This window comes from Anastrepha ludens, chromosome 2, assembly GCF_028408465.1.
Source record: "Anastrepha ludens isolate Willacy chromosome 2, idAnaLude1.1, whole genome shotgun sequence".
NCBI lineage: Eukaryota > Metazoa > Arthropoda > Insecta > Diptera > Tephritidae > Anastrepha > Anastrepha ludens.
In genome coordinates, this window is record NC_071498.1 from 73,366,745 (window position 1) to 73,438,833 (window position 72,089).

The 72,089-nt window shown below is 36.8% G+C and overlaps 1 protein-coding gene across 1 annotated transcript; it reads right to left on the bottom strand.

Annotated features, from left to right (window-relative positions):
- Positions 1–914: 914 nt before the first annotated feature.
- On the bottom strand, positions 915–51,235 carry LOC128871839 (protein roadkill). Its single transcript, XM_054113938.1, has 8 exons — positions 47,771–51,235; positions 9,223–9,373; positions 5,448–5,569; positions 4,290–4,451; positions 3,901–4,196; positions 3,477–3,655; positions 2,383–2,525; positions 915–2,147 (listed from the first exon to the last, which is right to left on the bottom strand). Exons 1-8 carry the CDS (start codon positions 49,780–49,782, stop codon positions 2,003–2,005), a joined length of 3,210 nt encoding a protein of 1,069 aa, XP_053969913.1. The 5' UTR covers positions 49,783–51,235; the 3' UTR covers positions 915–2,002.
- Positions 51,236–72,089: the final 20,854 nt, after the last annotated feature.

The window sequence follows — 72,089 nt, forward strand, 5'->3', positions numbered from 1 at the left end:
TAATGGTAAATATAATATAAATTAATAATTTTTTCATTTTATTTTTACTTGCACATCAAAAGCATTCTATCGGTTTTGTTTTGTTCTGTTTTATGTAAATATTACTACTTCCATATAGCTTAATTAAAAAAATTTGAAGAGGTTACATCAATTTTACATAATTTATGTTTCATACACATACTCATCAATTCGTTCCATTCGCTTGATTTCTTTTTTGTTTATTTGTTTACAATTTGTTCAAGTGTCTAAAGGATCAAGTCAAGACTAAAAAGAATAATAAATTATATTACAAAAAAACGAATCAAATTTTTGTTTACAGAGTTATAATAATTGATTGTTGACATTGTTTGTGGTGCTGCTTCAGTTTGCTTAGCACAAAATCTGAGCGCAGTAGTTGGAGTAGTTTCATAGAAAATCCAAGTATTCCGGTTTTGCATTGCAGCTGTAGTTGTTGTTAGTGATTACAAATTGCATTGCACATTTCTTAACAAAGTTTACACATTAAAACAATTCACAAATATAAATGTACGTATGTAAGTAAACAATGTATTAACATACTTACATAACTTCGGTTTGATCAACTATAATATTTTGTTTGATTTTGTCATAACTTTTTTTAATTTTTGACTATCTCAGTTTTAAGAATTCTATACAACTTCTTAAGTGAATTAACAATTGTTTTAATTGGTAAGATTGATTGAATGGAAAAATGGTAAAACTAATTGTGCTTTCTGAAAATTGAGAAAAGTGCAAACTTTCAAAAGTAGTATTTGTGATTCTGATTACATCAAAATTTTGGTTTTTACTGATTTCAGTTTTAGAAGATTTAAAATTTTTCATAAGGCTTCGCTAAAATTGTTGCAAAAATTCATTAGTTTTTACCCGCGCAATGCCATCCATAAGTAAGCAGTAAATACTAGCAAAAACAACAAAATTTAATAAGACAGAAAGTTAGTATCTCATAGAATTACAACCACAAAGTAGTGCAAGAAAAATGGAGTTGCATAACAATGTTGCTAAAAAACTTATAGGCTTAGCGTCTTTATAAATTGAAATTTTTTCTCTAATTGCGTATACAGAAATGGTTGCTGTTGATAACGCCATGGCTGCGCATTCGCAAATGTAGCCACACTGCGATGATCTTCTCAATCATAATAAACACTCGGAGCAAATTAGTAATGCCCACAAATAAAAGTAAACTGTTGTGAGTATTATTGTTATTGTATTCACTGCAACTCCTGTTGCCGAGTAGCTTATTTTTGTTCTTTTCATTATTGTAGCAGCAAATGACATTCTCCAAAGAGTAGTATAATTTGGGGAATGTGGCTGGTACGACCGTATTTGGCTTGATTGAAATCCATGTCAATTCGTCGCTATAGCTACTGTAGCACTTGTAGGTATGAATGTTTTTGTTGTTGATTCGCTTTTTGTTCTTCTTTAATACTGCACCAATCATCGTTTTTCTATTGCTGTTGTAGTTACATTGTTTGTTGCTCTTCTTCCGATGATTTGATTTGTAATGCAGTTTGTTATTGTTGTTGCTGTTTCTGTTGTTCCGTTGCTTAAGATCCTCTGGAGTAATATTGCTATTGCGCAGCCTTTTCCGTGGAAAAAACGACTTTTCTGTATTTTCGTAATAATTTTTGAAAAAGCTCTTTATTGGCCTATCGTTTTTATAGTTGTTGCCGCTAATGTTATTGTTATGGCTTTTAGCGACTATAACGTCCCGTTGGTGTCTATTACGGTCTGGACTTCTCTGGTGACATTTCTGTTGACGAAAGTTTTTCTTGAAATTGCTGCTGTAATGGTAATTGCTGTTATTATCATTTTCCAATTTATCATCATTTCCATTATTTTTAATGTGTATAGAGTTTGTGTTGCTGTTTCTGTTTCTGTAGTATTTATGGTTATAATTAAAATTATGTTTGTTATTTTTTGTAGAGTTATAGTTATTGTTATATTTGTTATTGCTGCTGTAATAGCTCTTTGCACCGTTGTGGTTTCAGCTCATTTTTACACGCTTCCTTGGTGGTCCAATTGGTGGGATTTGTTGTGTGGCAAGCGCACGAAATGCCTCCGCAATCAAATGTGAATGTGTCGCGATCATACTTTGCCAGCCGGTAGTCTCCATCACATCTGTGGCATGACTAAAGGGGTGTCAACAAAAAGAGAAAGAAAGAGAATGCGCATTAATAAATATTATACTCGTATTTCCCATTCAACATCAAACACTTCCTCATGCATTTACGCGTTTGTTTATAAATATTTCTCACAGAAAGTATGTTTATAAGCAAACAGTAATCTGTAGAGTATTCAAATTGATGTTTGCTTTGCTTGGATCAGTTGATTGGCCGATCGATTTGTTGGTTTGTTGGTACTCACGTATTTATGAAATCAATGGTTTGTGCTTTCAATTGATCCGCACTATGGAGATCGGCTAATATTAAAGTTTCCGCTGCGGTATCTACGGAGAGATTAAGGCAGAGCGCCTCTTCGCACATCACTTTCAGCTTTTCCAACGCATACTGTAAAGACAATAGAAAAATTAAAAAAAGGAGTCAAAAAGTAATGTGATTAGATGTGAAAATAAATAAAATTATAAATCATGGGTCACAACGTTCAAAGTCAAATGACAGTTGGGGAATGTAATCAATGGGGATATTAGATTGTAGTAAATAAAAAAGTTAATAAATGAAAAAATGATGAAATGTTGAATGAAATGATGAATGAAAAAAGTTCGCTTCGTCGAATCGTAATCGAATTGCTTTAATCGTGGATTACATATATTTATCTCAGTCAAAAACAACTATGTAATATACATATTTCTCTAGTGAGTGGAAACAAATCGTTATTTCTATAAAGCTTGGGTGCAAATTTTTGACCATTAGCTGGGTTCTGTTGCACAATTTCGGTTAACTCGAATTTTCCAGTATCATTGCAAGAATAGTAAGTAATGATGGTCTGATGGTTCGAGCTAATTTGGGATATTTTTACAAGAGACTAACGTATGATTGAAATTTGGTCAAATGAAGGTTTGTGTTACAATGTAGTGGCCTGTACACAAAAAATATTTCGTATTAAAGTGCGTCGATACGAAATCAAATTATTCCAAGAAAGTTTTTCTTCACAAATATGTGAATATATATTAGTATTTTGTTTAACCCATCATCTAGTTTAAGCATTGGGATATAATTAATAAGAACTGAACATTCTTAAATCTGTGCTGTCATTCAACTTTTCAATAACTGATATACATTTTATTATATCGTGATATTTTTATTTAAATTTGTACTAAAGTACTAAAAACGTCGCCAGTTGTAAATTATTTATCATTTACTGTTTAATTTACATAACTGCATCTCCATATATGTACATAAATATGGAATATACGAACAGTTTTAATTTTTCAATAAATCTTTTTTCTCTAGACATTTGAATAACTCTTAATTCTTTATGCATTTAAAAAGCAAATTCACCTTATCAGCAGCGGCTAGGAGATCATCAGCCATTTTTTCTAAATTTGGCGCTTTGCCTGTGTAGATGAAGCGCAGCATTTCTCTCAGCACTTCATGATCAACGTCATGTATATCGACACGATTCAGTTTTCGTTCTTCCATTTCATGCTCGAACATAGCATTAAAAACTTCACTTCGTGCTGCAAATGGAGTAAAGGGTAATTAGATACGAGTTAATAAGCTGGTATTATCATTTTCATTTATACTAAATTTTCGAATTTATACTTGAAAAAATTTTTAATTAATAATTAAATTTATGTCTATCATACAAAGTTTCTCAAAAGCATTTATTTTAGTACAAATAAAGTCAAAATTTTGTTGTTTAATTAATTTCTCATTATTATTCATAACATTGAAAGGCATTCAACTAATTCGTTTTCCTTACCTGCCAATATTGCTTTATGCGCTTGAAATTCCCTACCGGCCACCGCCAACGTTACATCACTGAATTTCTCATTATCAAATAATGCTCCCAAATCCTCGGACAATCGACATTCGGGTACTTTAAATTGTACAATATTTGACTGACCGGAGATATTTACGCTATCGGCTACAACACTAACTTCACAGAATATGGTTAATTTGTCCTCGGGTAGCAGACCGTTGGCTTCGTCCAACAGAAAATCTCGTCGAATGAATTTTTTGAAGCCCCAATCTTTGCCCTGTACAAAACGGTAAGCTCTGAAAAGCCCAGCGTAGAGAATGAGAGAGAGAAAGAAAGAGAAAATATGTATTAATAAAATTGAAGGGAAATGATAAAAACGTTGCATTTACCTCTGCGATTCCATGGCTTTGGTTTCTTCTCTTTTCGCGTTCAATATTGAAAATTTAAATTTGGCTCTAACTTCTGATTTGTTACACGATACTAATAATAAATATAGCGATAAGTAATCTTTGCTTTCCTCATCGAGACCTTTTGGATTGACGCGTAAACACCTGATGAAGTGAGAATGATTAAATTATAATAAAGAAATTTAAATTTTTACTTGTTATATTTTTTGCATCTATACTAATATATATTTTGAAAGACATTTGTGAAACAACATCAAGACACACCCCACAAATTGGAAGAGGAGCCCAGCAAAACACCCAACAAAGGATGTACGCGGCAATAACATAGATACAAATATACATGTACATATGTATATAGTATATATGTTGTGAAAGCAACTTTTTTTCTGATCGCAAAGCTCGAGAACGGCTGGGCAATGTGAATTCCGAATAGGGTCCGCATATATTCGTATACATACCTATATTAGTATAAACTTTGAAATTATATTACTTGGGCGATCTTTTTCATATTTGGACACACTAGTTATTGTTGAATTATAATTATGAGCAATATAAATGAATTATCTTTTTTTCCAATGAACTTATTCCGTATCCTTCAGGCTAAAGGAAAAAAAGTTTCCTTATAAAAGTAGCTTCAAGGGAGAAGTTTAGTTTCAAAAAATATAAAAGAGAGGTTAAGGAGTGTCACGCACCTACCTACTTCAAACTTAACCGTCAAATTTCATTGTTGCATTTAAGGTGAGGTGAAAAACACATTTAAGTAGTATCATAAAATGTTACCCTTTACTCGCAGTAACCGTTTGATTAAGATATTTTAACATGCTTTTATTAACTAGATTAAAAAAATAATAACAATAAATAGCGGAATGCAGAATTGTATTCTTTTATTGTTCCTTTATTACTTCCATCCAGAATTTTGTGTAGATAATCACAGTTAGGTCCATACATTTTCATACTACTTCATTAATTTTTCAGTTCCAATTATATTTAATTTGAATCGTTTTTATTTTATTTTTTGTAACCTGATTTAGTTCTTATTAGATGTTGTTTCTAAATTTCCCTCTATTGATTTTAATTATTTCATTCTCCTTTTTCTAATATCTGTACTTTAGTTTATTAACATTTGTATTTTGAACTCACCATTTCAGTTTGTCACTAGCACCGGCAGAGAATGTGGACGATTTCAGGACCTCACCCATTTCCTCGCGGCAAAAACTAAAATTATTTATGGTCCACATATAACTGAACTTTACCACTTTCACCTGGGAAATAAAAATGGAAAATATTACAAATTATAATATATAATAATACTTTAGAAAATAATATAAAAAAAACTTCAAAACTATTGATGCGGAACATACAATTGTATGGAAATTTCGTGTGAAAAGTGTTGTTCTGAAAGTGGCATATAAAACACCAACCGTACTTGATCCATGCAAGTTTGTGTAAAACTGAACAATATACAAGGACCTCGTTCGGTTATACGGGCGATAATATGACTACTAAAATCGAAATTGTTTCAATATGTAATGAAATATGTTAACGCTATTATCGAACCTATCGTGCAAAAGATCGATTGTGGCATTGGTTGTGTGGCATGGTGCGCCATCCTGCTAAAACCGAATATCGTACCACTGCAATGCTCACCGTTGACCGAAAGCAAAATGGGCCAATGATGCTGCCGCTCCAAACTGTCATTCTCTGATGTTGCTTTGACTTCTTGACGATCACTAGCGGTTTCTCCGATCCCCACATGCAGCAATTTTGTTTGTTAATATAGCCGCCGCACTTCGTCAAAAAAGATGATTATTCCCACAAAATCTGTGTTCATATCTTTCTGCTATAAAATTTAAGCGAATAATACTTGGTGTTTGTGTAAAACTCGCATCAGGCTGGTGCGTGAAATGTGAAGTTGTTAAGATCGATTTTCGAGTCGATGTTCCCGGACTGAGTCCAACACTCTCGTTTACGGCACCCACATTCTCGTCAGTGCGCACCGTATGACGACGGAGACTGTGAGTGCTGTCCACTAGCATGCCAGTCTTATAAACAAACTTTAGCACCACTTGGGTACAGAACACGCAGTGGGTGCTTCATTTCGGTTAAAACCTTTTCAATCAATGCGCCACTGACTTTGTTTAAGCCTAACGTTGTTTAAGCAAAACACGGATTCATTTCGTTCCGCAGAGATATGAAATTGACTTTCTGTTAATATGTCTAGCAGTAGTTCTTTCCTAACTGTAACTCAAATGACCCAAATGTTTTTGTTCAAGGAAATAACTTTTGAACCACCCTTTAAATCTAATGTGTTAGAAATTTTAAGTAAGCTTGAATTTTGAAATATTGCTATACATTTTTTACATTTAAGAGGTAGTTTTTGATTTTTTTGTTGTAACAAATAAAAACCCTTAATATTAACGCCTCCTTTTACTTATGACCCCTCTTCAAAAACAGAAGCATTCAAACAAACAAAAAAAGTTTAATAACGGGTGATTTTTTAGCTATTATCTTTTTAAACAGTTGGTTTAAACAGCTGCCGCAAGTTTCGTGTTTTGTTTCACTGTCAAACATCTTCAGTTTGGTCTATAATTTAACCATGAATCGTCTTGCAAACGAACAACGCTTGCAAATCATTGAATTTTATTATAAAAATGGCTGTTCTGTTAAGAAAGATTATCGCACGCTTCTCCCATTTTATGGTCAGTTTAATCGATCCACTGAAGCGGCTATTCGAGCTATTGTGACTAAATTTAGAATCAAATTTACATTATTGGACATCAAACCACCAACACGCTTACGTAGAGTGCGAACTGAAGAAAATATCGCAGCTGTATCGGTCAGTGTTAATGATGACCATCAATTATCGATTCGTCGCCGTTCGCAGCAATTCGGCCTCTATTACTCAACAACGTGGAAAATTTTGCGAAAGGATTTAGGTGTGAAGCCATACAGCTGGTGCAAGAATTGAAGCCGAACGACCTACCGCAACGCAGAATTTTTGGTGAATGGGCTCTTGGAAAGTTGGCCGAAGATCCACTTTTTTATCGAAAAATTGTGTACGGCGACGAAGCTGATTTTTGGATCAATGGGTACGTAAATAAGCAGAATTGTCCATTTTGGAGTGAAGATCAGCCAGAAGAATTGCAAGAGCTATCAATGTATACAGAAAAGGTCACAGTTTGGTGCGGTTTATGGGCTGGAGTATCATTGGACCGTACTTCTTCAAAGATACTGCGAATCGTAACGTAACTGTGAATGGTGAGCGCTACCGTGAAATGATATTCAACTTTTTTTGCCCAAAATGCAAGAGCTTGACTTGCATGACATGTGGCTTCAGCAAGACGGTGCCACATGCCACACACCACGCGTAACAATGGACTTGTTCAGAGGCGAGTTCGATGAACATTTTATTTCCACCCAGATCGTGCGATATAACGCCTTTAGATTATTTTTTGTGGGGCTATGTTAAAGCTCATGTCTATTCAGACAAGCCTGCTTCAATTAACGCATTGGAAGACAACATTAAAGCATTTATATGTGAGATACCGGCCGAAACATTGGAAAGAGTATGCTAAAATTGGACTAAGCGGAGGGACCATTTGAAGCGCAGTTGCGGTCAACATTTGCATGAAATAATCTTCAAACATTAAATTTTATGGACCTTACTATCGATTTAAATAAAAATTTCATGCATTTTTCTGAATTTTACGTGTGTTTTTGTGAAAAACTTTCCTATAGCTCTTAAAAAATCACCCTTTACATATGCATAAAAATTAAAATATGAGCAAAATCTTTAATTTTAAGAAAACTAAATAAAATTTCGTTAATTTAATTTAGTTTAATAAATTAATAATTAATAGCCTTATCGGCAATGAAAATTGAGCCAATAAATACAAGCGAAAAAGAGGAAGCATAAAAGCAAATAAAGAAGTAATATTCAAAATTTCAACAAGACTTTTGAATGAAGAAATTTTAAATTATCGCTGCCAAAAACAGCAGCAATGGTAACGTCGTTCTGAGATTCACCTTCTTTTATGATTTGCATGAATGATGGATGGCTGCATTGAATAGTAGAGCTTAATAGAATAAAGCTAGAAACGTGTTCGGTATTGAAGAGTAGCACTCATAGCAGAGCAAATGGCACATATGTATTTTACTACATATATACATAAATTTCTATGTAGTCACAAGGTCTATACTGAGATGAGCTGAGCTGAAGCGGTAGAGGTTTATTTGCATTTTTTTTTTGTTTTTGTTACCGCATTTGTAGTTAAGGTTGGTAGGAAGTAAATTTTCGTAGTCACTTGAAATTCAATCACTCAAACACCAGGAAGTGTAATATGCTATGAAGCCAAGGTGTAACCGAAGAAGGTCAGGGTTTCTCAGGTGCACATAGCATAGCGCAGCGGCAAATACGCGCAAAGAGCAGTAAAATGAAGTGAATTAAGATTAAAACAAGAGGAAGAAGAAAAAATGTATTGAGAGCAAGCAAGCGAATGCATTTTATTTTGCAAGCACATATTGTTACAAATTCTTACAGTTTCTCAATTTAACATTTTCCACATTTTTACATTTCTTTGTTTGACATTGTTTCTATCTACATAGTTGCACAGTTCCAGTTTTGCTTTACGCTGCCATAAATGCACACAAGTACTACGAGTATATATAGTAGGTGCGATACCATGTACTCAAGAACCTGAGAGGGTTGTAGCTTTTGTCGTAGGTTGCTTCTCTATTTGATTTAAGGGTTATTTTATGTAGTTGTAGTTTGCTTTTTTTAGATTTACTACTATTTCATCATGTTTGTGTTTTACATGTCTCTTCTTAATTTTTTATTATTGACCCTGGTTTCCTATTTTTGTGTTTTTCTAATTTCCATACTTTCTTGTATATGTGATTTACATGACATATTCACCTGTGTGTAACACCAGTTCTCGGCGACTGGTGTATTTACTTCCTGCAAAGGTGGCGATGGTACTCGACTAACCGCCATTGTACTACTCGATGCGTTCAGGTTAGATGTCACTCTAGCAGTTTGAATTGCTTGACATTCGTTCACCGCCAATCTGTAATGATACAAAGGAGAAAAATATGGTTACAAATGGAAAGGTTAAGGGGTTACATGGGTTTCGTCGGGTAAAAAAAGGCCTATTTTCAATATTTTTTTTCTATGTAAAAAATTATTTATTTAATTCAAACTTTTTTCTGTCTTATAGATACATATTTAAAGAATAATTTCTGAAATTTTCAAGAAAAGAAAGAGAAAGCTGCTCAATAATTTTCAAATATGTTTTTGTACAGCTCAACACATTGAGTGCCGCCATGTACATGAATATTACATTTCCCCGGTGTCATTATATTTGAAGTATTATTAAGTTTACGGCCGAAGCCGAAGGGTTGCCGCGTGACTACCATTTGCAAATGGGGAAGTTTGAAACCGTGTACTTTTTGCAACGAGTTCAATATTTCGGCTGGGCCCCGGCCGTGAGCTGTTTGCCACCGAAGGAAATAAATAATAAATTTTCACTTGTGACATCACGTAAACGTGGGATATTGTAACGTGAACAAAATCTACGACGCACAGTTGCGCACGTTGAAGCAGTTGTCCAGAAATACGCTCCGATTGCTCACCCGTTCACTTGGATATCGTGACTAAATAACCCGCATAAATAACGAAGCCAACGCCATTCCCTCTCCACTCATACGCTGAGCGGTTAGGTAGAATCTTTAAATTTAAAATCTAACTGTGCCACAGGACACCTTGTACATAGGTACATACAAATTTCTATACAGGTAAGAATAGTAAAACTGCTATAAAAGAATACATAGTATGTATGCTTTATTATTCCTTACGTCGAGAATGTAAAATGAATAAAAACAAGAATAAAATTGTTGCTTTCAAAAATCCTCTACTCAGCAGGTAGATACAAATTTTTGAGTATCTTTTTGGCACTAATCCCTACTACATAAAAAAATTGTTATTCGGAGAGAGATCCATTGACAGGGTTTTATGTATTATACTTTAGTCATTATTATGAGCTGTTATTGAATGAAATTTCTTGTAATTTTTGCAAATATCACCACTATGGAAAAAATGTAATCCGAATTTATTCACTAAAGAAATTCCGAGACCGCTTTCTGCGCACCAAAATACCAAAAATGCTTTTGGGCGAGAAAGATGATTGAATATATTGAATATCACATACCAATTCATACTTCATTAATTAAATTTTTTATCCCTTTTTATTTTAAATACAGGTAGGCATTCTTCTGTTTTCATATTTTTGATGGAAAATTCCTCACTTTTGTTTTTAAAGGCCCGTTGTTTTTTTTGTTGTCGTCGTAGCAGTTAACTTTACCCTGTCAGTGTAGTGTAAATCACCTGTCGTCTTTGCCTAGCTCATCTTACGGTATACCCTGCGGTAACACTCTAACAGGAACTGCTTGCTAAGCAGTATATTATGCTCCTTTACAGGGAGTATATGGGCCTCGTCGTGTAAATTTTGAATTGGGGACATCAAGAGACATCCTGTCGCAGTCCTAATGGCAGTGTTTTGACAAGTCTGTAGCTTCGTCCACTGGGAATCATTGGTGACTGGACTTCGTGGGGGAAAGTTGTAGGTTCCTCGCAGGATGAAGCGAGAAAGGCAGGCGAGGTAGTCGTTTACTTTGGCACACAGGCCATCAATGTCATTGCCCGACGCCATTATCGTGCAGACGTCGGCGTAGGAGACCAGAGAGACTCTCTCTGGTGGCTGAGAGAGTTTCGAGATATAGAAGTTGCTTTATTTTCCTCTGCTTAGAAATTTGGTCTAGAAATAAAACCGACGAATCACTCAGGTATTTCGCGGTGTCGACTGTAAAATATCATCTAGTAGCGTGGCGTAGTTGATAGTGTCGAAAGCCTTTTTAGGTTTAACGCTACTAGGAAAGTACTCTCGCAGGGACGTTGGTTACCCCCACGGTTAATCTGAGTGTTTATGACGGTGAGTGCTGTGGTGGTACTATGCACTTTTCGGAAGCCATACTGGTGTGAGGCTAGGGTCATATGCTGCGTATAGAGTGGGAGTAGAAGGGCTTCAAGAATCTTCACTACTGGGGAAAGGAGAGTTATCGGCCGATAAGAATCCTCTTGGTTGGCGGGTTTCCCATATTTAAGTAGTGGGGTAACTCTGCAGTATGAATTGCCGGCTAAAATAGCTCGCGCATCTCTTTGGGTCCGACGAAGTGCAACCGTTAAAGGTGATATCCACCTTGTGGTTGTGCTTCGTCGGGTTCGACAGGGAGCCTAAGGTAGACCAGAGCTTACTCACACCAGAGGTAAATTTTGCAGGTCTTCACATGTTCTCCTAGTTAGTTCGCTTGTGTTAGATTACCAGTTGCCGGATCTCCAAATTGAGATCCTTTATGCGAGGATCCCCGGGATCGGCCTGGTGTAGGTGGTCACAATCGTTTGCAAGAACAGCCTTCACCTATGCGGCGAAGGTATCCTCGGTAAATTCCGCAAATCTGACCCAATTAGCTTTGTTAAATTTAATGTATGGCTGGTGACCGGAAACGAAGTCTCTAGGTCGAGATGATAATGGGCAAGTGGTCTGATGCAAGCGATAGCATAGGCCGCCAGGTTATGCTATTTATCAGAGCTACGCTAGCAATTGTTATGTCAGGCGAGCTGCTACAATTGCTCACTACCCTGGTGGGGACATCGTCTATATGCTCTGCCAATTGATGTCCCCTTCGATCGTTTGGTAGACTTGAATGCCAAAGATCGTGATACGCATTGGAATCACCTACTACCAATCGGTTTTCACCTCTGATGAGCGCACCTATATCAGGGTGATATCCTGCCGGGCAGCAGGAGACAGGGGCTATATATATATTAAAAAATTCGGTCCTGATGTGCGTTCCGCAGTAGTAGTTGCGGCCTGATGTTGACGGGCAGCCGCGCTACAGGGGGCGTTTGCTGGTGCAGAGCTCTGCACCAGAGGGCAACGAAGTCAGGTGTCCACTCACGGGTGGTGCGTAGGCTAGAACACCTTCGGAAGTGACACCAGCCATTGCAAGAATTGCACTTGACTGATGTCAGGTCCCGGTCTGACAAACGAAACAGACTGTACGGGGGATCGAGAGCTCTGGTTTGCTTCCGCACTGGGATTGGGAGGGTTGTGAGTCAGATAGGGAGTCGTGCTGCACCGGTAGCCTCCGAACCGCTGAGGTTTAATTAGTGGTGGCAGTTTGAAGTGCCGGCACATTCGACGAGGAAGCCGTTGAGGAAGGGGTGGTGGGAGCAACATCTGGTCACAAACCGTGTGGACCTCTCCCCATGTGTCTTAAGGCCTGAGTAGATCTTAAGATGGCACCACCCGTTGCACTTATTGCACCTAACCGAGGTGGAGTTCGGGTGGAGCCGTTTGTGGCATATGCAGCAATAGAATACTTCTGGCCCAGGGTTGGGTTCGATACCAGCCTTGAAGAGAAGTATTTGGAGCAGACATGCTGCGTAGGACCTCTCCGCGCCATTCAGTACCGTTCGAGGTTTCAGACAACGCGATCCACTTCAACTTCGTGATGGAAGGGGTGCTCCGAAAAGCAGGTGTTCATCGTAATGGCACTATTTTCTTCAAATGTGTCCAGCTCCTTGCGTACGCCGATGACATTGACATTATCGGCCGCTATAAGGAAGATGTCACCACTGCGTTTTCTGCTATCGAAAAGGAATCATCACGAGTGGGTCTGGCGGTGAACGAGGGTAAAACGAAGTATATGCTGTCTACAACGCGGAACACACGGCGTGTAGGAACGCACGTCATTGCGGACAACTATACCTTCGAAGTTGTGCCAGAATTTATTTATCTTGGCACCGCCGTTAACAGCAACAACGATATCAGCCTGGAGATCAAACGGGGAATCACTCTTGCTAATAGGTGTTACTATGGGCTAAGTAAGCAATTGAGTTGCGCGTTGGCGAAGACTACCGTTCAAGAATGAACCACGACCTGTATGAGCTCTACGCCGACATTGACGTAGTTCAACGCATCGCCATCCAACGCCTGCATTAGCTAGGGCATGCCGTGCGTATGGATGAAGAAGCTTCAGCAAAGAAGGTGTTCGAGGGCGAAGTCCAAGGGAGCCGACGCAGAGGAAGACCATTGCTCCGGTGGAAAGACCAGGTAGAGGAAACCCTATGCTCGCTTGGTGTACAGAATTGGAGAAGGCGCGCGTGTAGCAGAGGCGCCTGGAGAGAGCTAGTGAGGTCGGCCGTAACTCGGTAACGGGTTGTTATGGCCACCTAAGTAAGTAAGTAAGTAAGAAAAAGAAACAAAATACATTTAAAAGGTTATCTTCTTGTAGAACATCTCGAACAGTAGTTTGTCACATACTCACCCACACATCCTATGTCTCTCATATTTGACCATCACAACACATCATAAACCACTCTTCAAACAAGAAGCAAAAAAAGATAGCGTAGCCTTATAGAAACAACAATAACAAAAACACTAGCCATACACAACTCACTCACCTCGCCGGTTCATAAATTAAATCCATTTTATTACGATCGAATTCAAGTGGTATTAATTTTAAATGAAACGACGAAACGAGGAACGATGAAGGTGTTAATGTGGCGCCGGCGGGGGCGAGCATTGGTGACGATGAAGGTGACGAAGCAGCAGCAAGCGAGACTAACGTTGCTGCAGCTGTTGAAGATGAAGGTGATGACAAGACGGAAGCCTCGGTTGAAGAAGATGGTACAGCTGCTGCGGCCAATACCAGCTTTAAGGCGGATGGAAATGATGAAGTGGAATTTTTTGAAGCAACGCAATTTGCGGGTAATGACAGTGAGACGGAGGAGAACACGATGTATAAATCGGATGACGAAGAAGAAGTCGTCATTGATGAGAATGAAGTCGAAGACGAAGATGACGACGGCGACGGCATAGGCGCGGCTATTAATGATGACGACAGAAATAGCCCCGACATCGCAGTTTTGGCTATAACCGCATTGAATGAAATGAATTTTAATAATTTCACAATTGTCGAATGCTCTAGTTTAAGTTAATTTATTGAATTGAGTGGCAGTAATTTAAAAATTACTAAAAGAGATTGAAAATAATGAGGGAGAAAACAAACCGAGACTTTGAGGAAGATTGAACAGGAATGTGAACTAGGCACGCCGAAGTTGGAGCGAAAATTCTGCAATTTGTTGGTTCTTCGATTATATTACATTAAGGTTATGTATAAAATCTGCATTTTATTTTTTCAATCCATTTAAATTAACAATAATCCACTTATACATACCTAAACATTTCTTTTTACTAAAAATAGTTGATGTCTGTCTACACCAACTCACAAGCAAATACTATATGCAGCAGGATCAATGCAGAGACTCCTAAAGCTCCGGGACACGCTCATGCATGTGCTGTCCAGCAGCTTATATGTGTGCGTGACAGTGTCCCGGAGCTATAAGGACACGCTTATGATATAAACAAAGAAGATATTGAACGATAGAAGAGAAATGCCTAAGAGAAGGTAACGAGATGCAAAGTTAAGGAGCATAGCAATAAAAAAAATAAACAATAAAAAAACATTTATAAACTAAAAATAATGTATATAATATATAACATTGTAAAATTATAAAACTAATAAATAACGTTTTTTAATAAAAGTGTTTAAAATAAAAAGGTCTGCATAAAAATATTTCAATATTTTATTAACGGAATGAAGATAATAATATTTTTATTTTAAGATAAATTTAAGGCAAAGTTGAATAACTCAGCCAAATTTGGTGCCATTTAGGCATCCCTGGAAAAGTATTTTCTCAAACTTTTCAGTTCTTTCCCTTCACATCCCAATTTTTTGCCCATATCACAACAAAGGCAGGATCGTACTAGCATTTTATCATAGGCTAGCATTTTATCAAATTGTTACAAATAGAACTGCGAGGAGAACGGGGAGTGTTCCTACAGATATATCTGTAAATCTACACAGCAGTAACAATGAAAAATAACAAAAATTATCACCTCAAAACACCAAATATAGAGTGGTAAAGTAGAAAAAATATAGAGATAAAATAAAATGCATAATAAAGAAAAATCAACAACAAAAACAAAACATGCATACATATGTATTTTGTCTAAAAGATGGAAGTAAAAGACGCACAGGAATCTGCTTGCGAGGTTGAATTAAAGTGAAAAAGCTGTGGTTTCGCCCTTCAAGGCAGCACCTCTTTAGTCATAGCGCGCGGTAGTTACCGTTGCTGATATGTAGGTATACATCAATGCTGTACGGTTGGCCTTAATCATCCAGTCACTGCTGGCGTTGGTAAGCTGCGGAGCAGAGGAGCCTGCTCGGAGGCATCAAGTACGAATGCGCACACATCCTCATACTTGCATAGATCAGAAATGCTCAAGTCGCAATGTTAAAACGAATGCGTGTATATATTATGAATGTAGCCTGTAGGAAAAATCTGAAGTGGGCCGCTAAAATAGTGGGTCTTATTTAATTCAAGCTTTACTGGAAGCTAGTTCATTTACACATCCATAGTTTTTGCTGAAATAATGAATTTAAAAAATTGTCCGCGAACACTGTGTTATTTTTTTTTAATAACTTTCATAAAAACTCACAAATGAGTTATTATTTGATCACACTTGGTGTAGGCACATATGTATGATCATCGTTAGCATTATGTTTCATCAAACAAAATCACAAAAACAAAAGCCTATAAAAATTCGAAATTGTTCTCAGGTGACATTGAATTAAAATATATGTATACACAAAGACAATGGTCGGTCGTACATGTTCCTGCACATTACATATAATGCAATCTACTTGTTTTCTAAATGGAAAATTGCTGCTGAAAACTTTTACTTTCACTATCATAAAAAAAACTCAACTTCACCGGAAAAGAGAAGCGAAGCGAAATAATCATTGTTTCAAACTAGTGACATTCAATTGAACTCACTATAGGGAAGGTACATACATATGCATGTGAACAGCTGAAAAGGTACACTTTCATAAAACCACCAACCAAATCGCAGAGCAAAAGCAATACACGTTACTTCTATCTATAGCGAAATATCCTGAGCGATAAAAAGGAAAGCAGCAGCTCAGAAGTCCTTCAAGAACATTGAGTGTGTGCAGGCTCATACATACTAAAATGTACATTTATGTATACATGCAGGGAAAACCTGAACTTGTGAGGCATATAGTATGTATGTATGTATGTATGTACTCTTAGCGTATCAAGTTCATCAAGGACCTATATGTAAGTTTTGCATTCGGGTAGTCCATATGTAAGTAACTTTTCAAAAACTAAGTATGAATTTCTTACTTTAATTAACACAAATCACGTTCCGTCCTATATTTTGTAATTTTTTAAAGCCCATAAGTTTGCACTAGTGCTTCGACCTTAAAATCTTTTGTGCCCTTTACAGTTTTTGGTCTGGCAGTTCTTTTTCTATCCTCAACAGAACCAGTTTCTTGAAATTTTTTCACCAAGCTTTGAATTGTCGACTATTTGGATGATTATTTCTACCAAAAAAATTACAAATGTGTTTGAGAGAAAGATTCTGCGCACGATTTTTGGACCTTTGCACGTTGGCAACGGCGAATATCGCAGGCGATGGAACGCTACGCAGCGAATAAAGATCCAGCGGCTACGTTGGCTGGGTCATGTCGTCCGAATGGATACAAACGCTCCGGCTTTGAAAGTATTCGATGCGGTACCAGCGGGTGGTAGCAGAGGAAGAGGAAGGCCTCCTCTGCGTTGGAAAGATCAGGTGGAGAAGGACTTGGCTTCACTTGGTGTGTCCAATTGACGCCGGTTAGCACAAGAAAGAAACGACTTGCGCGCTTTGTTAAATTCGGCCAGAATCGCGTAAGTGGTTATCGTACCAATTAAGAAGAAGAAGAAATGATTACTAACATTTTTGGTGGAAAGTTGTTTACTAATTAGGGAACAAGTACCGCTATAATAGATTTTTGATCAATTCCTTCCTTCTATTTTGAACGTTATCTAATTTATTTTCGCAAAGAATCTAATCTATTTTCTTACCTCAAGAGAAATAGTCTTTTTAGACAAACCTTCGTACTTAACCAAGATTAAAATAAAAATAACTGCTATTCTTAAGGCGTTCAAGTTGGACCACCCCAACATTTATGGGGACGAAAATCTTTTTTTGATATTAGGCCGAGCTCCTCTTCCAATTTGTAGAGTGGGTCTTGATGTTGTTCCACAAATGGAGGAACCCACATATTTATGATGCTTTGTCGGTAGAAATACACTCGGAGGTTTGTCATAGTGACGCACCCGTTCAGCTCCGTCAGCCACCTTGGTAATAGACTTGGGGGAAAAATAACTGTTGTTTGTTCACTTGGACTCGGCATAACACATTTTTTTTGTTTTTGTCGATTAACATTCTTTTATATTATATTCTGACGACGTTTCGCTTCGAGCCCGAGGAGAATACCCCATTTACCTCCCTCTCTATTGTCTAGCTTCTATTCGGCTGTGCATTAAGTGCTATTTTTTTTCAACAGAAGAGGGATGTAAAGTAAGTATCAAGTCAGTCCATAAGTTCGTGCGAATGTTACCCATAATTTCTCTTTTGTACGATTTTTGCGTACAAAAAATTATTCGCGGAATATAACGGAACTATTTGTATTTTCTTTGATATATTGTGTATTCAACAAGTGATTTTAATCGCGGATAGAAGCACGTGTTGTTAAAAAATAAAATGGAATCTTCGAACGCGTATAAGAGGCATATTTTGTACTTTTTTTATAAAAGTTGTAAAAATGCAATAACTGCTGCTGCAGAAATAAACACTGTTCACGGAGAGCATATCAGTGTAAGGACTGCGTGGTTTTCAAAATTCCGAAGTGGTAACTGCGACGTGGAGGATGCCCCGCGCGCTGGTCGTCCTGAAGTCTTAATTTCGACGCTTTGGTCGAACTCGTGGAAGCTGAGCTAAATTTGACAGTCGATATGATAGCTCAGAGTTTGAAATCATCGCATGGAACAGTTCACAGGCACCTGGTTCAGTTGGGAAAGGTTTCAAAGCTGGGGAAATGGGTTCAGCATATACCTTCTGTCGCCAACCTTCAGCAGAGAGTGAATGTGTGTTCTCAGCTGCTGCGAGGGCTTGAAAATGAAAGTTTTTTGAACCGTATCGTTACTGGTGATGAAAAATGGGTCCTTTACAATAATCCTGATCGAAAGCGCCAGTGGTTAGATGAAGATGAAATACCAGAACCGACCGATAGAGATGGCCTTCACCCCAAGAAGATTCTCCTGTCTATTTGGTGGGATATGACCGGTATTGTTTGTTATGAACTTCTGGAACCAAACCAGACGATAACTGCTGATAATTATTCCCATCAGCTAAAAAACCTGAATGAGGCACCTAAAAAAATCGTTAGTGAATATACGCAAAGTTTTGTTTCACCACGACATACTCTCCGGATATTGCTCCTTGTGATTATCACCTTTTCCGTGGATTTCAATCCCATATGAGTAACAAGAACTACTCCTCAAAAGGAGCTATAAAAAGGGATATCGAAGCGTATTTTGACTCCAAGGACAAAACAATTTTTTGAGCAGGGAATTAGACAGGGGAAAACATTGTAAATAATGAAGTAAAATATATTATTGATTAATAAATACTTTAAACATCTTTTTTATTAATTTTAAACCCACCTTTAAAAAACGCACGAACTTGTGGATTGACCTGATACTCAACTGAATATATGCGAGGGGAAAACGAGAATGTTGTTCAACAGAATTCTACATAAAATTATGGTGCATGTTTCATGCTGTTGCAACAAAAGTAATAAAGTAATGTTGCGGAAATTCATAGGATGTACTGCATCTCAGAGTTCTATAAACACTTTCAAAGTTGGGAACTTTAAAAAAGTTTCGTTTTGAAGCAGTGTGTGTGCCAAATGTTATCATATATAGTTTCAAGACATTTGCCACCTTCCTAAGCATTTCATACTTTTAACACGACAACGGCTTGTCTTAAAATCTGAAGAAAAATTCTTACAAAAAAAAAAAAAAAATTTTTAATAAAATACGAGGATCATTTGAAAAGCCCGTGTAAAGTCGGGGCATGTTTAGTTAGTAGCATTTCTTGGAATAAGAGCCAGATCAGACTATTTCTTTGTGTTTGGCATTCGTTTGAATCGCTGAAGTCGAGTAATTATCCTTTTCCAAACGACAACGCACCAACTCACGCCTCAGCAGTTGTTGTCGCAAAATTAAGGGGAATAGGGTTCCAAATCGTTTCACATCCCTTCTATCCTGCAGACTTGACTTCCTCGGACCACCCTATTTGTTCCCCAATTTAAATAAATGGTTGATGGGGAAAATATATTATTGCTTCCGTATCTTTTGACGATTTGCTTAGGTTTAAATGTTTAGTGTTACTCCAGAAGATCATAAACTCTCAGGAACCCAGATACCTCAAAGATCGACTTGTGTCTTTAAAGCCTTGCCGTTCGTTAAATTTAGTCCCGATAAAATACAGTTGTTTGGTGACTGAACATCAATACTTTGTGTTCTCTGTCTGTCTTTGAATTATCTCAAAATAGTAAATGTATAAAAGAAAGTTCAGCTTCAAACATAAATTGCTTCGCAACCTTCCCGAAAATTGCTGAATGTACTTAAATTAATCCATATTCTTACTACTACTATTTTTATCTTACTTTCCTTTTTTAATACCTTCTCCAACTTTAACTTCTTTACCACTAGCTATAATTTTAATTTTAATTTTCATTTTATTGTTAATCCTTTTATCTACAACTTAATTATGTAAACTAAGGCCAATCATTATAAAAATAACCCATGATTATATGTTTGGCTTTAATAATAAATAAATAAATAAAATACATAAACGAGGAGGCGATTGCACAACAAGAATTGGACAAATCCAATTATTCGGAAGGGATAAAAGGCTAGAACAGCGTTGGAGGAAGTATATAAGCCTAAAAGGAGACTATGTTGAAAACTCAAAAAGGTTTTTATTTTTTCGATTGATACCTATAGATACAAGCTGCCTACAGAAGCAGGGTTGGTTGCCCCTGTTTGGTTGGTGGATCGCCAAGCCAAGTCGCGCAACATTTACTGCTCGGAACATTCGCCATGGTTGACACCAACAAACAAGCAAAGCAAGCCGCGTAGTCAATAAAAACAACGGATTAAATAAAAATGATGAATTAAGAGGAGAGGAGAGAAATAAACGAAGGAGATCACGTACATAAGTGGAAGAAGCGCAACAGAACGGATCAGTGATAGATGGATAGACCGACGCATCGGCTGGCAGACGTAGGTTGCACTGTACAAAGGAAGGCATACATATACAGATACAATATACTGATGGATATACATGGACGGTGAGTTTGAAGGAAACATATAGCTCCTGGTGTCGGGTGCATGACGCTAATATCTAAAATTTTTGATTTTCATCATGCAAGTATGTGTGACATGAAGCAAGTACGTGCGTCACCCAACACGCACACATATAAGCTACTTGAGCGTCACCATGAGCTAATAGATAGGTTGCCATTACGAAGGCAGCGTAACGAATAGATAAACGAACGTGCGTTAAATATTAAAATAATGGTAACGAAAATAAAAAGAAAAATTTGTGTTTAGGTAGATGGATTGGAGGCGACGACCAAACATACCCATCTTCAGCCAAACAAATGCTTACTTAAAACCAGCGCCTCGGTCAAACCGCATTACCGCTGTAGACTTGTTGGAAGTGCACATCGAAGTGTTTACGCGTAGCAATGATTTAAACTGTAGCGATGGAAGTTTCAAATAATAAAAAAAAAAAATTATAGAAAAGAAACACTAATCTCAAATACATGCCATAAATGTAATTGTAGCTGATATTTGATTAGAAGACACACATTGTAATCCTGTGCCGATGAGATTAACGTGCGCGTTGGGTGGGTTAAAGACAAACAAAAAGAACAAAAACGTTGTGAAACATAGTAAGAGCGCGGTAAACAGGCCAATTCGAAGAAAACAGATGGAATTGCAGCTAGGCTGTAAAAGTGAGCACATATGTAGAGGGCGAATAAGGTAGACAATCAGAAAGCGCAGCGCATAGAATGAGGCAGACAGACAGTTTGACAGCAGAAATGCTGCTAAAGGGCCACCTAGTAGCGCCACATGCATACAATTCTCTATATTTTTCTAATTTTGCGATTAAAAAGGGTAATTTTTTGTAAATAATTTCTTATAGCTTCCAAGCATGCATAATTGCATCTGCCTCCAACCAACTTGTGGGCTTGGCTTGGATTGACGCGATCAATTAAATACGCGCTCGTCATGATCTATGTTTCACATTTATTTTTTCTTTTTTTATGTACATTGAAACTCAAAGAATGAGCATAACCAATTGCTAATAGGAATATGATTAATCATTTTGAGGCTAGAAAAAAGTAATAGACCGCTTGTTAGTAATTGGCGTAACATGTAGGGAATTGATTTCTTTTACTTTTTTCTGAACTTCAAGTTGAATTAATGCTTTAAGTGTTTTCAATCTATTTGTGTCTTTTAGTTGGAGTGAGATTACTAAACTCAATCATGGGAAGGAGATATAGATTAAATAAATTTGAAAACAAAAATTTAAGTAAATACAATGAAACTAATACAAAAGAAGAGATTATCAAAAGTTCACCTTTTAAAATTTTTTAAAATTTGGTAATTTGAAATTTAATTTTTGGCTCCATTTAAGTGTATGTAAGAATATTAAATCTTCTACTCTCAACTCTTCTTAAGATTGAAAACCTTTTTACACATTTTAAAAAGCATTTGAACTTACTGAATGCGAATTAAAACCATAGAGTAATCGTTTCTTCCGGTCATCAATTCTTAGTGGGACATAGGGCATTAAGAGGTGTATTCATAGTAAAAATAAGCAAAAAGATACCAGAAAATACTAAAGAAACTATAATGACATTTTTATAAAAAGAGTACCTTATCTAGCTACATAACTTCAAATATAGCAAAAAAGTCGCTCCCTTAACAAAAGAGTTTCTCTTAACAAAAAAAAAACTCATAAATTAAATTGTACATAACCATAACACAGCAAGCATTACATCAGTACATAACAGGTATTAATTTATATATATTTTTATATCCTTTTTAAGTAATTTTTCCCGAGCACACTGGTGAAAAGAGACATTGATAACAATAATGGTTGATGATAAGAGAAAGATGGGTGGAATCGATTCCAATATGTTGTTGTTGTTGTAATAGCATAAACATTTCCCGTGCATATACGAGGAATGCTGCTGAAGTGACAACCCTGGACCGGATATAAATCCGGGTCGTTCCGGTAACGTAGAATCGACTGTCAATATGTCGCTGTATACACGATAATTCGAGTGCAATCTGAATTGCCTGAACGAAATTTGACCCATAAGTTGTCTTTGGCCCGAGGTAAGTTGTTATTGATAATGAGGGAAAATCGAAAATTTTTAAAATAAGGGTGAAATCGCCTTCTCGTAGAAACCCCATAACTCCCGCGTCAGAATTTTTTTCGTAGTGGGTCAAAATTTTAATCGTTTGGTTAAACATAATTTACAGGAAATATTATGTCTAAATTTATTTCAAATATAATTCCTGTCGTCAGACTTATAGCAAAATATTTTCTATGGGGAATATTTAGGTCCTTAACTTCACATTTTCTAAAAAAAGTTTTATAAAATTTGCTAAAAAGGCAGAGGGCTAAAGTGATCTACGTAAATTTTAAACAGACAACTTTACTTTGGAGTCCCCGAAGATGAGAGTAGTAGCGTTAATTTAACTTCATTGAAATTCATATCTAATTTCATTTTATTTAATACAATTGAGTTTTTTCTATTATGTTACATTTTTTACTTTATTTAATTTCTTAATTTTATTTTATGTTATTTCATTTCATTCTCTTTGATTTGATTTAATTTTTTTATTTAAATTTAATTTACAATAATTTAATTTTATTTAATTTTATTTATTTTTAATTTAATTATTTTTATTTTACTTCACTTTGTATACAACTCTTTATACTTTTTGAATGCGCTAGAAAATGAAAATTGCATTTCAAATTAAGTGAAAAATTTACAAATAAATAACCCGTATACGGTTAGGTGACTGAATGAGCGAATGAATTTTCACTTGTGTATTTTCACTGCACAAATATAGTAAGAATGAGACTTGCTATAGAAAATAATTACAAACAATAGCGAAAATACAAATATAGATGCATTTGTGTACATACATACTCGTAATCTTAAGTCCAAGAGATCGCGCGGCAGCTTTCCTTTGGCGCCGCAGCTTATATCATCAGCAGCGGCCGCGTGGTTACTCCTTTCACTAATTTTCGTCAAAACAATAACAACAAGAAACAATGCATGAACTATTTAACATACGACAACACGATAACCATGTAAATAATAGCAAAATGAGACGCCTATGATGCACTTTGCATTAATTGAAAAAAATATATACATATCTTGCTTACAATGTTGCAAAGAAAAATGCTATAGAGCGAAAAAAATGAATGCCACTGCTGGCAAGTCAGCTAACTAATCGCCAACATCAGTGAAAACAAAAAAGTCATTTTAATTTAAATAAACGTTAACTTTCATGTTAATAGGCACCATATAACAGATGACGTGCTAAAGCAGAAAAAAAGAATGAGATATACAAAAAAATTTACAAGTTGAGTGAAAAATGTCTCAACACCCACAATAAATAGTCAACCAACGAAACGGAGAAACAGCCGACAAGATGAAATATGAAAAAGAAAAAAGGAGAAATTTTCATAAAGCGAAGCGAAGTGATCTGCACTTCCGGTTAAATTTCTACTGCCACCACTACTGTTAATAGACGACTGCGATTAATATTAAGCACGAACAAACACACACAGGAACACATAATCACACTGATCAACAGACGATCCGCAACTTCAACAAACAACAACGTATGAGGCAAAGAAAGCAATTAAATGAACGGAAGCGGCACCGAAAGGGAGCAAATTAGCAGGCAGTAGATTTCACAAACATGATCACAAAGAGGGCAAACGTGGTGACATCACAGACGAGAAAAGAGAACGAGGGAGCGGAAAGTGAATTGGGAGTTGGTGATCCGATCATGACTCTGTAAAGGAAGGAAGTAGAGCATGCAAGAGAGAGACAGCGGCAAAGATTTGCGAAAATAGGTAAGAGAAGAAACACTGCAGTTTTCATCATATCGAGATCGTACAGCACATGATAAACTCAAGGCGATTTTTGAAAGCGGCAACAAATTAGTGACAAGCGCTGACTCGTATAAGTTTAGCAAGAACACATAAAATAAATCTTGCTTGAGAATATTAATAAAAAGCAAAGAACTATAATTTCCTATAAGTAATTTATTATACTCCTACACCTCTCAAGCTAATCATTAACTCATAATGAAAGGACAATTTTATGGCTTATAATTAACAACACATTAAATAAAAAATTACTATTTTACTAAGAATATTAAATCATATTATACATATTTTTTATACACAACAACAATAGAATACAGCTTCCTTTACCGAGCTGTCACGCGGGCCACTGTCAAAGTGAGAAGTTCACGATCAATGCGATCATTGCTTCGATATGTTTTAAGTGGCAAACAAACAAACAAGCCACAAATGAAATTTCGAACAATAGAGTTCACAAAACTTAAATATTAGAGAAAATTTTGTAGTGATTGCAATATTTATTTTAAGTATTGCAATTATCTCTAAAGACAATAAAGTGCGCGTTTAATGGGTGTTTTGGAAGGTCGCATATTAGCCTACAAAGAAGCTTAATTGACTTAGCAATTGAAGGCACACCACCATCCGTTTCGTTACAGCTCGGGCCTTCCTTCTTCTTAATTGGCACAGTAACCGCTTACGCGATGGCAGAATTTAAAATGAAGCCAAGTCCTTCTCCACCTGATCTTTCCAACGCAGAGGAGGCCTTCCTCTTCAGAGGCTAATTTCAGAGCCGGAGCGTTTGTATCCATTCGGACGACATGACCCAATCAGCGTTGCCGCTGGATCTTTATTCGCTGCGTTATGTCTATGTCGTCATAAAGTTCATACTGCTCATCGTTCCATCGCCTGCGATATTCGCCGTTGCCAACGTGCAAAGGTCCAAATATCATGGGCAGAATCTTTCTCTCAAACGGATATAGGCATCGCCCACGCTTCTCGACATGCCACACGTTAGGACGGGCATGATGAGAGCCTTGTAGAGTGCCAGTTTTGTTCGTCGAGAGAGGGTTTTACTACTCATTTGCCTACTTAGCCCAAGGTAGCACTTGCTGGGAAGAGAGATTCTACGTTGAATTTCCAGCCTGACATTGTTATGGGTGTTAATGCTGGTTCCTAAATAAACGAAGTCTTTTACCACCTCGAAATCATAACTGTTAACAGTGACGTGGGTGCCGACACGCGAGTGCGCCGACTGTTTATTTGATGACAAGAGGTACTTCGTTTTGTCTTCATTTACCACTAGACCCATTCGTTTTGCCTCTTTATCCATTTTGGAGAAGGCAGAACTAACAGCTCGGTTATTATATTCGCAAACAATTGCACGCTTTTAAAAAAAAAATTATACCTGGGCGATTAAGTTCTGCGGCTCGCAAGATCCTCTTCAACATCAGGTTAAAGAAGTCACACGTCAGGGAGTCACCTGTGTGAAACCTCGTTTGGGCTTTAGAAGAATTCAAAATGGACAAACACTTTTGATTTTATTTCCGGACGAAGATTATTTTCATCTCGGCGGTTATATCGGCGGATCGGAAAAGCCACAGGTGGTCGTCAAGACGTCAATGCATCCTCAGAGAATGCCAGTTTGGAGCGGTAGCACCATTGGCCCATTTTTCTTTTAAAATGCCGTTGGAAACGCAATTTAGATAAATGAACGCTACAGAGGAAACATGGAGCTTTTTCATGGCAGAAATATACTCGGTGGATTGCCGGGCGTGAAGCGACCTCTAATAGAAAAAACTTGTCCTCTTCTTTTGGAGTTGCTTGTATAGAGATTCGAACCTACGCAGTTCCGAATGGTAGTCTCGCACCAAACCATTCGGCTGCTCATAAAAAAACTATTTGCCGAGCGGAGTCGGCTTAAAATTGGAGGAACCCATTTGTGGAAAGCATCAAGGCGTACGCCACAAATAGGAGGAGCAACTCTGTCAGACACCCAAAAAGGGTGTAAGTACTAATATATATATACAATATAATAATAATACTACAATAACAACAATATAGTCTGCATTATATAGTATCTTACGTTTCTTTACCACATATTTTTTATGATAAAATTATGATTTTCTTTTAGGATCTTAATAAAAAACCCCTTTCCAACTTTTAATAAAGATTCAGGCGAGTGTTCGACAATCAACAAAGATTTTATTTTCTGTGGTAAAAATTCATATGTAAATCAGCGCGGCTTTAAAAATACGATTTCACTATTGTGTAACTGTTTAACCGAAATACAATATAAAAAAATAAACATACATACTTACATACAGATACGTAACTATTACCAGGTACTATACTTATGTAGTTTGCGGAAGTCATGCAAACACATCTGCCCCGAATACAGCATACAAACTTTATATATGTATGTATGTACCTAGTATGGTTTGAAGGTTAAGGGGTTATATACCTTGTGTTTTTCAAAAAAATCAAAATAAATTTTATTTCTTTATCGTAAAGTACAATCCCTTGAGAACATTTTCCAAAAATTTCATAGAGATCTGAGCAATAGATCGAAAGTTACAGCGTTTTAAATTGTGCGTCGTCACGTCCTGAGCGTACGGCCTCATGCGGCGCTTGAAACTTTAAACGCGATTATCTCAAAAACGTGTTTTTCCAAAAATGCTTTTGCGGTGGACGCGATTGCAAAAAAAGTATTCAACCGATTTTTATAATTTTTTTTTTAAATTGTTCGTAATTGATGTCGCCTCTTAGTGAACGATCAACTTTTTATGTATAAATTTTTATTTTGCAGATATGAATTTTTTAATGCCAATTTTAGGACTGTAGAAGTGGAGTTTTTTAAAAACATGTTCCTATTTTCACAAAAATCAAAATATTTAATATATTGATCGTTCACTAAGAAGATATAACCCTATACTAATATAATGAAATCTTTTCGATTTTTTGATTTCAGTTGACTTGGTGGACTTGAATCGCGTCCACCGCAAGCCTCTTCCAAAAAAGGGTCTTGGGGGAAAACGCCATAACTCCGCCATTTTTAAATATTTTTACACAAACAAAGCCTTTTTTTTTCTTTAAACATTGTAATATCCAATAATAAAAACTTTTGTACAATAAAATTATTGCTACATATCTTTAAAAAAAACCCAACTTTCGCTAATTTCACCGGACCACAAGGTATATAACCCCTTAAGGAATGTAAATTTCCTTCTTCAAATATTTGACCATAGGCAAGCCGAATGAAATGGCAGCCAGACCCACACTTAAAAAAAAATTAAAACATATTAACTAAATTACATAATTTTTTCGAAAACGGTCGGTAGATGTAAGTGGCTAGTGGATAAGAGTCGCCAAAAAGCAGCTTATTAAAACAATAACTTATAACTTAGCAGTACATATTTCTATTTGTTGCGCTTTTTCTCTCCCCAGCTACTGCAGTTGGCTTTAAACATACCTTCTTAGGGAAGTTGCCTTGCAGTTTGGTGACAGATTGCACATGAAATGATCAGTTGGATGATCGATTTAACTAGAGTGACAATTTACCTGGACCATTTACTTCACTTCAATCCACTCGGTCTCCAAATTTAGCAATCAACTAAAAATTAGATGAGCTAAGAGTGTATTAGAGCGTTGTTGTTGTTCCCCATACATATATGGGGAATGCTGCTGAAGTGACAGTCCTTGGCCGGATATAAATCCGGGTCGTTCCGGTAGCGTAGAACCGACTGTCGTGGGAACGTGTATTAGAGCGTATTGCAGTGTGCTTAAATGAGCGATAGCGCCAAATAATCAGTAAATAATTTGGAGTCAATGCAACATAATTGAAAGTCTTGCGAACCATACTGTTTTTGTAACGCGACCTGTAGTAACGTAACTATTTACATACATACAATTAAGGTGATTAATAGCACAAAGCCACAACAGCAAAAATAACAGAGTAAAACCAATAAAAGCGCGAAAGCGACGGATTACGTAAAGCGATCGTGTTAAAATAAAAAATATTTTTTTGTTTGGAATTTCAAAAGAAAGGCGTATTGAAAAAAGTTACGCTTTCCCGCCATTGTTTCCACGCTTCAATAAGAAAAAAGTGAAAGAGAAAAAACTATTAATATGTAAACTAATAAATAAAAAGAAGCCGGCGCTGGTTGCTGTGAAAAAGCGTGGGCGGACAACAATGACAGCGCACGACAGCTTTTCACCAGCAAAAGAAACGCTTCCGCATCGGTGCTCTTTCACTTTTCAGTTTGTAATACAAATAGAGAAAGAGGTTAAAACTTTAAGCAGGAGGTGAGCGAGCGCGTGGGACAAACCACAAACAAATAAACAAAAAATAGTTATTAAAATTATACCGAAATAATCGTATATCAAGAGATAGTCACCGATCGTAACTGTGCGTTGTTGTTGCACAATATGATACAACGGTTTTCACAAAATTTCGAAAATGTGCATGCAAATAGCAACAACAACAAAACAAAAATAAGACAAGAAAATATTCAAAACTAAAAATTAGCAACAACTACGAGTATCACCCAAACAACTAACCAAAGTGAGTTCACATAATACCATGGCAGCGCCGCGGCCGCTTAGTTGATATTTATATCGTGCCCACCAATCAATATTAAAAAGAAAAAAGGCACGAGGCAACAATAAATAAAAAGAAAGCGTAGAGCGAAAGCAGAGAGCGACAAAACCAGCGCAAAAAAGAAAATGAATGAAATACCGCCGATAATCGAGTTATCTACACACACACATCATGTACCACTACAAACAGAACAAATAGCCAACGATCGGAGCGATGGGAGAAATATACACTATAGGTATAGTAAGTTCCATTGAGTGCATTTCAGAGTTTCGAGCACCATTGCTAACGTGCGGTAGATAGCCTCATTTCTTCTTCTCCAGTGTAATAAGCCACCAGTCAACTAACTATCCAACCAGCCAGCCAGTTAGCTATCAATTTCTTTTATTTTTTACTTTTAACAACGGTGAGAGTTTAAATATACTCGTGCTGCAGTGGAACGACATCGCCTCGCGCATTTGGCTGGCTATGGCTTGTCTTCCTCCCTACATTATTTGATTTGGTTTCAAGTCTATGGCATCGTTTTTTTCGAACGCGGCGTCGTTTTTGCGTTTTCTTTGCCGCTTTTACCATTCCTCTGCACTTTCTATACAAAAGCCAATCCAAATGGTAGAAAATGGTAATAAAAATCAAACAACAACTCACACAAATTATTCGTTCGCTAATGCGCTAAATTTTCACAATACATAAACAATAAATATATTTAGTAAGCAAGTAAATGCACGTAGGTAGAGGAGGGATAACGGGAGCACAACTAAGTTGAGAGAAAGGTGGGAAGCCAAATTGTGCATATTTGATATGTTTAATGTTTGGTAGTGAAAACGAAAATGTCTTGATTTGTTTATTGTTTTTAAATGGTGAAAATTTGCTAGGGAAATTTAAATGCTTATGAGATCAGGAATGGAAAGTATGAGGAAAGTACAATAGTGACTTTTGAGTGTGAGAATATCAATGCACATCACTAACAAAAGAAGAGATACATGTTATTTTTGATATTTCACAGAAGTTGCAACTATAAAAACTTCCGGCTAGCTCTTTTCTTCATAGTCATCATAATTTGCTCTCGGTAATTCGCGAAACACCCTATTTCTGCGATGCAATCGTAGTTCACTTTGGCAGCCCTCTCTTTCTTTTTATTATTATTATTTGATGTGAATATTGGTGAAAAAAGGGTAATTTAAAACTAAAAGTTTTTTATACCGAGGTATCACAGAACTTGTACAAAGCTCAAAATGTTTAACGCGCGCATTAAGTCAGTGCTGTAGTATGGATCCGAAATTTGGCTTATGACATCTACCACGAAACCAAAGCTGAAAGCGTTTATTAGCAGGTGTTTCCACAACATACTTAAAATAGTTAAGTTTAATAACAAACCTGACGCTCTGGAGAATTACACACCCAAAAGCATCACCGATGAAATAAAGATATGGGTGGCTGGATAGAGCATACTTTGGGAAAATCTTACGATGAAAAACCACGTGCCGCCCTGACTTGGAAGCTGCAAGGATGACTTGGCAATGAACATGGCTAGAAATATAAATGGAAGGAGTATGGAAATAATAATAATAATACCGACGATAGTATTGATTCCGTCCTTTATCCAATTATTTATTTATTTATCCAGGAACAAGAAAAAGTGCCAGCAAACCGACGTTAGGGGCACCATAGAAATATAGAGTCAGAAGGTAAACGAGTGACGTGGCTGCCGAAAAACAGTTACATACTGTAAGAAACAGTAGAGGAGTTGAATAAGCCAGAAGGCAATTTGGTCTGTTCGACCAATCATGCGGAGTTCAATATCTGTTTTTTGCTTGTAGCAGTTTACTAAGCCATGCGGGTGAGGTGTAATCACCGACTGTCATCGTCTAACTCATCTAACGGTAGGCCCAGGAAACGTGCTTTTTCAATAGGATGGGTCCAGAGGGAGGGGGATGTTAGGTCAGCAGGCTTGAGAGGGCATGTGGATAGGGGATTAGTATCGTGCGGTGTGCCTTCACACGACGAACATATTATATAATATGTCGATTCTGGATAAGTAGGAGCTTAACCTATTACAACATTCAGACCGTTATTGAGCCAAAGTTACGAGGGTCTCACGAGGCAGCGGAAGCTATTCGTTTGAAATAGGTGGTGGTTGTTCAGTTAATTGTTGACAGATGCTTTGCTTGCACGTGTTTCGGCTCATCTTCAATTTTGACCTATTCAGAAAGATGGATCAAAGAACCTGTATCAAATTTTGTGTGAAAAACGAAATTAAGTGCGCGGATGCATTCCGAATGTTGACTGTGTCATACGGAGAAGCTACTTTGGACCAAAACAACGTTTATCGGTGGAACAAAATGTTCTCAGAAGGCCGAAGATGGCAGAAGATGTGAGCGACGAAAAGCGTGCCGGACGCCCGAGCACTTCAACAACAGACGAAAAAATTGATGAAGTGAAGAAAATGGTATTGGCCAATCGTCGAAAAACCATTAGAGAAGTTGCTGAGCACCTAGACATATCGATTGACTCGTGCCATTCGAGTTTTTTCAATAATTTGGCCATGAGACGGGTCGCCGCAAAATTCGTACCAAAACTCCTAAATTTCGACCAAAAGCAGCATCGCATGAACATTGCTAATGAGATGTTAGACTCTGTCCGCGACGACCCGAATTTGATCCAGAGAGTCATAACTGGTGACGAATCGTGGGTTTATGGTTATGACGTGGAAACCAAAGCTCAATCATCTCAATGGAAGCTGCCGCACTAACCAAGACCGAAAAAAGCGCGCCAAGTTCGGTAGAATGTAAAAGTTTCGCTTAACATTTTTTTCGATTGCAGGGGCGTTGGGCATCATGAGTTTTTGCCACAGAGTAAAATCGTCAATAAGGAATATTACCTGCAAGTTATGGGCAATTTGCGCGAAGCAATCCGCCATAAACGCCTGGATTTGAGGAAGAACAAAAATTGGCTCTTGTATCACGATAATGCCCCTGCCCACACATCATTGCTTGTGCGCGACTTTTTGGCCAAAAACAACACACAGCCACCGTATTCCCCAGTTCTGGCCCCCTGTGACTTTTTCTTCTTCCTGAAACTGAAGAGGCCCATGAAAGAACGACGCTACGCTACGATTGACGAGATAAAGACGGCATCAGAGGGGGAGCTGAACAAGATAGAAAAAAAAAATGATTTTTTGAAGTGCCTCGAAGATTAGAGAAAACGTTGGCACAAGTGTATAATAATATATGGAGATTATTTTGAAGGGGCCAAAATAGATATTAATGAATAAATAAATATTTTTTGAAAAAAAACACAAAATTAGTATCGCGAATTTTGAACACATCTAAATTATCCTATAAACCATAACATTGGGTCATTTTATTCAATTAGTATCTTGTATTGTTGGTTTTTCAGGTGTCTGGCAGCACTTTTTGTTGAAATAATCAAATAACTTGAAGAACTTAAAATGTGGGAGACGCCTCCCACCCTATAATTCTTTTTTTCAAACGTGGGCCATTAATATAAAAATTGTCCCAATATTTTTGACAGAAAACGTGGTGGTATAACATCTTACTTGGACTCAGCGTTTTCACTTTATAATTTTCTTTCTGGTAATTATTATATTTTATATGCAAATGTTGCCAGGAGTAATGTTGCTATCCTTTTTTAAAAAGTGCGTTTTCATCGAAACCGTGTTCTACATATTGTTCAAAGTTAAAAACGGTTTGTCGGTTGATGATCTTTTATTTATAAGTAAACATTTACAGCAACAAGGAAGTCTTGGGGGTTTACTAAAACTTGTTCACTAAATAACTCTGTTGTTGTTGCCAGTAAATATTTAATTTTTGCAAAAGTGTGGAGTCACCACCTACTGTTATCTAAGTGAAAAATGCTCACAAATAAAGAGCAATTTAGGCTGAAAAAAGCGCCCGACATTTTTGGTTGTTGACTTTGTTGATTTCATCGGCGACAGTTCAACAACTTTTACAGGCGCAATGATCATAAATAACGGTAATCGGGAGCACATAACAGATTCAATAAGTAAACAATAATTGCAGCAAGTCAAAAAAGGAGGCAGCATAATTTGTCAACAACATAAGCAATGCGGGAATGCATTTTGCTGCAGTGGTTTTGATATTCTGCGTCACAAATGCGTAAAAATGTGAGAAAAACAACTGGAATAAAAATGAAAGCAACTACTCGTACAAGAGAAATGCGGTGAAAATGGATAGCATATAATATACACTCTCGCTACGCGACTCTCTCTTTTAATAACGTGCTCACTTTTCCTCAGTGGCTACGAATACGATTACCGCTTTTGCTGCACATTGACTTCATCACAGCCGTTCACCGGCTTCAAGCAACAATCAACAAACCACGAACAACCCCACCAACGTCGGTGTTGCTCGCTTTAGCGGCGGTGAAATGTTGGCGCTACTTTTTATCCAGTTGTTATAGCTGCAACTGCAATTGCAATTAAATTTCATTTTTGGTGAAAACTTTAATGTGCATGAGCACATTGTGTGTTGTTGTTGCATTTTTTTCAAACTTTTTTATTGTAATTTTTCATTGCAATCTGCTTGTTGCCACTTTTCCCCGCCATTTTTTTTATTTCATTAACTTTTGGTGCAGTCGGCCATATTGTTGTTGGTTGTGAAGTCGCAAAGCTGTTTTTCATTTTCAACGTTAAAAAGCTATAAAAAAGCGCTATTTTAATTTCATTTGACTTTTTGGTTTCAATTTTCTCTCCCACCCTGGCTTTTTTTTTGGCTAAAGTCAGGTCAGAGGTTGCCCACTATTTCGTATGACTAAATTGATTTTTCCTCTTTCAAAGCATGGAGTAAGAAAGTTTGAGATGTATGTTGTTGTAGCAGGCCCTTCTGTTCTAGCAACATCTTCTCCTACACGAATATTCTTACGCGAGGAGCAGGAAAGGGAAATCTTCGTAGAGGAGACATATAAGGGATGCAAATCGGGAACTATCCCTACTTTTTCGAATGAAAATTTACAATTTTGGTTTTAATATTTACAGGATTAAATAAAACTAACTTAAAAAAGTATTCTAATTTCATATCTATAACGAACTTAATTTGTAACAAACCTTATTGGTCTAAGTATATTCTCTGTTTCTTTGGAAAAACAAATTGTAAAAGCTATTTGTTTTTTAACAGTCAATTCTTATATTTTTATCTTTCTATATTTTTCACTTAAATTTTCTATAAAAGAACTGCATTTGAATTTGCAAAATACATTTTTTAAATACAACTCTTTTAATGTTCATGATGTGGTATTTTATGAATTTTTTTTATTGCTATGGAACTATTGAACCGATTAAGAAAATTCTTTATCTATTTAAATACCTCAAAAAATGTTGAAGGTATACTTACGCGAGTTCTGCATACTAAAAAGTTTGAAATTTTTAAAAAAGTTTGTGAAGCAAAAACCACATTTTTTTTTTTTAAGTTTTAAATAAGAAATATATAAATAGTGAAATTTTTGCAATATGCCACGCTGCTATTATTGTGAGCACAAGTGCTTGCATGTTACATATGTATATCAAAATTTAGGAAAAAAAAGTTCTTTAACATTTAAAAAAGGGTCGCATTGCACTTTGCCGGACGAACAAATATTTTCTGCAGTAAAATCAAGAATTCAAAGGATATTCTAAGCGGCTCACATGAAGCAGATAATCATAAACACAAACTCTCACTTTGCAGTACATCATCTGCATTTCCGTGCTTAACTTAAACTACCAATTACTGCAATGCTCTCAAGCAGTAGGGAAGTTGAACAAGAGCAGAGCGATGACTGAAGAGAATGCAGTGCAATGCAATAGTGCAGAAAGTGTAGCGTAGGGGGGGAAATATCAGCCGGAGAAGCGAAGCGTGAAACAAGTGCAAAATTAAATAACTTAACAGCTTAACCTCATAACTTAATCTCAAAACACATAAAATAAATCAAACCAACAAACAGCCAAGCGATAGCAACAACTAATGTAAACAAAAGGTCAGCTTAGTTTTTTATTAAAAATATAATTCTGAAGCAGAAAATAATATTGAATTTAATAAAATAAGAAAAAAACAAAATAAAATAAATATAAATTATACATAGGTATGTACTGGCAATATAACAAATGTATTGTACTTATATTAAGAAACTACAAGTTTTGTTATAACCGGACATACTCAACGACATGCCCAAAGTACCTCTTTGAGAACAGATGAGATGAAAGATTTTAAATATACAATAGATACCATATAATCCTCGACTTGTCTTGCTAAAATTATTGTATACGGTATTCAACTCACTCAACTTTTTAAGCAAAAGGCTCCATTTGAAATGAAAAAGGCAAAGACTATCTCGGCAGATCCGGTTCAGAGGACCGACGCCCTCTGCGAAATAAAAAAAAATAGTTCCGCTGAGAAAATATCAAATATGTACAATGAACAAACATACTTATGTATGTTCTCAATGTAAAAAAATTCACAATAAAGAATTTTGATATTGTAATTATGTAATATTATTAATAAAAGCATTATAGATTTTTATTATATTCGCTTTGTTAGAAATTTTAAATTTTATTCATTCTCATGTCTTCCTGTACCCTGCTAAACCCACTCATCTAACAACCCTTTCCCACTGGACACACAATATCGAAATAGCTGGGTATGGGCCTGGGCCTACCGTTAGATGAGACTAACTTCACCACACTTAGCAGACCTTGGTAAACTGCTACAAGAACAACATTAAACTAGTGATGCTATTCAGCTATTAGTGACTATTAGACACTATCGCAACAATTGTGTAATTAAAAATATTTGTAAAAAAGAATTATTAAATATTCTTATGCTCGAGCGCTTTATAAATAAGCACAAGAGGCTTTCAGCGTTCAGGATTATTCTCAAATTTTAACACTGGACGTCTTTCTCGATTTTGTGTCAAACATTTGATCTTTTGATCTATATTTCATTGTTTAAAAATATAACAAAAAAAAAAAAAACAACGAAAAGATTTCGAACTCCTCTTCGCTCACCCTCTTTCTCTATCTCGACACTCTTTTATCCATTGACACCGCAAAATCAACCCAAAGTACGGCCAACCAACTCCACCGACTCGCTGAAGAAGGAGTGGGGAGTGAAGCGTAATATAGCGTATGTGTTGCTTAACGAACGTGAGCCATCCAGCAAATGTGATTGCAACAACAGTAATTGCAATAAAACGAGGAAAAATGGTTATTAAACAGAAAAAGACCCAACAAAGTGCGGCGCAAAGTTTAAGTAATAACAGCAAAAACATTTAGGTCATCAATTCATCAATTTACACTCTCGCCATTGACTCCAACATCACAGATATCGTCAGCTCCATCACAACGGTGGATGATGGGCTGGCTAAGCGCAGCAAAACCACCAGAGAGCGCGCATAAGAAGTTCTATTCTTTGAAAGCTGCTGCTTGTTATTTTTGTTTTGTTTTTGGGTTTTTAATTTCCTCTCATATTTTTGTTATTCTATTTTCTACAGATTCAAAAGCATCCAATATTTCGCTGATCTTCTTGCCTCTGCCTTTGGAAATACGAAAGTGAATACTTCTGGCGCTTTATTGAGCATTTCACAGTTCTGTTTTTTTTTGTTTTTTTTGAACTCTAAGCTGTCTGCAAACTTGGTTTCTTTATTTCTATTCTTTTATTATTTTTTCGTTTCGGAAATTATCATCATCAATAAATGTATCGTATAAAAGGAGGACAGCAGCGTGCGAGCAAATGAGGATACAAAGCTTCCAAATGTGGCGCAAAGTGAAAGAGGCAGCCTGCTAAAGTAGCACCAGCACTGATATTTACAGATATATATGTAGAATTGTGAAAGTATGCGCACAGCTTTTTCTTTCACGCTCTTCACTTCTATGTACTTATGTAGTTTGGGTAGGTAATAGAGGTTACACTCGTACCACGATATTGGCCTGGCCTCGCTTTTCTTTATTATATTTCAATGGCTACTGATTTGTGGTGGTGAAATTGCTGACATTTCGGGTGCTAAAATGGGGTTGCCGTCTGCAATTTATTAGTGTACTTATATGTTTAGTTTAGTATACAATTTACAGTGGCGATTCGATAAATAGAACGAGGTCGTAAAAACAACTTTCAAATCAGATGGTAATTCTGTATTAATATTAAGTCTTTTATACTAAAATATAGGAAAGAAGAAATTGATTGTTAATCAAAATTGTTGCAGTTGTAATAACTGGAAACATTCATTATAAATAATTATGGTGTGGGAAATTTCCGCAATCTGGAGTGGGCTGCCATGAAAATAGCGTCAAATAATCGACAAGTAGTTGTTAAAAAATCATTAACCAAACTATAAAATACGGCTATTATATACTTTTGGAGCGCGAGCAAAAATCGCATGTTAAAAGTCAAAGGGTTACCAATAACAACGATCATTCATTTAACTTTATGTTCTTACGCAAACGTTGCATACATTTGTAATTACAATATATTTAAGTTAAAGTTAGTATTTACGAGTTTTTGTAAAAAATAGTTTAAATATATCACACAACCCTGCGGTGCTGATGGACGACTAGTAAGCTTTTATCAAAAGAACACTCCTGCCCTTCCTTCTTGAAGAAAGATAACGCAGAATGGACAAAATCCTCGGCCGACACACTAGAATATCTTATAAATACACATTTCCCAGGCAACACAGAATATATTGCGAACAATAGTAACCGTGTTCAAACATCCAACCTGTCATCCATTACAATCAATCACATCGTATCCCAAGATAGAATATTATGGGCGATGAAAAACTTTGAACCATACAAAGCAGCCGGCCCACGTGGGATATTCGCTGCCATGCTGTGGAACACTCGAAAAACGACGATTTCTTGGCTGAAGGTCTTTTTTAGAAAAAGCCTTATGCTAGGGCATATTCCAAAAAGCTGGGGGAGGGTTAAGGTGATTTTTATCCCCAAAGCTGGTAGACGCAGTCATGATACAGCGAAAGATTTCAGACCCTATCAGTTCATCTTCCTTTATTCTCAAAACTCTCGAGCGATTGTTGGATGTATATCTCAGGGAGAAGATTACAGACACAACGATTTCACCATCTCAACATGCCTCCCTCAAAGGATAATCCACAGAGACAACTCTTCATGAGGTTGAAAGTGCGATTGAAAGGAGCATAGAATACAAACAATACTCACTAGTTGCTTTTCTCGACATAGAGGGGGCGTTCAACAATGTTAGCACAAGCTCCATAATTGAGGCTCTTAATATGTTAGGCATAGACATAGGTCTCACCGAATGGATAGAGAACATCCTTAAAACTAGAATAATCATCGGTGAGGTAGGCAGTAGCACGGTACAACGCTCTGTCAACAGGGGAACCCCTCAGGGAGGAGTCTTATCCCCTCTGCTGTGGTTACTAGTCGCTAACAACATCCTTACCAAATTCAACCGAAAGGGAATTAAAGTCCGCGGACGACATGGCTTCATGAATGTTTCCAACCACAATCAGTGAGATTATGGAAGGAGCTCTGGTATTACTCAGCAATTGGGCTGCGGACTGTGGTTTAAGTGTAAAACCGAGAAAAACTGAACTCATGCTATTCACCAGGAAAACCAAGGTACCAAACTTTAATCTCCCAAAGCTAAAAGGCGTCAGTCTCACGCTAACCCAACAGGCAAAATACCTAGGTGTTATCATAGACCCCAAACTCAGCTGGTAGTCCAACGTAGAGTACAGGGTAAAGAAAGCGAATATAGCATTCCACAGGTGTAAGGGAATGTTGGGTAAAAAATGGGGTCTCCAACCAAAACTATCCAATTGGTCCTACACAGATTAGAGTAACCAATAACCATTGTAAGGCCAATACTAACACATACGGCACTAGTCTGGTGACCCGTAATAGAAAAGAAATACAACCAAACGAAGCTGAACAAGATACAAAGAACAGCGAGTATCTTAACTACAGGAGCGCTTAGCGCCAGTCCTACTAAAGCGCCCAATGCATTAACTCATCTGCTATCATTAGATTTACACATTAAAACAATAGCTACTCGCAGCGCGGCGAGACTCAGAGACATAGGAAGCTGGACAACAAGGTCCGACAGGACCCTCGCTGCTCAAAAACATATCAGACTACACAGTCACCGACCTTAACTTCAAGAAAGACTTTACGGTACGTTTTCCACCAAGAGCCGAATAGAGAAAAGGGAAGGAGATTGGAAGATATGATATCGAAATCTATGCCGTTGGTTCTAAGATGAACTGTGGCGTGGGAGCTGGCTTCCATTCGGAGCCACTCAACCTATCTCAGTCAATTCGTCTTCCTAACTGTGCCAGCGTGTTCCAGGCAGAACTTTTAGCGATCAGAGAAGCATGCAATCACTAAAGGTTCTTGGTGCAAGAGTAGCCATCTTCTCAGACAGTCAAACAGCTATAAAGGCCTTAGACTCCAACTCCATTTCATCAAAATTGGTCTTACAGTGTAGAGAAGAGCTGGAATTGCTTAGTCATTGGCTTGAAATTACTCTTATATGGGTTCCCGGTCATAGGAGCATACGGGGTAATGCTAGCAAGAAGAGGTTCGACACTAGACTTAGCAGAGGCGGTGGCAGGCTCCACCCCACTGAACACATTAAAAGCATCCATAGCTTCACACTATCTTGCTTTAGCTGAAAGAAGATGGAAGCAAATAACTATCATACATGTATTACAACAAAAAACACATGAACGTCATACAAAATCTAAAGGACGAATCCCCTGTTGGGATGTTCTCGGCCAAACATCTCACGCTTCACTGCAACCCTCACAGGTCATTGGAAAGTAGGGGAGCATGCAGCCAGACTCAACCTCCCTTTCAATCCCATCTGCAGAAACTGTCAAGCGGAAGGGGCGAAGGAAAGTCTTTTCCACTATTTATGTGAATGTCCGGGGCTAGTACTCGTAGGGGGCAGCAAATGAAGGTGATCAAAGACATCGAGATAAAGGATTTGCTGTTATACTTGGACCTCACTAAATGGATCTGACTTGGAAAAAAAAAGACATCATCACACGAGACAGTGGGAGCAAAACGGTGCTGGCCACTAATTAGGAGTATTTTAGTGGAAATATTCAACCACTTCAACAACAACAACATATTACAATGTGTGAAAATGAAGTGAAGTTTGGCCCCTAAGTGTATTAACTTTCGTGTATTTAGTTATTGAAAATAGCAGCAATATAAAAGTGTTTTTGGTCTTAATAACTTTTGAACAGAGAAAAAATCATTTTGCTCCTTGAGATTATTAGTCGTGGTGTTAATACGCATCGGTTGGTACACTCTTAACTTTTTTCGATCAATTTCCATAATGTAAGAGTATGGGTATAATTACCTAAAATACCATTTATTCTATACCAAAATTGGGATAAATCAATTAGTCTATAAATATATATGTAAGGGGTATATATGGGTATAATTACCTAAAATACCATTTATTCTATACCAAAATTGGGATAAATCAATTAGTCTATAAATATAATGTAAGTGCGTAATATAAAGAATAAGTCGATGCAATTGCTGTTGAAAAATTCTAATCTCTGCAATGAAACCATTTTGAGTGTTTATTTTGGTTACCGTTGAAAAAATTTTGTATTGGCGAAAATCAATAATACTGAACAGAAAGAAATAATAATGAACAATGAGAACAGGGTGATAAATTGCAACAATAACAAAAACGCTAATTTAGCAACACAAATTTAAGTAAAAAGGGCAATGACGTTGTTTTTTGCAGTCGTAGTAATACACAATCATCGTTTTCCTGCTCTTTCCTCTTATTTGGTGTTACTGAATTTTATCAGACGCATTTTTGTTTTTCATTATGTTTTTCGCTTTCTTACTACATTTAATTTTTATAAAAATAAGCGTATAAGCTTACTTTCAAGGCCTTCAAAGGTAAATGTGACCGACTGGCTTCCAGGGCGTGCGATGATTCAGTGTACACGCGCAACGCCACCGCATCGTCACCCCGAAACAGTTCTTGTAGTTGCTCGCATGTAATTGGCGCATGTCGCTGTGGTTTACTGCTGCTGCTGCCGCCGTTGGCATTGCTGGTACTGGCACTGTTATTTAGCTGATAAGCCGGCTACAATTGTGGAAATTTTTTTTTGCAGAAACGATATACGGCAAATACAATTACAATGAATTATGTGTTTGTATTAGTAAGTGCACATCTGCATGCCTGACTGTGCTTTTCATTTCGCTGATTTCATTTCACATATACACACATATTTGTATGTACAAATATATTCTATACATGTATGAGTATTCTCGACGTAGATGTGGTGATTGTGCTTTTTTCGTGTTTGCTTAAATTTACTTGTTACTCTTGTTGTTGTTGTTTTTGCGAGTGAATTGCTAGGAGTGCATGCACAATGCGCCTGCGATTGTATATACACGTGCATGTATGTGTGGGTCGCTTGTGCGGTGCGTGCTATTAAATATACCTACATATACAGGGCGTCGGTCCCATGACAGCCAGACTTTGTCCTTGACGCCATATGGGCTTTGCGGTGCATGACCTATTTTGAATTTAGCAGTTTTTTGTGGAAGTTCATTTTTCCAATTATTTTATGCATATTTTACATACAAATATGTATTTTGTGTTTGTAAATTAGTTTTCGTGGAATTTTTAATTTTATTTACTTTTTTGAGTTCTACTCAAAAGGTTCTCCAGTCAAGGCCTTTGCAAAAAAGGCAACCAAACATATGTACATACATATATACCTTCGTATGCATGCATGTACAATGCAAATGTATGCCAAATGGCTAAGAAGGGCATTCTTTTGATAAGCATTTCAGCCTAAAAATATCAGTGCTTTGATTTTATTATCAAGAAGACAAAAATATGTACATAAGTATATTCGCGTTGGTTTTTGTAATTTTTTTCGCTGAGGTGTTGCGAATTTTCTTTCATGTAGAAAATATGTCGCGCATTCATTATATGGAGTAAAAGTGCCACACCGAAGCGAAAAAGAATCCCAAAAATCAACGCGAATTTTGAGCCACTTGAAATGTGCACTTTGTTGTGAAAAAAATTAATGGGATATACATTTTCTCGTAGTTATGATTAAAAAGTCTGAAATTTGGTGAAATTATGCCCAATTTTTTTAAATTTTGTACAAAGGTTGAAACTTAATTGTATAATGAATTATATGTAGTAAAAAAAAACATAGTCGAAACTTGTCAATACTTGGTGTACACTTTATTTTTCCGCTGACTGTATATGCCGCCGTAGCCGAAAGGGTTGGTGCGTGATTACCATTCGGAATTCACAGAAGGAACGTTGGTTCGAATCTCGGTGAGAGCACCAAAATTAAGAAAAACATTTTTCTAATAGCGGTCGCCCCTCGGCAGGCAATGGCAAACCTCCGAGTGTATTTCTGCCATGAAAAAGCTCCTCATAAAAATATCTGCCGTTCGGAGTCGGCTTGAAACTGTAGGTCCCTCCATTTGTGGAGCAACATCAAGAGGCACACCACAAATAGGAGGAGGAGCTCGGCCAAACACCCAAAAATGGTGTACGCGCCAATTATATACATATATATATGTTTATGCATAGATGGCAATTATGAATGCCCCATTAGAACTTGGAATAAACAAATTTTTCAAACATTTCAATTACGAGTATATCTACACTTACGATTATAAATTATATCTTAGATTCTTATGCAGTACTCGTATTAGTTAAGGAGTTAAATTCACATCTACGAAAGCTTGCTACCAGTTCCGAATAATATGTATGTACATGAAGAATGTTAAGTATCCGTTGGGAAATGGAGCAAAATGCTTGAATTGGCTTATGCAATTTATAACTATAGGTCATTTTATTTTCTTCTTCGTTTAGTAAGAGCATATAGTACATATGTGCGTAGATAGATTCATAATCAAACTCAGGTAAAAATTTGAAATAGATTTTTTATTCATATGTATGTATTTATACTAAGATTCTTCGTTTTTACATGACATTTGCATGCTCTTTAGTGAAGGACTTTACACTGCAGGCGATTTTCAAAAACAAATGCATGGCCTTATTATATTTTTATCATGGGTTCTACCTTAATATGATTTTATCATCAAAATAATTTCAAAATTCACTCAAAGCAGAAAGAAAAAGAATTACTTGAGACCGATTGGAAGCAATTTCTCCGAGCCTCAGGTCTATATTATCCAGAACGATCCACATTCAGCAGTATTCTTCTTTCTGGGAATAATTTATGGTATTACAACCGCAACAACAACGATAGTCGGTTCTACGTTACCAGAACGACCCGGATTTATGTTCGGCCAAGGACTGCCACTGCAGCAGCATACCCCGTACATATATGGAGAAAGATTATGCTGCTACAACAACAACAACATTGTAAATAATACCGAAAAACCTAAAAAAATCCTTGTAAGAGAAGTACAGTTGAGGTATAGTTGACGAGTACGAATTCTCTTGAAACTCTTGTATAAAACTCTAAAGGAAAGCCTTACAGAAAGCCTATAAGACTTTTTTAGAAAAACCATTGTTTTAACTTACTGACAAAATTAAATATCAATTGGAATGTGTTTATTTGATAAAGGAATTTAAAGGACCTATAAGTTGCTAATTTGCGGTATATGAACAATCTTAGTTGCGTGAACAGATTTAGCTACTTTACCCGGATTTAAGTTTACTGAAAATTGTGTGAACACAGTTCTGTTTGAAACCTTTTTCTAAATATTATAAAATAAACTCCATTATTTAACAGCATCCAATTTTTAACAAGCAGAACCAGCTTTGACAAAAACCTACATGCAGAACGCAGTTCCAAGTTTGTGCACCTGTATGCCGGGTTGTGATATCGTTAAGTACTGTTTTTCCTTTTAATTAGATGAGTGGGTTTGATGGGGCATGTCGAAAGATGCCTTCACATGCCGGACATATGTTTAGTATGTCGGGGTCAATTATGGATAGGTAGGAGTTTAACCTGCTACAGTATCCACAACGTAATTGTGCCAAGGTTACGCATATCTAAAGGCAATGCATATATAAGTGCATATTTTTCTCATAAATTCGTTTTGCCCAGCTGTCTGTAACCTTTTTTTATTATTTTTAATCTAATTATTATTTTTAGTTCCCATTGCGTGACCGCTGGTTGCGAGTGAGGGACAAAGGCTTCTGCGAAACATAGCCGCCTTTTACGTCGGTATTGACACTGATAGGGTTTTATAGCTTCCAGGCGTATCAAATTTCTTTTTCTTTGCGTGTTCTGCTGAGTTTTTTAATTTATTTTTTGTTATAATATAATTGTTGACAAGTCGTTGCATCCCCTTTTTTTAAGTCCTATTCCGTTTTGTCTTAAGTTAGGTGACAATTTTCTTTTGTGTGCTTTTTTCACTTGCATAAACAGTTGCATTAACCGCTCACCCTGTCAAATGAGGTTCTTTTTTCTCTTTTTTTTTGTGGTCAGCAGCCACTTCCTGGCGGCGTACCCTTGAGAGTTCCTCGTATAAAAAAACAGTATTTAATTTCACATCAAAGCAAAGCCGTACAATTGATTGAAAATTCTTGAAGCGATTGTAGTTAGTGAATGTCGTTGCAAGTTTGCTGTGAATATTTTACTTAAAATATTGGCAGTATGCTAAAATTTATATATGGGAATGGTAGCATATGAAAATGAATTTGTCCATACCCAAACTTTGTTTTATATATCTATAAAATGTTAAAAATTAATAAAAAGTTGTGTGCTATTTCGTTCCTGTTTTATGTCAGATATTAAAAAATATTATCATTCGGAATAAACAGTTGTTTTGTACATATATATGTATGCTTAGAAAAATGGCTTTAAAACCGAAAGTTTCCTGTTTGAAAACAGGAGCCAATGAGGCGAAACGAGTACGTCATTGACTATAGAATTCGGACCAAGTAAGAGCAACTAAGTTTGCACATAAAAAAATCCCAGTCTCTTTTAGACAGAATATATTTCTTCAGAGACATTTTTGCTAAACTTTTCCATTCGAATCTTCTTTATTTTATTCTCATAAATTTCAAACCAATTATTTAATTTTATTGTAATTCCTTTTCCTGTTCCTTTCTGTACGTACCGTTATTTTTTTTTTTTTTTCTTTGGTGAGGTAATGTATATGGCTGCTCTTAAACAGTGGACGTAGAAAAGAAAATCTCTTCATTTCAATCATTTGACTTCACTTCGTTTCATTTGACAACGTTCCTTTGCATTTCACATCATTACTTTACAACATGTTTCACCTTATTTCCATTCAGTTCACTTCATTTTCCTTAATTTCGTTCCTAATTAATTTATAACATTTTTCTTTTCCATCGTAGCCAACCGCATTGAAAGCAATTTAGCCTGACTAATGAAATTCATACCCGGATTGGTAATTTGTAATTGAACGGATATGAACTGAATGAATTGTATGTACTATATTGTATACATATATACCTATATTATGTATGTAAATGAAAATAAATTTTCATAACATGCAGAGGCAAGTAGTTATTTGTAAGCGGAAAAGTGGCTCACACAGGGGTGCAGTGGATACAATTGACCTGTGACCTCAAAAAGAAAAAAAAACAAGTAGGAACAAAATAAGCTCGACAGAAAAGACAACGAATCACACACGCTTAGGCATAAACGCCCACACAGAAGGATAAGTAAAAAACCAAATACTAAATACTCGTACATACAATGGCGGCCGCCGTAGCCGAATGGTTAGTGCGTGACTACCATTCGGAGTTCACAGAGAGAACGTTGGTTCGAATCTCGGTGAAAACACCAAAATTAAGATAAACATTTTTCTAATAGCGGTCGCCCCTCGGCAGGCAATGGCAAACCTCCGAGTGTATTTCTGCCATGAAAAAAGCTCCTCATAAAAAAATATCTGTCGCTCGGAGTCGGCTTGAAACTCTAGGTCCCTCCATTTGTGGAACAACATCAAGACGCACACCACAAATAGGAGGAGGAGCTCGGCCAAACACCCAATTATATATATACATATATATAAATACATACAATGACACCATTATGAGACACAACATGTCGGACAACAGGCTGAGTGCTGTAACCCTACATTATTACTTTGATGAGTAAACTAATTTATCGCAGGCAATGAACATGTAACTATTTGTGAGCTATAAATATCGGCTCAACAGTGTCAGGATAAAACAAAAAGAATACGGTGGTATGTTTGAACGGCGTCTGAGAGTCTTAACATAATGCATGCCCTTCAAAAGCCATAACAAAAAAGCTACATAATTTGTAGAGAATAACACTAATTATTGAGCCACAAGCGAGCGGCTGAACAATATCGATAGCAATAAAAGAATAAAATAAAATAACAGCGCCAAAATATTTAATCAGCAGCAATGAGCAGATTAATAGATAATAGTAGAAGACACTGCTGGAGTTGATATCAAATTCATTGAAAGTAAAATTAACCCAATTAAGAAAATGTATAAAAGTAGAAAATAGGTGTTGTTTAGCAGCAAAAAAAAACATAAAACAAGATTAACTTTCAACTTAGAGAAAACATACAGGGGTATTACGGTAGGCTTTAAAGGCTCCAAGGCGACACCGGGTACTACAAATTTTATTTTATTTTACACTTTTACATTTAAGCACAATACAAATATCCCTGTTGAGCTACAATAACAATAATCGTCGCTATCATCATCATTTCGGTATTTATGTTCATATCGTGTTAGTATAGGTGGCAGCCCTGTGCCGCCTCGATAACATCACTCTCCGGCAAAGTGTGTCAATCAATATGGAAATGCTGTTGCATAAAAGCAATTGAATTTTTATGCTGTTGTTGCTATGTGTATATATGCGATGAAATATGTACAATAACCACATATCTAACTAGCAACAACAAATGATACACTTACCAAAACCTAAAATAGGTTTCACTCAATGATTTTGATCTCTCGCTCGCGCGAGAATTGATGGTGGGAGGACGAAAGTACACAAGTGACAGTGGGAATATGAGGTTAGAATAGTGAGAAGATTAGATAGAAGTAATAGTTTCACAGAATGCAGTTAGTTGGTGGTGTAATACATTTTTTATTTAACTTTATTTTCACTTTTATTAATTTCTTTCCCCTGAATTTTATTACGTTTTATTCTTTTTGTCTTCCATCTTATTCAATCTACATTTCATTCCCCTTCACTGATTTTAACATTTTTTTTATACAAAAACACAATTAAATGAAGAAATAGACTTTCGAGAAAATTAATTAATATTCAAAAAATAAGAATTGCGTTAACTTTTCCTTCACTCAGCCCACTGTGCATTAAGGGCAACAAAGCACTTAGGAGCGGCCTCGGATGAATTTGGGGCACGCGATTAACTTTTGGAACAAACGATATGGGGTATGAAATGGATAAAACGACAGCCGAGTTGCGGAGGTGGAGCGATGAAGGTATTTCTACCTATTTAGAAAGCAGAGCGGCAAAAACGGTAGGCAGTTATCTGTTGCCGACATACAATTTCGGTTCTGTAGCTACTTTTATCCTTTTCCCGCCTATTCAATAGTAATTTTCTTTTTTAATTTTTTATCAAGCACTGCCACTTAAAATATCTTCTTCTAATCTATAATTTTTGTATTTATTTTTGCATTTTTATTTTGTTTGGTTACCTTTTATTATCACAGAAATGTGCGGCAGCAGCGACGGCATTGGCAGCGGCGGCATTACAAAATTCCTTAGAATTCGGACATTTAACTAATAATACTAGGCACAGAGGAGATTGTTGCAGTTGTTGTTGGCTTTGTTGGTTATGATGCAATTGATTGTTATTGCTGCTACCGCTGCTGCTGCTGCTGCTGCTGCTGCTGCTCTGGTGATGATGATGATGCTGGTTATGATGATTTGATTGCAGGTGATTCTGCAAATGCTGATTGCTTTGATGTTGTTGTTGCTGTTGGTGATGTGAATCTTGCGAAAAACGTGAATGTTGAGGAATCAAATCTTGTTGTATTTGTTGTTGTATTCGGTGGTTATTTGTTATATTATTATTTGTCGCTTGCTGATTGCAGTGTTGTAAGTGGTGATTTTGATGTTGCTGTTGGTGCTGTTGCTGATTTAAGTGCCGCCGTATCGATTGATTTATACGATTCGTTATCGAATTAGTAAGCGCGGAATGGTGGTGATGGCTATGCTGGGAATGGTGCGGCAGGCGTTGCTGGTTGTTGTTGCTATTATTATAGTGTGAAGCAGATGACACAGCAGTGGATGTACTTGATGTAGTTGCTGCCGCCGCGGCTGTACCGCTACTGCTTTCTGCCAATAGTTGTTGTTGGAGGTTGGTGTGGCTATTGGTGTTTCTGTTGTTCTGATTCGGATTGCTGTGCTGATTGTTTGGGCTGGGGTTGTTATTGCCAAAAAGCCGACTGGCAATTATACTGTTATTGAGGTGGTGATTTTGGGGGCTATTATTATTGTTGTTGTTGCTATTGCCACCACTATTGCTCGCAGTATTAACATAAATATTGGCGAAGAGTGTTGATGTGGTGGCAGCCAAATTGGAATTTGAGATCGTTGAAGAAGACGGCGGCGGTGGTGTGGAAGAATTGATGTTGTGACTGTTATTACTGGACGCCAATGTTGAGGAACTATGTGAACGCTTTAAAATTCTGTGTAAATTGTTGTTAAACGTTTCCTGGAGCAAGTTGCTTGGCGAGGCCAAGTGCCGCTGCAACGTCGCTGTGCTACTTCGCAGGCTGCTGTTGCTACTTCTACTGCTGCTACAACTACTGTTGCCACTGTTGCTGCTACTGCTGGCGCTTCCACTCACACTGTTGCTGCTACCAATTGAAGCTGCACTTTCGAAATTTAGGTGGCCCAAATGTTGCTGCAACACCGAAGGTGTTTGTTGGTGCGTTGGTTGTTGCAATTGCAACTGAAGCTGTGGCAACGCAGGCAAAGCAGCCGACTGTTGCGCGTTTTGGGGGCCTAATGTTGATTGTTGTTGTTGTTGCTGTTCTTGTGCTGACTGCAAATCATTGCTACAATAGGCAGGTAAGCCGCGCAATGCCACTGGCGGCGTCGAAATCAACTGTTGCAGGCGGCTGCAATTGTTTGTGCTCACACTGCTACTACTGCTGCTAGCCAATTGGCGGCTTACTTGCGATAAAGTGTTGTTACTACCACCACTACTACTACTACTAGCGATCGCTTCCAAGAGCGGTGAAGTGGCGGAGGATGCGGCTGCTGCTATTGTGGCAACTGTAGCTGTGGTTGTGGGTGAAATTGCGGGGATTGCCGGAGACGAGGTGTTGGAGTTTGGTGTTGTAGCTGCGGCAGCAGTTACGTCGACTTCTGCGTTAAGCGCTGCTCCACTTATACAAAAACAATTTTCATGCTTTTCTGGTTGTTCGTGTATCGGCTGTTGTTGTGTTTGGTGCTGCTCTAGCAGTTGTTGCTCGCGCCACTGTTGTTGTGGCTCTTTACCTTGAAACAATTGTTGCTTCGCTTGCTGTTGCTGGTCTTCGACTATTCCATTCTGGTCTTCGACTTCCAAAACAACCTCCTCAACGACCGCCTGATCTGGCGATTCGACGAGCACGTCCAGTTCACCAATACTATCTACTAATACATCAACTACATTCAGATTTCGCTTTTTCTTAATTTTCACAAATGGATCAAACATTTTATAGTCGTCGGTGGCGACAATTTTGAACAAATTAAAACACACTTCACAAATGTGAAATAGGGGACAGTTTAGATATTACGTATTTTTTTATCAAAATTTTGATATTTACTCACTTTTTGACACGGTTCGGTTTGAAGTTGCGAAACTCTGTTTTCTTGCTAGTGAAAAGGTACTTGTAAAACTTATTTTTGCTTACTTTTCAACTTTAATTAAATCTGTTTTTTTTCAACGTAATTATAAATTGTTTTACAAAACTGTTTAGGATTTTTTATCTGCAGATCAGAAATATTTTTTCCTTTTCTATGCTCTACGGTTTTGTTTCTTAGCACTTGAGATTAGTTTGTACTGTACATACATATATAATATTGTAGGAATGAGTTTAGAATTTGTGTAATTATTTTTACTCTGCTTAGCTAGTTAGTTTCACGAAATTTTTCTTTATTTTGATGTGAAACTCTTCAATTAGAATATTTTGTCACAGAAAAACTTTACTAAATTCTTTTTCGCACAATTGGTACAATATAGATGTGCATATGTATGCATGTATTTTTCGGCTTTTATTGCATGCGCTGTTTTATAAAATATTCGTAAATTTACTGTTCTCTGCTTCTAATTTTGCATTCTTTCATATTTTTTTTTGCGTGCGCTCAATTCATTTTTTCATTTTGAAACAATTTATTTCTCTGCTACTTCAAACACTTGGTTTCAATTATCTTGCTGCAATTATTCAATATTTTCTTAAACTACTCTCTCCCGTTTTACAACAATTTTACAACTTTTGTTTAATTTTTTTGTTTTATTATCCATAGCACTGGTTTTTCATTTGAAAACGTTTCAGCGAACCATTAGTTTGTTTATTACGCGGTTAGCAAATGAAATATTTTAGTTTTCATTTTTATAATTTTTAGCTGTGAAATTCTAATATAAATTTCACGTCTTGTTTCCACTAATTTATCGCCACTTTTTTCTCTCTTGTTAGCCGAAAAAATCTACACCCAATTTGTAAACTTTTGCTACTTTTGCTACTTTGCTCTCGATGAACTCGCGCGTGCAAGTATATACTTATATTTCATATGTTGATTGTACGACATACACACAATATATTTGTACACTGCTGCTTCTCCTGCTATGGTATTTCGTGCGTACAAACTTTACATACATATATACATAAAATATATCAAGTGTTATGTGGAAGCGAACGAGGTGGTTGAGTTTTATTTTTGCTGCTGGCTGTTTGGTTGGTGCGTATTCACGCTAGTGTGGTACGTAGGCAGGAAGAGGTATACAAAACTAAGTTCATCTATCCATGCCGTTTGGAATCTCTACTAACCACGTTAAGACGATCCACTCCGATTCAAAGTTACCGTACGACTGACTTGTCTGTTGGAAACGAACGCAAAAATGCAGCCAGCGGTAGCAGCTGGTTTGGTGGCCAAATAAAAGTCGACGGCAACAGAAAGAAAACGTATGCAGCGTAACGTCGCCGAACATTGAGCAAATCAGTAAATCAACTAGAGTTGCTGCTCACAATGTAGGTACATACACGAGCTGACGAACCTATTCGAGGCGAACGAACCAGCGAACGCTGAGTGAACGAACGAACGAATGAACCAACATCAGATGAGGTTATATTAGACGCAGGGAAGTGAAAACGGTGAGACGACGGTGATGAACCAGTCAGTCATTCCCCAAATATAACAAAAAAGCAAACACAAAATATAATCAGAAATTTGCACTGCTTTAGCCTCTGTCGCCTCCTCTGTTACTGCTGCTGCTGTAGTTACCCACATATTAAGAGCAACAACTATCAGCCTAATAACATTATGCGTTGTTATTGCTCTTATTATTGTGGCTATAGCTGCCACCACTACTTGCTCTCGTTGCGGGCTGTGCTGTTTCTGTTGCTGTTATATTTGCCCTGCTCTGCTTTTAAGTGTGTGGGGAGTTTTATTTAGGCTCCCCTTTTGCATTCATTGCTGTTGCTGTTACTGTTGTGCTACATATATACATATGTGTGCCGTGCTTGTGTGTAGTTGCTGTTGTTACTTATATTACCTTTGGTGCGCCCTCGTTGGTCTGGCCGATAAAAATGAGCACATGAGCAGTAGAATGACAACAAGAGCGGCAACAACAATAGCAACAACTCAACCAAACAAAAGGCAATTCAAACGAAGCAGAGCATTGTAGAGCATCAACTCTGATCTGCCCAAAAAATTGAGTACACAACGGGTGGGTTGTTGGCGTAAGCCAAACAGAAGGCGATGGCGCTGTTGCTGGCTGAGCGAGAAAATGAGTAAATAACGAGTTTATGACCCAACAACAACACAAAACAAAAAAAAATATTTTTAGTATGCGTATGCGTGTACGAGTATATTTAATATAAATTAAAGATTTCATAGCAACACGATTTGGAGTAGATAAGGAAAAGTACACAAAAAAAAAAATTAATAAAACATACTATTATATAAAATAATGTATTATAATATAATATAATACATTAAATATAATATTATATTAATATATTATACAATATAATAAAATGAAACATAATAAAAAACTAAAATAAAATAAAATAAAATAAAATAAAATAAAATAAAATAAAATAAAATAAAATAAAATAAAATAAAATAAAATAAAATAAAATAAAATAAGATAAAATAAAAGAAAATAACTCACTCGGTATTCTCTTCGGACGTAACTATAGAGACATGAGTGCGAATGTTACCCCAGGAGCTTATGCGGATATACCTTTCCTCATCTCACGGCGGAAGTCAACAATAAAAAAAAACTACATTACAATTAAATGTTCTGAGTAAAGCACAGTGGATCAAGAGTGGAAAATTACCATGGAAAAAGTTGTAACAAAAATTAAAATTGAGCATTTTTATTATAATACTTCCGTAATAGTAGAGTTAAAAATAGAGTGAAGTTAATGTTAATTTTCATTAAACTCATTATTTAAATTTCATTAAAGACTATTTCAAATAATATAAGTTTCGTAAAAGGAATTATTCGACACCGGGACTAGAAACTAGCTATAAAAATTTCATTGCAATACTTAACTGGTTTGATTATGGTAAGTTTTGTGTACAAAATATTAATCAACACACATACCTGAAATAATAAGATAAATTCTGTAAGTAATTAAAACGAAATTAACTATGATATACATATGGAGCAATAATGAAGATTTGATGCAAATGGTGATAAGTAATACGATAAATAAAACAGTATACAAATTTTATTAATAAAAATAATTAAAAGTAATATTGAGTTACTAAGATTTATTACTAAAAAAATTATATTTATTTTGATTTCCCCACTACTTCCCGGCAAATAGCCATCGTTATCAAATGGCCATGATGGAACATGAGATAGCGGTGATGTTCTCTGCTGATCTGGTGTTTATTTGAACTGATTGCATACCGAACCGGTCTCTTTCGAATTTGACCACCAAAAGTTGAAGAGTCGCCTTTAAGGAGAGCGTGGAATCTTTTGATATTAACTTGGACCGACAGATTTTGAAACATACCGTCAAAAAAAAAATATAGCCCAGTACATACATAGATAGACAGAAAACAGTAGGTATAGCAGATGCGAAGGGATATTACTGCGGCAAATCGCCTTTGTATCCAGTAGTATCTCTTACCATGTCTGCTTCAGAGCTTTTCAGCCTCGCTAATGAATGTTAAATGATGCTTGATGTTCGACTTTACAGAAGTGGAAGTGTTACAATTATTTTCTGGCCAAAGCGAGGCATTTACCCAAAATATGCTCGAAGGCCTCATCATCATATTCAAGACAAATTCAGTAATATGTCTCAGTAGACATATAAAAACTGATTCGAAACCGGTTAGGTAACCACTAACCACTAATCATTTATCATTTGAATTACTCTTTTCACATTATCTACTAAATCACATTGAAGTATTTTAGTGTGAGCGCAAGCAAAAGAGGGTGCTTAACATTCTTCTGAGTAATGGAATGAAATAACTTCACAAACATTTACCCGATGATATAGGTATGCACTCACTCACTTTTTCGATTCACATCTTACATGCAATTTTATACCCATTAAAAATACAAAATCACACTTTTTCAGGGCAATCTCTATGTTGTTAAGAATCTATGTATATGTATCTATTTCAAATACTTTTTAAGTTAGAAATGCTTTGTTTTTTAATTGTTTGCAAAAAGATACAAATATTTTTAATTATTACTTAAATTCAATTATTTTATTATATTTTCATTTAATTAATTAGTATCGTATATTATGTTCGAGTTTGGTTTATGTTGAAATTTTTGAGTTTTTGATGCGTGTTCATTGAAAAATGAACGTAAGTTAGGTTAGGTTTAGGTAACGTACCGTAAGTTGATCTAATTTGCCAAAATAAAGTACAAGCTTTGAAGGACGGGAAGAAGGACAAGTCACCTTGAAAGAAAGGTTATTAATCCTGGTTAGGACACTTTATTCTCTCATTGCTGATATGAAAAATAGATAGAAGGCGAACTGGTCGGAATTCACCAGAGAGGACACCACTTTAGAGTAAGTGGATACCCCTGCAGGGGTTAAGAAAATGTATGCACAAATATTCGTACATACATATACATTATATATATCAACCATATCTAATACACGACGTTGAATAGATGCGCCACCGTGAAGGAAGAACAGGGAAGAACAGCATTTGTACTGATGACAAGTGTACAAGCAGTCTTGTAAATTTGTATGTGTGTGCAGCAGTATTGTGAAAAAAAATTAACAAATTTATTTCAAATAAAATTACAGCGCATGCTTGATACCGTGAACTAATTCAAACCAAGGCAGTTCACGTTAACAAAAGTTTTCACGTTTTGGAATGCTCAAAAAAGCTAAGTAAATATATTTATTCACATTTTAATTCACATTTCATTCTTGTTGTCGTTACATATTAATTGAAAATTAAGTCATACGATGGTTTTATTCACAAAAATCAGTCATCTTTTTTTGTATCTTCTGTTTTTCTAAAACTTGAAGCGCAGCTTTCTTCCTTAACCGTCTTACCACACTCATATCATTTTGATCGACGTCCATATTAACGGCTTGTTGAAAATTTCAACTGCTTTAGTCGGCTTAATTTTCTCCAGTTGCTCTGATTATTTTCGGGATCATCATTGTTTACCGCAAAATTTAAAATACTGTTCCAGCACTTAGCTAATGTTGCTTGACCAACACGAAACCAAGCCGCATCCAAAAGATTTATAGCTGTTTTTAAGTTCATTTTTTTCAACTGAAACCAGAAGGCTGTTTCTGTAATGCAACTTAGTGACTTTTATTGCATTCTGATCCATCGGTTGAATGAGGGTGGCATAAACATTGCCGAAATTTGCCCATTCTCCGTTGTCAGTTCGGCTTCATTTGGGTGAGAAGGAGCTCGTCGATTAGGAGGTGAGCTTTAATTGGTAAGGCTTTCTCCTTTAAAAACGATGCAACCTTAAAAACCAACCAGTTAACCTTAAAAATCGGACAAAACTTAAAAGGAATATTCACCTGTGGAACAAATGACTCATAAAACCATTGCTTGAAAATAGCCGCGTTCATCCAGGCGAATTTCGAGCTCTTATAGTCGGTAGGGCACTGAAAGTTTTTAAAGCAGCGTGAATTCTTCGCCTTTCCAAAAGCTTAAGCTTGTGGGATCCAGTGGCGTTTGAACAGCATAAAAACGTGATTCGTTCCAATTCGGCCATTTTAGCCTTAAGTTTTTCTTTAAATGGATCCACTAGCTGAGGGTGCGAAGACAGTTTTTCGCCTGATATTTTAAGAGGACGAATACCGTACCTCTTCTTGAATCCTTGAAGCCATCCATCACTAGTGAAGAAGTTAGCTTCATTTTCTTTAAATTTTGATGCAGTGTTTTTGCCTTTTCTTTCAACATTAGAGCACTTACTGGCCAGTTTTTATCTCGCATTCGAATAAACCAACGATACAGAGCTCTCTCCATTTTGGGCAACTCTGAAGAACGCAGTGTTTTTCTATTTCCAGGTCCACAATACGTGTTGTTTACGCATTTTAAAATCACTTGCTTTTTCGCGAATTTTTTCCCCCGAGAATTTTAGCGTTTTATTTTAATGTCAATCACACGGGTTTTTCAGAACTCATTTCCACCAGAAAACATCAGACGAAACACTCTTTGCAAAACCAAAATCGCGACTAAAATATTTTACTCCTTACATGGAATTACGAATAAAATGCCTATTTTATAAGCAGGGCATTCGCCAATTTCAGAATTACTTGAGATCAATGTAAACTACATTCAAATAATTGTAACGTTTATTCTTCATGTTATAGAGCTTTTTGGGTTTGTTCACGTTTTAGAGTAGTCAATGCACAAAAATGTCTGTTCACGTTTTGGGGTGTTCACGCTTTAGAGGGTTCACGTTATCGAGCGTGCGCTGTATAAGTATGTTAAATTCTTATATTTACTTTAACTTAAATACATTTAGTTTATTAGCTTTTAGTAAATATCATTGATAGAAAAACCAACAATTTTTCCAGAGTCGATTGAAATTGACCGATTGGCATAGAAACATTTAATGACGGATTGTGGAATGATTTTCCACCCCGTTCTTAAAATTTGGAAAAGTCTTTCCTGTTTGTGAAAACGTTGACTGGAAGTCAACACAAGTTTACCCTTCCTATAATACTCGCTCATTACTAATAAATCTTAAATCGTTGGAAAAACAAAATCAGTATTTTCCTTGACTTTGGCATTTCTCATTTTTAATTATTGAATATTCTTACCTTTTAGAGCGTATTAACTTTATATAATATATAGCGGAATATATTTATATACATTAGCGCTATATATTTTATAACGGAAATGATTGAACAAATCACGATCGGAATATTCCCCTTCATCTCAATCTCGAACGCTATCGATTTCAGTTTTTCACTGTAATTTTGTAAGTAAGAATATACTGTTCTTAGACTAAAAATAAGAGCATTGATCCCAGTGGACACCATAATGCCGTCCGGTCTTCTTGCTAAAACTCGTCATTATCCAATTCGGGCCAGTACACATTTTACTAGAAATAAACATATACAATTTTGATTCGTCGGTAAGCGAAACTTTTCTTCATTTCTTTCTCGCCCTATTAAAATCAGTTTTTGGGAAATTTAGGCTATATACGACACTGAATAAAATGTGTTGAATAACATCTTAGTAAACAGTTTTTTCTGGTCTGTAACTTCTCAGTAATTTAATTTGACAGAATCTATTGTTGAGTTGACGTAAGGTTTGTTTACGTGTTTGGTTTACAAGCAACTTTTTTTTTCTGTTCTATTAAAATGTTTTCTATTTAATCTGACTTTACAACCCAAATACTTCTCAGTTTTTCCCTAAATTTTTTTTTTATTTGGGCCGATTGCATATGTAATTTCAACCGATCTGCCCTCCTCGTACGCCGTTGTCTTAGATTACTTTGCTATTTAAAATAATAATTAAAATTGTACGACAATTTTTTTTTCTGATTTTGTTCTGCACAACACTGTACTATACAAGGCTAGTGGAGTACTTAGATGCCTTTTAGAATATTAGAGTTGCATACAAATGTGTGGTTATGCACTGCTAGATAGGAAGGCAAGAAAGCGATTTGTTTTTGTGTCTATGCATCTGGATGTGCATGTACGTACTACCTATAATATCTCTGCAAGATACAACGCTGGTGGTCAAAGTTGTTGCCTGGTGTTGACAACATCTGACACGCCGAAGATGTTGAAGACCAACCGCAGCAACAATAAAAACAAATGCAAAGAAAGTGTAATGAAAACAAAACAAGCAAAATTGGAAATAAGCGCAAACTTTCCTAAATACCTAAGTATAGCAGACGGCTACACATATATGCATCTATATAAATATATACATATGTCTATAAATAAAAGGGTCGATGAATGATGACGGACCAGTTGCAGAAGGATCTGTCTGCACTTGGCTCAAGTCATTGGCGACACTTCGCAAAGGGAAAAAGGCAATTAATTAAAATTGATTTTGAAATTAACTATTGTAGTTGTCGCAGGCACGATGAAGTCACCGGGTTCATCGTCGATCAAAACTAGGTAGGACAAGATGTTACGTTAGTGGGTTTCAGGGATGGTATCGTGCGGGGTACCTTTACAACGCAGACTTATGTTGAGTATGTCGGGGTCGATTCTGGAAAGGAAGGGGTTTAACCTGACACTGAAGCTCTTCGTCTGCGATCGGTGGTGGTGGACTCCGATGACGGCATTCGGAATAAGGTTTAAAAAGGTGTTAATGGACTCCGGATTAATGCCGTTTATGGTTTGTATATATGTTAACGAATCACGTGGAAGCAAGTTCTGGGTCTCATCAACAAAGTCGAAGAGGTGCCTCCTGAAATGGCTGGAGGGAGGCTCAAATAGCAAATGTCTGTAGGAGTGGTCCCTGCGTTAGCAATCCAGCAGGAATTGTTTGTTGAGCATCCTACTATTCTTCATCTCCTCGCTGAGAAGAGGATACATCCGGTGGCTGTCCCGAAGTATTTTGGCAGGTCCGGAGCTTCATCCACTGTGTGTCACTAGTTCCTGGGTACCAGATGGGTGGTGCATAATTCAGAACCCGTCGGCCAATTACTTCAAATATCACCAGCAACCTTTCTTTGTCCTTGCCCCATGTGCTACCGGCTAGCGGTTTGAGGACCTTGTTTCGGTTTCGACAAAACATAATCACACACAATTGCACAATATGATTGATAGTGTGTCATTAATCTTTCTTAGATTTGAAAGGAACCTTACGGTGGAATAGAGCTTACTCACACGGGAGGTGAATTACAAGTGCTCTATACATTAAGTCCACTTGTACTGAGACACCCGGGATCGATCTGACATGGGTGGTCACGCTCGTTTTCTACAACGGATGATTTTGCTGGGAAATTAGGACGAGTATCTTTAAGCCTTCCAGCAGGTAATCAATCACCTTGTGAAATGCGCATTCGCCTATGCGCACATCGGTGGGAATTTGAAGAGCGGCGAAAGTGTGATCAGTGAATTCCGCGAAGCTGTTGTTGTTGTTGTTGTAGCAGCATAAACATTCTCATACATACATATACGGGGCATGTTGCTGAAGTGACAGTCCTTGGCCGGATATAAATTATGTCGTGGGAACGAACCAATTAGCTTTTATAAAGTTATCTTATATTAAATAATAGCCGATTCGCAGAAATAAGATCGGGAAATAAAGTTCCTTCATTTGTGTTGAATTTTTTCAGCGATAATTGTTTTCAAGTTTAAGAACAGAAAGATGTCAGAAGTCGGACGATGTTATGTCAATAACTTCCTTCAGCAACGCCATTTGCCATACAACAAAGGCACTTATTAATCGACCCTCGTATATCGTAATTTATGTAGATACATACATTTAATATCATTTTCTAGTAGCTAAGAAAAATTTAAACGAGTAAACAACAACAAACGAGTAACTGACGAATGTATACGGCCATAGCTAATATGAGAGACCGGCAATAAAGTTCCAAGTATGGAGCAAAAGTTAATTAAAAAATGACAAAAACGGAAGAAACTTCCGAGCGGAGCTACTTATATACATAAAGGTATGCTTGAAGCTGAAGCCGCACGGGAGGAATAGTTTACGGGCGACAAAAATGATGAAACGAGCAGAGAATTCCGAATTCCTGGCGGTGATATTCATATATGTATTGCCTGGTGGCAAATCGTGATACAGCCAGTCAAACACGTGTCCTTATGATTTGCATAGGAGTATCATGCCTTTAGAATAATTTTCATGGTATTTACTTCTAAGGCGAAGCGATGCGCACAGTAGGCGACGAGCGCATCGGCATGCTGGACTGGGTACACAGTGACAGCTATGGTGAGTTTGCGCTAGAGAAGAGATCGTACAACGAAAAGGAAGATAATAATGCGGACCACACAGGAAGTTAAGAAGCCATACACGCACCACCCTGCATAAAGCGACAGTGTGCATTAGTATTTACCTGCTACTAAATTCTCTGCTACATTCGCTGACAAATGCCGCCGCTGTGCTGCACAAATTGTTCGCATGCAGTCGCATAGTGGATCAGCAGCATTGCGGCGGTTGGATGGGCTCAAATATAATATATGTAATCAGGGAGTTGACGTATTGTAAAACCACAATAAGGGTGCGAATAACCAACTGGTTGAAAGCGGAAAGTACAAATCAAACTTATGTACAATTCGATTCAAACAAACTGTATTGCACGGGCTTATAATATTTATTACAATATACGCAATATTATATGCAATTCAATATGATAGTCACCATCATTAGTTATAATGGCTTCACATCTTCGAGTCATACTTTGAGTTAATTTCCACGCAAGTTGTGGAGATATTCGGCTTCAAATTGGCGGAATTTGCCTTGATATTTGTTTTTCATTGAGGTTTTCTTAACTATTTCCCAAATCGGTTTAATAGTGTTGGCAAATAATACAAAATACTTATCCCATTTTGCTGTTTCCGCTCTACACACCTACGGTTTCGGTGCGGACGGATCATCTTTTAAACAAAATAAATCGGTTTGTTGACATTTTTACAGACGCATTACGTCTTAAACGAAATATCGATTTTTCAGGACAATCCACAAAAAAATCTAACGGGGTCATTTTGTTACTATCAGCCGAACAAAACGACATACTTCGAGTATATAGCAAAAAGGAGTGCTGTTTGATGGGTTATATGTAAATATCGTACAATAGGGAGAAATATGGCGTCAATCGCAAGTGCCGCCGCTTCAATGGCTCCTCGACAGCCACAAGACCGTAAGATGCTGAAATTTTTATTTTTTTAACATGTTAAATGTGATGAACACGCGTGAACTTAATGAAAAATTTACATCAAGCTAGTAAAAGGAACATTGAGTTGTGGAAATCAATTGCCAGTCCTTGGACTAAGTTACAAACTTTCCGTCATAGCAGGGAAATTTGAAATATTTTTACAATATTTCTCAACGTTGTTTAAGAGTAAAGTGATTTATTTCGTTTCGTCGATATATTCTACTGGCTGAAAGAAAATATTTTTTCACAATTAAAACCAGTTTCTTTCATTTCTCTACCAACTGTAAGGTTTTAATTTTGGGCTCAACTGCACACGCAAGTACGTATGTATGTATGTATATGTGAATACTAGTTCCGTCTCTTGAAGACAGGGTGTGAAAAGTACAATCCGCAAAATAAATGGCTGAGAAAACAGTAGCCGAGGCGTCAGCATCAAATATATGCTAAGTGGCATTGTGAAAGAAGGTAAAGATTTTTGTCCATTGCTACAGTGTATGGACATTGGCAAACGCTCATTAGCCACTGATGGTAGAAACATATGCATACATATATGGATGCATGTTAATTCTTTTGAGTGATTGATCTTATTAGCATGGAATAGAGAAGCTGACCGAAGAGTATTTAAATGACCGCCCAGAAGCCAATTAGCACTTTGACTTAAAATAGAACACTTAAAGAATTAAAGATTCTGTAAAAAAATATGAGTTAACAAAGAATATAAAATGAAATAGGGAAAGATTTTTGGATTGAAATCTACGACAATTGGCGAACTTGAACTAAGGGTTTTTCAATAAGGGCGGGTAGATGTTGAAATGGAATAAAATGGCGTTTGCTGTGTGGCACGTAGCGCCGTCCTGCTGGAACCACATGTCGTCTAGGTCCATATGGTTCAATATGGGCCATAAGAAATTGGAAGGGCTACCACGTCTACCGAAAAATGGGCGCAATGCGCACAACGTTTGCGTTAATGAACACTCATTTTGATAATAAAGTTTTATCATTTGAACATGCTGTTCAATCGTGTAACTTGCCATGATGATTTGGCATAAACAACTGAATAATAAACAAAAGATTTGACAGCCACAGGGCGCCAAAATCGACCCGCGCCAATTGAAAAACCCTTTATAACAAGTACCATGCACCTTAATTGAAGCAGTTAAGTTTTATATTGAGTTGTCGACTTAGCTGCTCACACAATACTAAGAGTGGACAACCGAAAATGTCTTGGTTTTGTACAACCGAAAATGTCTTGGTTTTGTTTGCGAAATTGAAAGTAATTCAGCATTAAAATTACATGTATAATTTTACTTGCGCCGCCGTAGCCGAATGGGTTGGTGCGTCATTACAATTCGGAATTCACAGAGAAGGTAGGTTCGAATCTCGGTAAAACACCAAAATTAGGAAAAATTTCTTTCTAATAGCGGTCGCTCCTCGGCAGGCAATGCCAAACCTTCGAGAGTATTTCTCTCATGAAAAATTTCCTCATAAAAAATATCTGCCGTTCGGAGTCGGCTTGAAACTGTAGGTCCCTACATCGTCATTTGTTACAATATATGGTGTCAAAAATCTCAACTTTCTTTAAATATCCGAAAATTTTATCATGCCACTTTGTCCAAAAACCCTTTTTTAATCTGTTAAAGAATTTAAAGATTTAGGTGAACAAAACACAACATTTCAGGGATATTTATACTCAATAAATTTTTTTGATCCTATCCCATCTTACACGTCACGTTTGCAATGGATCAACTTGAATTCCTTAGAAATTCGAAGATCAATTCTTGCTTGATTTGTTTGTTTTCGTTTGTTTTCAATGCTATTAGAGGCAACATTGATTGCCAATTTCTGCTTCCAAGTATTAATTTTCTTACACATCCCAGAATTATTCGTAATGCTCTTCCTTTCTATTTAATTTAGTTCAATACAAATTACACTCGGAATGGTCCTATTGAACGTGGCCTTAGGGATTTTAATGAGATTTCAAATTTTATTTTACTAGATTTCTCACCGTCAAAGAAAGAAATTTCTGAATTTTCTATTGAACTTTATCTATTAGGTAGTAAGAGGTAAGCCCGTATATGGTATTTTAGTTGATTTAAGTTTGTATTTGAATTATGTACATATTATCATTATTCTTTAGTTTCAGTAGTCAGTCTGAAAATATAGTTTCTTAACTTCTCCAAATAGATTGCCCTTCTAATTGTGAACACTTTGGTACATACATACATACTATATGTGCATATCAATCTCGATTCAGTTAGACTTTTACTACTCACTATTATGTGAACAAAGCCATATTATATATATATATATATATATATATAATTGGCGCGTACACCCTTTTTGGGTGTTTGGCCGAGCTCCTCCTCCTATTTGTGGTGTGCGTCTTGATGTTGTTCCACAAATGGAGAGACCTACAGTTTCAAGCCGACTCCGAACGGCAGATATTTTATGAGGAGTTTTTTCATGGCAGAAATACACTCGGAGGTTTGCCATTCCCTGCCGAGGGGCGACCGCTATTAGACCGAGATTCGAACATACGTTCCTCTGTGAATTCCGAATGGTAGTCACGCACCAACCCATTCGGCTACAGAGGCCACCAAACAGGAAACAACTGATTGCTGTGACGAAACTCCTACCATAAACTTTTTAAACTAATTAAATATGTTCAATATATGTAATTCAGTGTTCTCTCATTCATTTAAGTAATGTAAAACATCTTCCGGTTTGAAATTAATTGAGTGCGGCTCTGTGAAAAGTGTTATGCATTCAGGCATTTGTCCATTCCATACAAATTAATAAATCATTTAAAATATGATTCATAAACCGATTGAATAAATTTATCTTATTAAATATATGTATTTCAGGGTTTTTTTTAATTTCAATTAATATTAATTATTATTATTTTATTTTTTTTTTAATATTAATTATTTCCCTTGCTGCGGATAAAACAATGTTATAAAAATCTTGTCGAATACAACCTTTTACACTATTTAAATAATTAAACACTTTAGCACTTGTCAAATATCCCTTACTTAAAAGAGGTGCCGTGCCAATAATTTGCAATTGCCGATAACTTTTCTTTGACCAAACCAAAGGTGTTCCCCTTAAAAACGTGTATTAATTATAGGTCCTTCATCTTTTATTAATGTTTCATCTTCAAGGTTGTCACGGTCCAAACATCAAATATTATGAAGAATACAACTGGCCCTCAAACTCAAGCCAAAAAGAGGTTGTCTGTAAAGTCGGTTTACTGACGATAGTTTAACGTGACAACGTCATAAGAAAATATTGATGGAATGGTTGCAATTTTCAAAACAAAATTTTAATTTTATTTGTTTGATAGATATTTTGTATGGATATAGAGGAGGAGGTAAATGGAATTGCAATGGAATAGGTCAAGTTACATTTACACAAACGTGAAAAATGACGAAACATTTATCAAATTCATGAAAGATATCTTCAATTTCGATTGTGCATCAGACGTTAATAAGTCAACAACACTAAGAGGCACCATCATCGATTTGCCTTTTTCAAGACACTTTACACTCGAAACACTCCCTTTCATTTCCTACTTTTTCTATCATCGTCCTATTCTCAACAGAGAAATGGTTCATTACCATGCACACAGGAAGAAGGCATATGCGAATACAAGTATGTGAATTTATATACAAATGCGCATATACATACATATATATGCTCACTCAAGTAGGACAGAGCCAGATGTCGAACGTTGCCGAACGCTCGGGCCGATTGTGCTCTTTGTCGTTCGTTCCGCGCTCTCGCTTGCAGTTCAAGCACATTAGCTTACATTTGCTTGCGTACGGAATAGATTCGTATATTTGATATGTCCATATGACTTGTATGCATCTTTACATATAGATTTGTTCTTTTTGAAAATTGCGCGAAATTGTATATGTATATGCATGTTTATATACATATATTAGTATACAATATATCTTATAAGGTATATGGTAAATATTACCATACATTTTTCCTTCATATATAATAAAAAAATTAATAATAATAACAATAAGACAACAGGTATTATTAACAAACTTGGTTTTATTTTAAATTCTTCAAGTAAATCAAATTAATAATAATCAATAAGAAGGCATATGCAAATACAAATACGTGAATTTATATATGTACATATGCGCATATACATACATATATACGGTCACTTAAGTAGGAGAGAGCAAGATGTCGAACGTTGCCGTTCGTTTGCTTTGTCGTTCGTTCCGCGCTTTCGCTTGCAGTTCATTCAAGGTAACGGCAATGAGCAAGGTAACGACAAATGAGCAAGGTAACACTAATGAGGAAGGTAACGACACATTTTTTCGTGCGTGCAGCCGGCTAAATCGAATTATAAGACGTTATCACGTCAAAAATATAGCGAAAAGATCGGTGCGCGATCATGTATTCCATCATTCCTAATTTATTTATTCAAATACCCCCACCCATATGTATGCAAGTATGTACATATAGTACCTATGTATGTAAATTTACTTCAATTTCTACTTCAACAGTTAATCAGGCTAATCCTTTTTTTGTCTTTAAACAAAGCCATATAAACCTTTTGCAATTCGTGTCTGAAAATAATATATTATAAAAAATTGAATTGAGTTACCCCCTCGTTTTGGACAGTTAATAAAATGTAAAAGGCGCAAAATGATCAAACGTAGGCACGCATCGGCAAAAAAATGAGGGGAGATGAGAATTGAATCTCAATATGGCGAATAGTTTGTGTGCGATGTAAATTAAAAAGACACAAAATAAAGCAAGCAAATTTTCCGCTCAAAGAAAGTGTTGCGAAAATTGCGTAAATAATATGCATATACACCCATACATACGTACATCGTATGTACAGATGGGACTGCAAATAAAATTTTGATTAATACCATGAGGTACTTTTTCCGCATGCCAGCGTAATGATGGTGAAGGCGAGCTGTGTTAGTGCCTCTGCCTTTGAGATGATGTGCCAAAAGCCGATTTCCACCAAATATTGCACCAGTGCAGCAATAACAATAAAACAAAATTGCCTCAAAGTTATTCAATAATATATATTTACGCTGACATATTATGCGTATAGTACGTGTAAGTAGACGAAGTCCAAAGACGAAGACAAAAATATGTAAAAGGACACCCCGTGCAATTGCAGTTATCAGGTAGTCTATAGACCATATTAGTGTCTGCTAAAGGGTTCCCAGAGGTGAGCTTATGGAGCCATGGTAGGAGAACTGATTACATATATGTACTTTGAAACAATATTCTAAAGGCCATTCAACTTCTTCCGTCGTTGAGATCTGTCTGGTATGTGGCCTCGGTGGGGATTCTGGATCCTCGAGAACCTGGCCGCTGACGATTTAACCAGAGAGGATTTATTGGATAATCCGTGTAGCACGGCAGGCCAAACGAATTGCTAAGTAAATTATTTACTTAGATTCGGGCCAAATCGGGTCAAATCCGATTATAAACGCGAGTTCGTATATGATGAGAATAAAAAGCGAATACAAATTGAAAAGAAGTGATTATGAGTGCAAAAGGAAGTACGAATGCGAATAAAAATATGACTGCTAATATGAATAGAAATACAAATAAAAAAATACAATATACACATACAGTGGTGGTCACGATTTTACCACACTATACACAACCTTGACACTGTCCCACTTTCCTCTTTGCTTTTCGACAATTCACTACGAATATTTTTCTCTGGGTGTTGTTTACAATTAAAATAACAAGAACCGTTATAATCCGTAGCATTTGTTTTGCAATTTTTTTCTTAAAGTTCAGTTGAATGCAAGAGCTGCTTGTTTGAGGTGGACTCGAAGTTAGCACATATCAATAAATAACTCCTCCCACTAAATTTTTTCTAAGTATTTCAACTTTATGGTAAGTTTTTATATTTTAGCTATTATGTTGATTGTAATTAATGTGAAAAAAAAATATGTTAGACATGGCGAAAGGTTCTTGGTGCTCCGAAGCGCAGCGGGAAGTAATTCAATGTATGAATTCTTCTGGGAGCTCTGTGTCTGAGATATCCCGACTTCTAAGGTGTTCACGCAAAATGATTTATAATGCTCTTGCTCATATTAAGCGCCATAAGACATTTAAGAAGGTAAAACAATGCCCACGACGCCGAAAGACAACTGCTAGGGAGGATTTACTAATATGCAACGCCTCGCGAACAGACCCTTTTAAGAGTTCTAATGCCATAAAATCGCAAGTTTTATCGGAATATGGAATAAATGTTTCTTCCAAAACCATTAGAAGGCGTTTAAATGAAAACGGGTTGCGTGGGTGCATAGCTCAACACAAACCTTTGATGTCAAAAAAAAATTTGGAGGCCAGGCTGAACTTTGCAAAGGAACATATCCATAAACCAATAAATTTCTGGAAAAATATTTTATGGAGCGATGAATCGAAGTTCTGTCGTCTCGGATCTGACGGGAAACAATATGTTTGGAGACCGCAAAATAAGGAACATGATCCTCGCTACACATTAAAAACGGTGAAGCATTGTGGTCGAAGCGTCATGGTTTGGGCATCATTTTCCTGGCGAGGTGTTAGACCCATACACAAAATAGATTCGCGTATGGATCAATATGTTTACAAAAACATACTAACTGATGTCATGATTCCTTATGCGGAGGAAAATATGCCCTTAATATGGCGTTTCATGCATGACAATGATCCTAAGCACACTTCACGATTGGTGAAGAGTTGCTTGGAGGATCACAAAATTTGTTTTTTGAAGTGGCCAGCTCAATCACCGGATCTCAATCCGATTGAGAATTTATGGAATGATGTCGAGAAGCATATTCGAAACCGTGAAACCGAGGAATTTGAACGATTTGTGGTCGGAGATTAAGACTGCTTGGTATGGAATACCCCAGACGAGATGTGCTGCCCTAGTGGAAAGTCTACCACGCCGATGCGATGCTGTTCTCAAGAGTGGTGGATGTCCAACTAAATATTAAGTTTTTCTTTCACTAATGTGTTGTTCTTTGAAAATAAATGAGAAGTATCCATATGTGCGCTAAATTCGTGTCCTCCATTATTATAGGGTGCTTGTATTTAAACCAGTTTTAATAAGTAAGGAGAAAAAAACAAGGTTCTGATTATAAGACCTCTCTTTCTCCTTTCTACAAAGACCCGCCAGGGATAAATATTGCCGCTAGATTATTTGAATATAAGCAATAAACGAAAAATGAATGTTACTGCATTATAGTGTGCTAAAATCGTGACCACCACTGTATATATGGAATACGAATATGAACACGACTGCAAATGGGAGTACGAATACATATCCGAAATAGAATATGCACGCTATACTATAAAGATGTCTCTGGATACAAATAAGAATTCGCGTACGAAGAGTACCGATGTGAATACAGAAACGTACAAAAATTGAAATTCAAACACGGTTACAAATACAAGTACGAATGCGAATAGGAATACGAATGTGGAATCTTGACTCACACCATAGCCTCCAAAGCGCTAGCGTACCTTTTCTTGTATTTATTTATATAATAAGATAATCTAAAATACCTCAGACCTTAGCTATTTAGAACCACCTTATTAAGGGGGTCTTCTGGTCTCGAGGCCCTGAAATGAAGGGTTTTTTTGGGGATTGATTGTGACAAATCCTGTGAATATTTAAAAAAAAATTTTTTTTTTTTTTAAAGGTACATGTCTTGGCTTTTAAAAAATGGTTTTGACTTTGAAAAAAATTAACACCCGCGACCTTGAAATGGCGCTGAAGACGTCCACCTCCAAACGAAACAGGTCTCCATTTTGGTCACGGTTTTTCCGCCTGGGTAATCAGAAAGCAAAAATTAGATATGCGTTGTCTTCAGAGTTGCCCTGGTTAAGTTTTCCCGTGACAGATTTTTTTTTTTAAATTTTTTTCAAAAGTTATGCAACAATTTGCAAAAAAAATTTTTTGTTGCTCATTTTTTGAACTTTAAAAGGTTATAAAAATGGAATGAAAAAAAATTTCAAAAATCGTACACGGGGAAACTTAGCGGTAAGTTTTCCGAACCTTTTAAGACCAAAACCATTGAAATCGGAGTATAACTACTATGAAAAGTGTGACCAAAATGCTTAAAAAACACGATTTTCGGGGAAACGCGTTTAAAGATAAAGTTTATGATAAAACGGCCGGAGGAGGGTACACTTCGGTGCCCAGAAAAATGTGAAAAAATGCGATTTTCAAAAAATCCTTTCTGTGGCGTATTCTCGCATACACATACAACAAAATTATGCAAAAAAAAAAAAATCGATTTTTTTTTCGCTGGAGACCAGAAGACCCCCTTAAGTTGGGATTACACATTACCCTATCTAGGGTGATGGTCCTACATAGTCCTAGGGTGATGGTCCTACATATTCTGCGAAAATATTTCTAAGTAATCAGGAAATTGAGGTTTAGGAGCAAAAGCGGAGAGCCCAGAGTAGTGCCCCCAGACGGCTGCACAAACTGACGAACAACAGTGCGCCACTTGATTTCTCCAGTGTTGAGGTTCAGGGGGCCATCAACAAAATGAAATCTTCTAAAGCCATTGGCCCTGATGGAATAAAAATGCTGGTGTTGAAAAAGCTGGGTCCATTGGGTCTCATATTTACGGACAAGTGAAAATCAAGGAAACCCGGCAACCAAGGGGATTCTTATCGTCCGATAACTCTCCTTTCCCCAGAAGTGCAGACTCTTGAAGCCCCCTACACCTACACGAAACATCTGACCCCATCCTCACACCAGCATGCCTTCCGAAGAGTGCATAGTACCCCCACAGCACTCACCGTCATTAACACTCAGATAAATGGCGGGCTTAACCAAAACAGCCCCTGCGAGAGGACTGTCCTAGAAGTGTTGGACCTAAAAAAAGCTTTCTACTAGATGATATTTTACAGTCGACACTCCCGCCAGGGCTGAAGAGGTGGACCACAAACTACCTGAGTGGTCGCCATTCGTCGGTGCTGTTTCGAGACCAAATCTCAAAATAGAGGAAAGTAAACCAAGGAGTTCCGCAGGGTGGTATCCTTTCACTCTTGCTTTTTAACTTCTATATCTCGAAACTCCACCAGAGAAAGTTTCACTGGCCTCCTACGCCGACGACTGCACAATAATGGCATCAAGCAATGACATTGATGGTCTGTGCGCCAAAGTATACGACTACACCGCCTGCCTTTCTCGCTTCTTCCTGCGAGGAACCTACAACTTTCCCCCACGAAGTCCACGGCGACCCTCTTCACCACTCTGACACACCAATTCCGTCTGTAAACAACCCCAAAATCTCGGGAGTTACCTTCGACAGTTTGCTTTCCTTCTCAGCGCATACAACCGCTATTACAACTAAAGTTCAGAATCGCAACAAGGTCCTCAAACCGCTTGCCGGCAGCACTTGGGGCAAAGATAAAGAAATGTTGCTATCGACATTTAAGGCAATAGGCCGGTCGGTTATAACCTATGCTCCGCCTGTCTAGTTGCCTGGAACCAATGATTCGCAGTGGACGAAACTACAGACTTGTCAAAACACTGCTACTAGGACTGCGACAGAATTTCTACTGATGTCCCCAACACAGCATCTACATGGCGACGCCCATATGCTCCCTTGTAAAGGAGCATAATAAACTGCTGAACAAGCAGTTCCTGTTAGAGTGTTACCGCAGGTTCCACCCAGGCAGACACCTGCTTGAGCTTGAGCCACCTCCCAGGCATGTCAGTAGGCACCTCATTAACTACGCGGACGAGACCAGGATAAAACAGACCGACAATTACTGGATCGGACAGTGTTTAAATAGACAATTAACGACATTAATCGGGAAACGCTTACCACCTTCTTAAGCTCCTGGCCCCCGAATGCCGTCATCGGAGTCCAGCTACCACCCCTTGCAGACGAAGAGTTCCAACTTCCCCGAGAGTCCCGTGTAACCTTGGCATAATTAAGTACTGGATACTGTAGCAGGTTAAACTCCTACCTATCCAAAATCGACCCCGACATACTAAACATATGTCCGGCATATGAAGGTACCCCGCACGGCACTTACCACCTTTCCACATGCCCCATCAAACCCACTCATCTAATACCTCTCTGCCTCTGGTCCCAATTTGTCGAAACAGCAAGTGTCCTGGGCCTACCGTTAGATGAGCTTAGACGACCGGTGATTATACTACAATGACAGGGCAAAGTTACTGCTACAACAACGGGCTATAGTCTTAATCTGAGAAAGACCAGAACGAAGATTTGTCATATGAAAAGAAAATCCTTCGAACCGTTGCCTAAATTCTCGCACCATATTTGCGGCAGCCTCGTTCAACAATATACTTATAGCTAATATTCATAGTCCTAAAAGTAGTACTGTTAGGAAATTATGTTTGATTATTATTGAATCAGCATTAGCCAAATGAGTAATTTGAGAAAGCTGGATTAGAAAACTAAGTCAACAGTTAATAAAAACAAATAAAAACACAGACAGATTTCGAAAACAAACCATGAATGGAACAGTAGAATAGAACGCTTGACTGAACGAAGATGTTTTTATGAATGTAATCGTGCAATGGCGAAAATTTGGAAAATGAATAATAAATAAAGAAAGAAAAAAAATGATGTAAACTTTTCTGCCACGCATTTTGGCGATAGTCCAATACAAAAAAAAAAAATCAGACTAAGAGCAACAAAAATTTCAGCGAGATCAGTAAAAATGAGTGCATACATGACGGTTCAGCCAAAGGAGGCAGCGCCAACTAACTATAGCTACAACTACAACAGCACAAGCACTGCTAATCTCAGTTAGACGTTAGGCCAATCCAACGAAAGCTGACGCTTATTAGCAACTCAACTAGCATTAGAAGCAGATCAGTTGGATGACGAAGAAGAAGAACACGCAGAAGTAGAAAGAAAACAGTTAACGTGTTAATAGTTCAACAACAGCATACGTGCGAATGGTTAGAAACTAAAAATAAAATAAGCAAGCACAAAAACATGTCTACTTGACTAACTAGGGGTGGGTTTCGATTTGAGGCCTCTTTGAGTTGAATAAACGCCTTGGGTTCGAAATAGGGCGCTCTTATTCTTTGCCAAATCCATTCTGCAGAAGCTTACGTGTTATTGCAATACTGTTCGATAGTTCAATGAAGCGATCGGCATGAATAAATATATTTTTATATTTTAAACTAACAAAAGTTAAATAAAATCAAAAGGTTATCAATTCGACTAAAATAAAAGAACCAACTTAAGCAACATTATACTTTATTTGAAAAAACCGTTTACTTTTTTTAAAATAAAAACAAAATTAAAATAAAAATAAATCAAAAAATTAAATATAATAAAACAAAATTGAAAAATTAAAATATAATAAAAAATAAAGAAAATAAAATGAAATAATATGAAATGAAACTTAACAAAAAAAATTAAAGAACAGTAGACAAAATAAAAATAAGTACAGAAGGAAAAAATAAAAAATATAAAACAAATATAAAT

Coding starts and splice junctions, on each gene's coding strand:
- LOC128871839 (XM_054113938.1), bottom strand. CDS start 49,782: ATGTTTGATCCATTTGTGAAAATTAAGAAAAAGCGAAATCTGAATGTA. Junction 4,197..4,289: donor AAAGCCATGGAATCGCAGAG/GTAAATGCAACG, acceptor TGGGCTTTTCAG/AGCTTACCGTTTTGTACAGG. Junction 3,656..3,900: donor GCATAAAGCAATATTGGCAG/GTAAGGAAAACG, acceptor CTCCATTTGCAG/CACGAAGTGAAGTTTTTAAT.